The sequence below is a fragment of the Diadema antillarum genome, unplaced genomic scaffold, assembly GCF_040938485.1.
Source record: "Diadema antillarum isolate AM-2024a unplaced genomic scaffold, OU_Dant_1.0 scf00000073, whole genome shotgun sequence".
Classification (NCBI taxonomy): Eukaryota; Metazoa; Echinodermata; class Echinoidea; order Diadematoida; family Diadematidae; genus Diadema; species Diadema antillarum.
The window spans coordinates 1,753,965-1,826,053 of record NW_027270962.1 but is presented as its reverse complement, the minus strand read 5'-3'; the positions used below and the strand labels follow the sequence as shown (position 1 = coordinate 1,826,053).

General features: G+C 36.5%; 2 protein-coding genes across 2 annotated transcripts; one reads left to right on the top strand and one right to left on the bottom strand.

The window, feature by feature from the left end:
- Window positions 1–41,178: 41,178 nt before the first annotated feature.
- Window positions 41,179–51,913, bottom strand: LOC139717251 (uncharacterized). The gene is made up of 7 exons (XM_071628750.1): window positions 50,771–51,913; window positions 49,353–49,514; window positions 48,625–48,807; window positions 47,262–47,444; window positions 44,647–44,817; window positions 43,907–43,973; window positions 41,179–41,330 (listed from the first exon to the last, which is right to left on the bottom strand). The coding sequence occupies exons 1-7, from the start codon at window positions 51,503–51,505 to the stop codon at window positions 41,320–41,322; spliced, it is 1,512 nt and encodes a 503-aa protein (XP_071484851.1). The 5' UTR covers window positions 51,506–51,913; the 3' UTR covers window positions 41,179–41,319.
- A 14,495-nt stretch (window positions 51,914–66,408) lies between these two features.
- Window positions 66,409–69,585, top strand: LOC139717250 (peroxisomal membrane protein 4-like). The gene is made up of 4 exons (XM_071628749.1): window positions 66,409–66,509; window positions 67,564–67,626; window positions 68,500–68,698; window positions 69,325–69,585. Exons 1-4 carry the CDS (start codon window positions 66,421–66,423, stop codon window positions 69,583–69,585), a joined length of 612 nt encoding a protein of 203 aa, XP_071484850.1. The 5' UTR covers window positions 66,409–66,420.
- Window positions 69,586–72,089: the final 2,504 nt, after the last annotated feature.

Genomic DNA, 72,089 nt, shown 5'->3' with positions numbered 1-72,089 from the left:
TTCAACCGACATGGCATGACATTTCATGTGATGTGTAAATTTACAAAATGGTAGTCGTTATAATTACAGAGTTCACTGAGATTACACGTACGTTTGTACGTTCATCTATATACGAGAGATGGAAAAAGTGTTTTCTTTGATTCCTCAGCATGAAAAGATAAACAAGCTGTTATAATTGAGAATAGGTAATAACTATTTAGGATTTTGCAGATGAGTTTGTTCTCGACATGAAATCGCTGTTTGTTGTGTATAGAATGCGTTCCCAACTACAAAGAACTGCATTGTTCAATATCTTGTTCGTTCCGAACGTCCGTGACCTATATGCGAACCTCCGTGATGAAAACTATGCTATATTTGTTGGGTTATAGCGACTGCCTAGATCAGACACATCTTGAAAAAGCATCTTATTATTTTGGAGTAAGGATTAACGTATGGGATAGTGAAATAAGAGGTCGAAATATTGAGTTTCTGTTAAATGCGAGAAAATTGGAGAAAGTGTTTGGCGAAAGAGTAATATTTCAACAGAAATAACAAACTTTGTTCAATCATCAGTCGTCTACCGTTACGTACAGGTTAAGAGCACAAGTTTAATATTCTGCCAACACTTGCACATACCCCTTAAGATATTTCTGTAGGATTCTGAACTGAATCAGATCGTTGCATGCTATGTTAAATGGTATTCAAATGTATGTGCAGTATTATTCCTCACAGACGTTCGCTGCTCTGGGCATGGTAAACTTTCGTGGGGAATAAAAACTTGTTCCTCTGGGAAGATCCTGGTATAATTGGGTTCATATTAGAGCTTGAAGTATACTCTTTCATGTAAGATAAATGATTTGGAGTAATTCCTACTTTTTAGATTTGGTGTTGTTTTGGCTCAATTGTACATCGTTCAAAATGTTGACCCATATACATGTATATATATATATATATATATATATATATATATATCAGTATGTACAGCAATGAAATACACAGGAATAATATTTCTGTTAGTAATGGGTTACCTACATTTTGTTTCTGTTGTCCTGGCCAGTTGTAGGTTGTATGTATTTTAAAAAAAAGTTTAATATTAGAATTCTGTTTCTGTAATTTACAAGTACTTATCATGCTTAAATAGGGGAATTTCGTAATGTCCATATCAATGTTCGATCTCGCAAAAAAAAAAGAATGCATTTTTTCTTTTGTTCTTGCTGTTGCTGTTTTAGCATGTACACATTCTCTTGAAGTGTTCTGATATGTGTTAAACCCGTTGAGGACGGACTGATTTTGCTACAACACGCATTTCCCATAGACACCTGCCCGAGCAATAATTGACTGTGATTGACCGCAATGATTGACTGTGTGTGCCTCTTGAAGAGCTAAATGTCTTGTGAAATGTTCTCTTGATATCCAAGAAATGCCAAATTTCCGATATGTTATTTCTTTTCATTATTTTCCCCGTTTCTTTTTATTTTTTCACGTTGGATAAGCAAAACACTATACCATTATTAGGAAGGACACTGTGCAATGATAAATTATTGATAATTTTTGATGAACTTTAAACTTTTGCTGTAATCTCCTACACAGTTTTCAGCCATTGGGTTGGTTTGGTCGCAGCGAAACCGCATCAGGAAAGACGGTCCAGGAAACAAGGAAAGATTGCTTCAACAGAAAAATACATGTAAGCTAAATGTGGGCACATTCAGTTTAGCTGTGGAAAATTCTCACCAGCACGTAACTATTATTGTTTATTCGATCTGCTCGTAACAGGTACCTCCTTTCATCAAGGAGCTAGCGTATGCGAAATGATGTGCATGTTAACAAATGGAAACACGTCTTAAGGACGTTCCTCAGTTAAAATGAAGTCCATGTCATTTTCTTCAAACTTTCCATACAGTAACATTGACCCATCCGAAGCCTAAATATGTCAATAAAACCATAGGTTCATGTGCTTGTTTTTCTTCACGGGACTTTGAAGAATATGACTTATCTGCCGTCCTGTACCAAAATGATAGCGTTACAGGATCAAGACCATGATTGGCAACAAAATCTGCAATGACAAACTTAAATCTCCATAATTCTTTCAAAATCCACGTTATTTTCTCCAAATTCGCAAAAATTGCAGAAAAATGTACCCAAACGAGAAAAAGGTTTAAAAGTTAGGGTTTACACCCTCATTCTTGAGCAAGCAGCGCCCTCACGCGGCAAAAAACACCGAAATCTCTCAAATCCTTCTCATCGACGTTTTCTGATAGGGGTGGGCTAAAGGGGTTCATAGGGGTTCATAAAACTTATGCTGTACATTCAAAAACCATGTCATTTTCATGAAACTTGACCCAATTGTAGAAGAAGGCTTACTAATTCCAGAAAAACAATAAAACGTGGGGGTTCATGTGCTCGCTTTTGTGCTAGCAGAGCCCCCATGCGACATATATCATCGTAAGTCCCCCAAATTTGGTCTGGAACCTATGCAGGGATGCCCTGACAGGGTGGGTTCATAAACCATATGCTGTACATTCAAGACCCATGTCATTTTCACGAAACTTGACCAAATTGTAGAAAAGGGGTTACTTATTTCCGAAAAACAATAAAAAGTGGGGGTTCATGTGCTCGTTTTTGTGCTAGCAGCGCCCCTATTTGACATATATCATCGTAAGTCCCCAAAATCTGGTCAGGAACCTATGCAGGGATGCCCTGGCAGGGTGCGTTCAAAAATCTCACACTGTACATTCAAAACCCATGTCGTTTTCTGAAAAACTTGACCAAATTGTAGAAGAAGGCTTACTTATTCCAGAAAAACAATGAAAAGGGGTGGGGGGGGGGTTTCATGTGCTACTTTTTGTGCTGGCAGCACCCCCATATGATAGAAAGCATCCTACATGTAGGACCCCAAAATCTGGCTATAGACCTATATTGGGTGCCCTGATTAGGTGGGGTTCATGAATGTCATGCTGTACATAGGGGTGGGCTAAAGGACAAGGTTCATAAAACTTATGCTGTACATTCAAAACCTATGTCATTTTCATGAAACTTGACCCAATTGTAGAAGAAGGCTTACTAATTCCAGAAAAACAATAAAAAGTGGGGGTTCATGTGCTCGTTTTAGTGCTAGCAGCGCCCCACGCGACATTTATCATCGCAAGTCCCCCAAATCTGGTCAGGAACCTATGCAGGGATGCCCTGACAGGGTGGGTTCACAAACCATAATGCTGTACATTCAAACCCATGTCATTTTCACGAAACTTGACCAAATTGTAGAAGAAAGGTTACTTAATGCAGAACAATTGTAAAAATCGGGGGGGGGGGGTCATATGCTCGCTTTTGTGCTAGCAGAGCCCCCATGCGACATATTTCATCCTAAGTCCCCCAAATTTGGTCTGGAACCTATGCAGGGATGCCCTGACAGGGTGGGTTCATAAACCATATGCTGTACATTCAAGACCCATGTCATTTTCACGAAGCTTGACCAAATTGTAGAAAAGGGCTTACTTATTTCCGAAAAACAATAAAAAGTGGGGGTTCATGCGCTCGTTTTTGTGCTAGCAGCGCCCCTATTTGACATATATCATCGTAAGTCCCCAAAATCTGGTCAGGAACCTATGCAGGGATGCCCTGGCAGGGTGCGTTCAAAAATCTCACACTGTACATTCAAAACCCATGTCATTTTCTGAAAAACTTGACCAAATTGTAGAAGAAGGCTTACATATTCCAGAAAAACAATGAAAAGGGGTGGGGGGGGGGGGTTCATGTGCTACTTTTTGTGCTGGCAGCACCCCCATATGATAGAAAGCATCCTACATGTAGGACCCCAAAATCTGGCTATAGACCTATATTGGGTGCCCTGATTAGGTGGGGGCATCCCACGAGACCGACACCCACGAGTCATACGGTCCACGAGACCGACATCAATAATAGGTCCATGAGTCATACAGCCCACGAGTTATACGGCTCAGGAGTCATACAGCCCATGAGTTCGACACTACGCACAAAAGGCTCATGAGACCAACACTAAGCAAACATAGCCCACGAGACCGACACTAAGCAATAAAGGCTCATGAGACCGACACTAAGCAAAGAAAGCCCACGAGACCGACAGTAGGCAAAAAAGGCCCACGAGACCGACAATAAGCTAAAAAGGCTCACGAGACCGACACTAAGCAAAGAAAGCCCACGAGACCGACAGTAGGCAAAGAAGGCCCACGAGACCGACAGGATAAACAGCGCCATCTACATGTCAATCACCTGTACAGGGTGTTCCATGAACGGAAAAATAACATACTGGCGGGTGTAATTTCGTAACGCTATCAATTGAAAGATGGTGACCATCTACATGATTATGAACGTCATCAAATATGTATTTCTACATACTTGGGGGGGGGGGGCAAGTGTGTCAGGGAACGACATTGTTATCAAGTAGACAAATTGAATTGTATTCTTCATGCCCCCGCTCCCCCCCCCAAAAAAAAAAATAAATAAATAATAATAATAATAATAATAAATAGAAGAATTAGTATTCTTCATCCCCCCCAAAAAGAGACAAATAACACAAATGAATTTAAAAGAGGACAATAACGATGTATATGGATTAATTTAGAGCATTGATAATGCCATCGTGCTATTTTAATAGGCTTTACCAGTTTTCAGCTAGAAAATGGACAAGATATACATTTTACCTCTTCTCTTTCCCGATTCACTAGTTACTTATTCTATTTTAGATATTCTACCCTCCTGCTTTGACGTTTTGCAGTAAGATCTATTTGCATTATTTTCTCTGTAACTATGATGTATGTCGCAGGGATTCACCTCAATTTTGTGGCGTTATTCTCTTCCGAACAGTACATTTTATCGTGAAATACAATAACTGTTTTCATGGATGCATCTGGTTTTTTTCCGAATCCCTAACGCTACCTTAATAGACGATTACGTTATTTTTTTATTTTTAATTGATACTAAATCAACATCCTCGCAGGTTTATTGTAGAAAGATCTGTTACACACTTTTACTGTACTTTGTTCATTTTTTTCCACAAACACACACCCATGGAAACACAATTAAAGATCCTGATCATTTCGGGGGAAGGGGGGGGGGGGGGGGGGGCAACTGATGGGGTAACACCCTGCCGGAGATGGCAACTCTTCTTTTCCATCTCTCATATCTTCCTATGCTTTTACAGGTATCAGGACACCCTATACAATTTATTGGTCGAGAGGTGGCGCTGTTCATCCTGTCGGTCTCGTGGGCCTTCTTTGCTTAGTGTCGGTCTCGTGAACCTTTTTTGCGTAATGTCGATCTCGTGAGCCTTGTATGCGTAGCGTCGGTCTCGTGGACCTTTTAAGTGTAGTGTCGGTCTCGTGGGCTTTGTTTGCTTACTGTCGGTCTCATGAGCCTTTTGTGCGCAGTGTCGGTCTCGTGAGCCGTATAACTCCTGGGATTATTTTACTTGATGTCGAACTCGTGGGCGTTATTTACTCGGTGTCGAACTCGTGGGCTGTATAACTGGTGGGCTGTATGACTTGTGAGCTGTATGACTCGTGGGCTGTATGACTTGTGAGCTGTATAACTTGTGGGCTGTATGACTCTTGGGTGTCGGTCTCGTGACGTGCACCCGATTAGGTGGGGTTCATGAATGTCATGCTGTACATTCAAAACCCATGTCATTTTTACAAAATTTTATCAAATTGTAGAAAGAAAAGGACTACTTAATGCAGAACAATTGTAAAAATGGGGGGGGGGGTTCATGTCCTCGCTTTTGTGCTAGCAGAGCCTCCTTGCGACATAAATCATCGTGAGACCCCCAAATCTGGTCAGGAACCAATGCAGGGGCCTGTCTTATAAAGACCTGTGATAGAAATCAATCACAAGTTTTTTGAGAGCTTCAATGCAAGTTGCGATTGATTTGGGGACTTGTGATTGATTTGAAGGCTTTATAAGACGGGGCCCAGGGATATACCATGCTAGAATGCATGAATCTCATGCGGTTCACTCAAAACCCTAAAAGGTGTCACAATTTCAGTGATATTGTGGAAAAATATTCAGAAAGGAAGGTTCATGTGCGTTTTTGTTACTATACGCACTATTTCCCTTACAAAGCCACAATATCATGTGGACGCAAGCGTAGTGATCTAATTTTGATTTTAACAGAGAAACTCAGATTGTTTTAGTTGTTAGACCTACAGCTGAAATGTGTGTCATATGTTCTTGTTGTTCTTGTTGCAATATTGTTGTTGTTGTTGTTGTTGTTGTTCTTGTTGTTCTTGTTTTTAACACTTAGTCCAGTAGACTAGTAGTCATTGACTAGGGCCTAGGGCCTACAGGCCCGAGGTACCTTAGTACACGACTTGACCATGTTGATGAACAGATAATGAACTGCATGTCACAAGACAGATCTATAGATTGAAAATGGAAACAGCTCAGTTCCACTTCCAACCTTCCCGATTCTGTCGATCAGTGTTGCGCTCAGTTGTTATCTTTTATATATCGTCCCAATCAATTCACTGCACTGCTAGCTGCGTAGTCGACCGGCCGTTAGTCTGTTTATGACAGTTCTGAAAGGTGCGTTGGTATAATAAAGAGAATTCTTGTTTCACTGGAACATACATTCACCAGTATTCCTGAATTTGCCTTTCTTTGCTATTCTCGTAACTCTTTGTTTTGTGTACGAAAAAAAGAAAAAAATATCAGATCTCAACCTTATGATATGCATGTTTTTCTTTCCTACGATCTCCACTGATCTGCACAAGGGCACATGTCATATCTGGAAGAACAGTTTACGTCATCGTTGCATTGCCCAATCGATCTGATGGCATCCGGCCTCCTCCATGGGCTGGAGCTCCCATCCCCCCCCCCCCCCAATACAAATAATATACACTCAGCAAAAAAAAAGTAAGTTCCCCCCTAGCATTTGTGGATATATCTCAAAAAGTATTTAACCGATTTTCATAATTCAAACGGAAATGGATAAAGAATTTCATTACTCATAATAGTAGACCAGCCAAACCTCAAAAAAAGGCTCGATAGATAAGGATTCGACGGCATTTTTTTGTTAATGCTCCGGTCTCATGCTGAAAGTCTTGCAAAAATACTAAGAAATAGCGTACGGCCGGATGTCAAGCGCATTTTTGCCGAAAAATGTCATTTTTTGCACAAAATTCAGAAGCATGTCAAAAATCACGATTTTTATTTTTTGCTTGCATTCAATTCATATTCGAAAGATAATGAGTTTCAATTGTCCCTTTTAATGAAATTGCAATTTAAATGTGTTTCCTTAGCATTTTAAAAAGTCATTTTGTACAGCCATATATGGGGCTCTCAAATGTTTGGGTGTTGTTTTTTCGAAATAATATTAACAGACTAATCAACGTTCTGCGAAGTTTGTTTTTCCAAGCTAATTAGATGATCTTCCCAAAGTAAATTAGTGTATTATAAAACTACAAATGCTTCTTTAATCGAATGTGTCAATATTATTTCTAGTTTTCTTGAGGAAATTTTTATTTTTAATCAAAACTCTGAACATGCAGGAACTCAGAAAATGCATTTCGAGCATTTTCTAGTAGTCCCGCGCTGCTTGTGTGCGCGAGAATACTTAATACGTGTGCATACGTCTACGTCTACAGGTAAAATCTCGAGAGCTGCATGTTTCGGTCGTTGAGTTGGAAACATGGTGACTGGAAAGGGACTATTTCCTTCGAATGTAAGTAGATTAGTAAATGAATACATAGTTCTTTATTGAACTGCGTAAGGAACTTTAAAATCTGTTTTGATCTAACAATTAGATATACAACTTTGATCTTATACTTGGTAAATATCAAGGTTCAAGCGCTAGTAGAATCTAACGTTAGGCCGATGTCTGTATTTCGCATCGATCCCGTGGGCATGCCTACCAAGCCCCGGGCCGTCACCCGACCGTGCCGGCGGTGCTTGTTAGTGGAACACCGATTATTCCGTAAGGCACCTCTTGACACGGTGCGAAAAGAGGCCTACATTAGGGCTACGTCTAGATTTAACTGTTAGGTGTCTTGTTCGTTCGATCTAGATTTCTAATCTATGGAATCATCACATGCAGTTAGACTGAATCCTCGTCTAACGTTTTAATAGGTCTAATCTATCTAACGGTTACACTCTCTCTAACTGTTAGACATTCTAGCTAGGGGTTACTGTCCTGTAGAGTGTTAGATGTACGGCTACGCCTGTTATGCCAAAACAATATTCAATCGGGCTAGGCCCTAATCACAATGAACTTAACACCTAACGTTAGCACATTAGCACAATAGCAGTTGTATCGTAAACGTAGACAGTACAGGCCCACTGCTAGTAACGTTAGATGTATTTGTAGGGCTAGAGCCAGGTCCAGGGCAAGGAGCGTACATAGTCTAGTCTATACAGAAGGTGTAGATGTAGATATACTATTTAAACATTTAGAGTCTAATCAATTAAGACCTACATAAAATCTAGGGGGTCTGAAGTATAATAATAAATAGCTGGAGTCTAGAATTAGGATCTTTTCTAACCTTAGTCAAGATCTGGGCCACTGATTCTACCTAACGTTAGAGGTTTCTAGTAACCTAGATATCTAGGCAGTTTTGTTGTAAAGACCCAGCTAACAAGGCCTAGCTAGACCTAAGCTTAGACATCTAGAGGTTCCAAAATCTATGCATATAATATCTAGGCTAACTTTGATCTAAAAGTTCACGTTACATCTAACATTTCTATCTTGATCTAACATTAGAATATCCTAACATTAGCTCTAACGTTAGCACTAATGCTAGTCTCTGGAGTAGAGGTCTAAGGTTGACTCCACTCTTTATGGTACCGTAGACCTAAATGGGTTTAGAAAAAGAGTCTAGGATTTAGGCCTAGGTGTTTAATGTATAAAAGCGAGTCTACAACCAAGTGATCTTGCCATTCGAATATGCCCGAAAGAGAGAGAGAGAGAGAGAGGGGGGGGGGGGGGGAAGGTAGAGAGAGAAAGTGTTCAGTCCTGATCGCCAACCTCTCCTAATCTGTAAATAATTTATATGTAATCTTCTAGTTTACAAATAGATCTAGTCAAAAAGGAACTATTCAGAAATGTCTTTACTCATAAGTACCAACTTCTTTTGTTAATGTCTCATAGAATAAAGGTTCATTTGAAAAAAACGTAAATATTACATTTTTAATGGATCGTTTATACAGACTCATTGAAACCTGAATATCTTTCTTCTTTCTTAACTTTTCAAAGAGCTAAAAAAAAAAATCACATCTCAATAAAAGAGATATATTTATAGTTATAATTGATTTGCATGGGGAATACAGAAAATTATGTCAATGCCAACATGCCTTTTCAAAACAATCAAATTTCAAATTGATTTTTTTTTGTTCACTGTTAGCTTATAATGCTCTGCTTGAAAGATGAAAAAAAAATATTTGAGTCATGTTGATTTCTGTTTTCAGCTAGATGTACCAACAAGTGGACAGACTGAGTCTTGTCTTCAAACTTCGCCAGAGAGACATATTCTGACTTGCCAAAATCTAAAATCTACTTGCAACAAAGTGCAGAACAACCAGAAGGTAAGAAACGGTAGATGTCTGAAAAGTCTTATAGCGGTCTAATTTGAGATATCTTTTAAATACTAAGTTACTAAGTGTTTGATTATCAAATGTATCAGTCAAGTGCCCAGTTGAAAATAATGCCAAATCTAAATACATTGTCATTGAGTATTAAATATTCCTATTCCATTTGAATAAATTGTAACAAGCATGTTTTCACTTTGACAGTTGCATTACAATACAATGTACAAGTACACTCGTACTTTGCAAACAAAGAGAGGAGAAGAATCTTATATCTCCATTTATATAGAAAGGGGAGCAAATCTATGATCAAATGTGTATTCTTGTTTTCTTGTAAATTCATTGCATGTTCTTTTGTAGAGGATCATATGAAAGAACGGTAGGCCTATTCTATCTACTGAAGAGGAGATAATGTAAAAATCAAACATAAATGTAATCAAGTAAGATATTATATGTAATGAAATATTTCTCAACCAAGTCAGTTGGAAATGGCGGTGGCACAAGTGTTTAATGTGTGCACAGATGAAAATACGTCCGTAGTCTCAAATCAATTTTAAACTTTCCATTATTGTTTTATTGCGTTAAGTATGATGAAAGGGTAATATGCTGTGATGTATTATTCGTTATTTTTTATAAAGGTGTCAGCAACAAATGGACATGCTGAGTTTGAGATCACATCCACTAGAGTGAGGGGGAGATAGAAAGATGTCTTGACTGCGATGTAAATGCCCTTTCCAGCTCACAAGTAAGTGTCAATGATTTGAAATTAGAAATATTTTCTCATGAATACAAACCGATTTGTGCTAGGAAATCATATCCTAATCCACATACAAATGAGAGCATGATACAATCAAATATTTGTGTACAGGAATTACAGGTGTCAAGATGACTTCAATCCTATATAATTCATTTTCAGTAAGATATGGCTTTAGAGCATCAAAGATGATAATAACAACGACATGATTAATGTATAACATGTAATAAAAATTCATGTTGACAGTGACCTGAAGATCCAAAATCTCATACTAAGGGATTAATGAGATCGTGATGATTAATTCTAATTCATGATGAATTTGTTTGTTTTTTGTTGCAGTATAAGTATCCTGTTTCACTCATAAAAAATTATAACTTATTTAAGTTTTTGTTAATTATATTTTCGACCAGAATTAGCACAAAGTGGACAAAATGGACCCTGCAAACCACAGCCAATCACGGACAAGAGAGAAAAAGAAAGAGACAGATGTCCTGACTACCAACTTCTAATCTGTGCACCCTGTACTCTCTTTCGAAAGGAAATACGGGAGGTAAGCAATAACACATGTAAAATGTAAACCCCAAATAGGTTGGAATATTTTGTCAAGCCTTTGACATCTTGACCAAATTTTTGACTGTCGATCGTTCATTGGGCAAAAAATTAATGCATGTTTTGCTAAATGAGTGCAGTATTGCATATGAATGTAGTAAATCACTCTAACAACCAAGATTCATATGAATTAACGCTGATCTTTTTTTTTTTTTTTTTTAGCCTCTGTCAAAGATGGTTGCAGGAGTCTTTATGTTGTTGCAGTCATCCATTCACACGCACATCTGTCCTATTCTCATTTTCAATATCTTAACATTTACTCAGCAGATCATCTTCAAATTTGGTTTTATACAGAAGAGATGATTACCTGGGCCTTGTAGCATCTTAGTTTCTGTTGTGATTTTTTGCTGCTGATTGTAAATTACATGGAAACCCTGATTTCTATTGACTGTAGACCATTGCTACCATGGTATTGTATTTACCTTTGGATGGCAAAGTTACCATAACCTCTAAGCAATTTGACTTTGATTAGTTATGAGGGTATTGATATGAAAGGTCATTGGGTTATTATTTGCACGAAAGTGTTGAATGTATCCAGTTGCAGTATCAGGCAAGCACTACCTTGCAATTCTTCTGAATGGAATAAAAAGCTTAATGGAAAGAATTGGATATTTGGATCATGAAAGTTTCCTAAATTTTATATTTCATTGTGTACTCACGATTAATTGCTACAATTAGGATCTACTGTATAAAATATACTTTACCGTTTTAAGGAAACACTACATATAGAGGAAATCAAGTAACCGTATATCTTTAGCGTATATGTCACTGTGTCTTCACCAAAGATTAAAATGCCAATGTCACTTTCATCATCAAGTAAAGACAGATACTAGTACACCATTTTTTTCTCTCTTTCTCTCCAGAAACAACCCTGCCAGGCTATCCAGTCCGCATCCAGATTTCGTATGAAGGATGTCATTAGAACCTGAACTTACATGTGGAATGCATCCATTTAAACTTCTCAAATGTGATAAAAATGTGCTTTCACCGCAATTATAGAAGTTGAATACAGCTGTATATATATATATATATATATATATATATATATATATGCAAGACACGTGTTTATATTAGGAATTTCTACTAATCCAGATTAAATGCTTTTCTAATTTTTTTTTGTTCTTTTTTACTTTAGTGATGAAGTAAATCAAGGTCTGATATCAAAATGTGCACAACACTACTTGGCAAACAGAATTTACAATATGATTTGATATAGATCTACTTCCAACTTTGATTGCAGCATTAAAGGGATGAGGGATGGCCTACTTTTGGTTGAGATGGAGATTTTGTGAAATAACGAGAACCCTGTTATGAAATATTAAAGAGTAAGCAATACCAAGAGGAATTCCGAATTTATTTGTTAAAAATTGGTTTTGAAAAGGCTGAGATGTACAAAAACAAAGAGGTCCTAATAAAAGGTGGCACCCACTTTTAATTATTATCATTCTGTGTCACTTTTTTATAAAAATTCTTGGCGTTTCAAAACCAACAACTTTAATCAAACAAACTTCAAATTACTTTAAGAATTTGATATATTTCATAAGTTTTTAATTTGCTTGCAAAAAGTTAAAGTCTGAATTTCCATCTCAACCAAAACTATACCATGCCTTTGAGACTCACAGTTTCAAGCCGCATACTAGTAGTTCATGGAAATTGATCCTGTTATTTCCTTTGAAGCCCAAAATCCAACATTTTAATCCTGTCAGATTAGAATGTCTTTTGTTTTTGTTTTTAGGGGGGTCAACAAAAGGTAAGTGAACTTTGCCTTTCTTCATCAGATGGAGGAAAATATATGACATGTTGGTCAGAAAAAAAAAAAGAAAACTACACGTTGATGTGCTTAAAAAGAGAAAACTTCACAAAGGAACAGTTGATGAATCTGAAGGGAAATAGCACACAGCATGTTTTTTTTTTTCTAGTTTAAGATATAAACGACGTAAGTAAAAGGTTTCAATCCAAACACCAAGTACAAGAAGTAGTGAAAAGAATATGATCTGGTCAAGATGTATGTTTTGCCAGGTTTTTGTTTTTTTTTCACATGTGCCATAATTGTCATGATGTTGGTAATACTGTAATATATGTTAGCTATTCAGGACCCCAGTAATGTATTGTGGTACTAATTGGAATAAGGGAAAGTATTAGAGGGAAGCCTTACCCACGCATTTTGGAGAGGTGATTTCTTTTTTTTTTTTCTTCACTGAGAGACAAATACTCAGTACAGATATCTTATCACACTGGTCTGTAGAACACAAAAATAATATCAGACTAAAAGTACAATTTAAAAATTTGGCAGTCACCATTCTAATTTAGTTGTACAGTGACGAAAGTTCAATGCAACAGCGTACAGTCATAATTAGCTAGGACATGTAACCACAAACTGTGAAAAAGACAGAGATATTGAAATATTGCCTAAAGAGAAAATTTTGTTTTTTCCAACTGGTGTAACGTTTGCGATGGCGGACACATAGTATATGTCACATAAAAAGAATTGAGTTTGTCAATGCACTAAATGTAGTCAGCGCAATTTGTATTATTGATTTTCAAAGTCTTTGGATGTATGTCACAGAGATCTGTTCATGATAAAAATTTTCACTGACTACTCATTTTTTTAATGCTTTTAATCATTTAAGAAGATTGCTTTCTGATGTAATTTTTGTTATTGTTTTTAGATGTCCACAAATCGAGACTGAGGTTCTTTACCTTTCAAAACGAAATACTGTTGAAGACAAATAATTATTTATATTTTGCAGGATTCAATCATGTTCTTGCTGTGTATGGTATTTTTATCAGCATTTTGGTAACCAGCAACATAGATGTCAAGTGCTGCTATTCTAGTAAATGTACGCTAATGGCAAATCATTATTTTAAAAAGAGAAATTGCCTCGTTCACTGTTTACTGTATTTCATTGTGTGTTGATATAGTCTGTGAACGCTGTTTGAGACGGTGGTTGCGGGCGTGTGCACATTGTGTAGTACATTTTCTTGGTTGACTGGGAATTTAGAGTGTTGGTGATAACTGAAATGATTTTTTTTTTCACAACGATGTGATAATATATAGAACAAAAAAAAATCGAATGGCAAACAATTTGTTACATGTCTGCTCCAAGGACATAGAACTTGGCCAAGGATAAATATAATCTGCACTTTAGACTCGATGATTTAACCGACGTAATGATGGGAAGGGGAAATGAGGCTGTTACTGCATTGTACGTATTTCAATTCTACCTCCTTTTTACTTCTTGTTTTCTTATTTGCCTTACTTTTTCACACAAATATCTGGGATACATATATAATATTCTTATGTTGCCGAATAAGTGTGCGTTTCAAACAACGTTCATGTAAACAATCAACCATCATAAAAGAAACATTTAGTAAGTCTTCTGCGGGAGGATAGATCAAAATAAAATGCAAACACCTCGCCTTAGAACATTACAAAAGTAAAAATGATTTCGTGCCTATCCCTTGCAGGGCTGCGTTTCAGGGCCTGAGAATGCAAACTATATAGCAGTGTATTGATAATCATGAATTCCCAAGCATTCTCGGGGGAAGGGGTGAGTATGCAGGATGGGAGATTTGGTATCGTAATTTTCCCAGTAAAACGTGATTTGTTATCACGGTTTCCATGACAACCATTTCCAAACATAGTAAACTATTTATATATAACTCTTAGGTTTCATTATTAAACATAGATTAGTTAGATTGATACATTTTTCACACAAAAAAACAAAAACAAAACATGTTTCAACACTTGTACGTTTTACAATCATGAATATTTGAAATTTTCAGGGAGTGACCTAATAATGATCAGTTGCCATGGTAACACTACTGACCACCCCTCTTTGTATTTCTTTTTTGTAAATAAGCACATTTCAGTCATATCATGGTGCCAAAAAGGGTTTTTGCAGTCAGCTATCCAACCTGTCCATTGACTTCGCCGATTATGTAAGATAAATACCTACACGCACTATACCATGTACAATATATATGGGCCTACGCTATACATTCGATTTTTCATTGAAAATGCGCGTCCAGTAAAAATACATCGTCCCATTTAGGATAACATAAAACGAGATATATTTCGCTTTATCTTATAATTTCTTTGTTACATAAGATATCAGAACATATATTATATTTCGAAAAAATAAAAACTTTTGAATAGATTGATTTAGGTAGTCTAAAAAAACTTTGAAATATTGGTAGATTTTACAAAGTACTATTTTGAGTAAATCACGGTTCTATGTTTCATTGCGCCATATATGTGCGTGTAATATTCTACATTCAAATGTATATTAGTCAGGTTCTAAACTTGAAATGGAAGATAACACATTTCTAGTTTGAAAGGTACTTATCAACCATTACTTATTTTGATTAAAAAAAATCGTGATTTTTGACATTCTTTCAAATTTTGGGCTAAAAAAGGCATTTTTCGGCAAAAACGCGCTTGACATCCGGCCGTACGCTAAACTTCAGTATTTTTGCAAGACTTTCAGCTGGGAAACTTAGCATTAACAAATTTTGCCGTCCAAAGTAAAAAAAAAAATCGTCTTGGCTGGCCTACTGCAACATGAGTGGCAAATCATTGCCACCAGATATCATTATGGGTGTGAAAAAATGCATTATTTTTATGTCAAAATGCATGGAAACAAAAGTTGCACTTTAGTGATTTGCAATGACTTTTACACAAATAATCAAACGAACACTCATGATTCTGAACATCTAAGCATAAGTTATTCCATATTTCTCTATCTCTTTCTTTTCATGAGCATATAGTGAAGTATTTGATAATTGATATGTCCACTACCCGCAATGACCAGCCGCCGTCTCCTCCTCAAACTGTTAAACAAGTTTGTACTTGGCGCTGCTCAATGTTGGTCCATGCTCTCTGCAAGATGCGCTGAAATTCTTGCAGTGAAGTGTCATCTTTCAACTTCTTGCTCGCTTTCCACTTTAATGATATCCCAAAGATTCTCTACTGGATTACAGTCAGGGGATCTTGCAGGCCACTTCATACGTTCGATGCCATTTCCCTCAGCAAACTGATCTACAACTTGAGGGCATGATGCAAAATGCCCACAGGCACATTAATGTGATCAACCTGAATTGGAATTACAAATCACATGGCTTCAACCAATATTTTCATATTGAGAAGGCCTATTGTTCAAAAAGTATGCATAACATCTGTTTAATAGGGAAGCACATTGTACCTGAAGAAATTCCTGAAAATTACACAATTCAAAAAGATCATTTGATAACTTACATAGGAAATGTATACAATATGCTCTCTATGGCCTAAAGTGCAACTTTTTTTGTCATGCATTTTGACATAAAATGCGATTTTTTTACACCAATAATGATATCTGGTGGCAATGATATGCCATTCATGTTATGAGTAATGAAATTCCCTATCCATTCCCGTTCGAATTATGAACATCCGTAAAATACTTTTTGAGATGTATCCAAAAATGTTAGGGAGAACTTACTTTTTTTGCTGAGTGTATATGCGAACTTGTTCAATGGACTCAACATCATGGCTTTGAAATTCATTTTGATGTTCATTTAAACTGATTCTAAACTACTGCAGAATAAGCGCAGGCCGCTCCGTGGCTGGGAGACAATGTCTATCCTGGGATTCCTTGTCTCGTGCGCTTCGGTTTCAGGCGACAACCAGCACCAGTTGACCCTCGGAGAATCGGGCAGCATCACGTTCGATGCTCCGTGGAATCCAGAGGACGGGCTCTTCCCTTACTTCACAATCAGATTCGAGTCTGAGGACCATCCTTTCTGTACTCTGATCGAGCGACATCTGGAAGGATTTAAGTCTCCACACCAGCGTGACCGTTTCAGAATAAGTTACACACAAGCAGAGAGCAGTTTGCGGGCCACAATAGACATATCGAATGTGTCCCTCGAAGATGCAGGAAAGTACATCATGACGTTGACACCGATGGATACCGCTGGTGGCAGTACCACTCGAGTAGTGAAAGTGGTAAATGTAACTGAACCTCTCGGCAAGGCCAAGTGCCACATATTTGAAGCCCCCAAAGGATATTCCAAGCATTACGTACATGTTTCCTGCCGGGCTGTTGCGGGCAGAGGAAATGTCACCCTTACTTGCTATCAAGATGGCGTCAGGATCCCCTACATGAAAGAAGTACGCAATGACAACAGCCATCTTCACGGTAATTTCTGGGTGAAATCAGGCGGCAGTCCTGTGCACTGTTGTTCTCATGATCATGATACACAAGTTGATCAAAGCACATGTCTCGACTTTGTTTGGTCACCTCAAAGGTTCACTACCCTGAGTAGTCAGGTGTCTGCCATCGGGCAGGATCCATGTCCAACCAAACACGAATCGACTGATTCTGGTCGGGACTTCCATATTAGCTTTCCTTTTATTTGCGCCATGGTCACTTTTTCTGTGGGAGCTGTCATGCCGTAGTTATAGAGACTTGTTAAAATGTTGCGATATCAATGATTGTTGTCCTCCATCCGGCGAAATTCATATTACGGATTTGATTGATATTGATATCATTTCATTGTCATTGTTAGTGTATCATATACGAAATTCATTCGTAGAAATATCACCGCATGTAATCTATTATCTATCATGTAACCGACAATGACCTGAAACTGTTGACCTGTTACCTGAGAACATATCTTGTCATGCCTTGCTGATCAGTGGCCCAGGTAAACTTACTTTGTGTAAACCTTAAGTGAAAGCAGACAGCGACCTCTGTTTTCCCATTTTCCTTTCTTTTGTCCTATCTCAACGCAAGTCATCCCTCCCTCCTATTTTTTCTCCGATGTGTATTAAGTACGAGGGCTGCATGCAAATCAAGCAATGCTTATAAAGCTGTAGCCCTTCTATATCATTCATTGTATTTCTGATACGTTTTGCTGTACATTGTATGAAGACAATGAAGAACAAATATTTTGTAATTAAAGGGGATGGCTAGTAACTGATCAGTGGGATGCAGTGGGAATGCTGGGGGATGATTGTTCCAATCCTCTTGGGATTCATTTAACAGTACATTATTATGTCTATTGTTGTGTGAAAATTATTTGCTTCAGAACGGTCTCATATTCAAGTAATGTGCAGTTTAATGCCCCATCACTGTACAGGCATGCTAACCTGGAAACATTAAACTGCACATTACTTGAATATGAGACCATTCTGAATCAAGTAATCATCACACCACAATAGATATATAATGTACTCTTAAATGAATCTCACAAGAATAGGAACAATCATCCCTCAGCATTCCCACTGATACCTACTGATCAGTTACTAGTCATCCCCTTTAAACAACTAATGTTAAAGTATATTTATGGCACCAACAATGTTGTATACAAATACGTATGTACATGTACAATGATAATAGAGCAACTAATAAATAATCAAATCTATTTATTCTATTTGTTCAATCGATAACTTTCTTACAGATACCTAGACATATACTAATAGGCCTATGAAATTTCAGCAGAGATTGATAGGATAGATTGGAATCTGTTTTCTCAGAATGCGCCAATTACTCTTTTTTGTACTTGTTCTTCGTATTTTTTTAAAGGTTTAGGGAAGTGTAAAATTAAATTCATGTGCATATCATTTGAGAGTATCATTTCCAGTGGATTTTCACATGGAACGAGGTAAATTGAAGTTTATATATGAATGCTTAGTGTGACACGATACATTTCGGCGCCCTGCGGTGGTGTAATTTATCTTCTTTTTTTTTTCAAAACTATGACATACAGTAGAAAACATTATTCTCTATTGGTGGTATTCTGAAAATCTTCCTTATTTTTTATATTTTAAATTGAATGTTTACGTAAATAAGAAAATTAGAAAGTGCTTAAGAAATACAGTATTGGTATTATGACATTTTTTCCCAGGACCTTCTTAATGCAAATAAGGTCATCCATACCACCTGCACCCACAGTTCTCACAAGGAACCAACCAATGACGAGCATAATGTTGTTATGACGCGAGATGTTGATACACGTAAGGCATTGTGCGAGGCGGGGCATGAGGGCATGTCCTTTTTTTCATGCCCATTTCGCGTATACATAAAATGCTTGTTGCGCACAGTGCACGCATCAATAATGTATTTTTAGTAAAAACCAGCAAGCAAACAACAAGCAAACAAACAAACAAAAAACTACAGTTTACAGATTACAGAATAGCTAATGCTGATCAGTGTCTTTTGTACAAAATGGCGCCGACCACAAAACGGGAGCAGAATTTCATCAGGTAGAAAAGGTATCGTTTCTTAGTCTGGTTGGGTCACACAATAACTTCACTTCTGTTTTCCTATCTCGCAGTTTCAGAGCCTTATAAGTTCCTCGAGTATAGAGGCAATGGGTCTTTTTCCTTCCAGACCAGTAGATTCTGCACGCGCAGTCTTTCCTGTTGGAAGTCTTTGCGAGATAATTCAAAACGTGTGCATGAAGCAGAGGGTAGTGCCATACGTAATAATGACAGGGTTGGGGTTTTCCTCATTATCTTCAAAAATCTGTCCTAAGTGCATTCTAGAAAATCAACTTCTTCCTGGAAGCCAGAAATTTGAATCTCTTAAGAGAATTCATCCTCATTTGCATATTTTCCTAACTCTCTTCTTAATATGGGGGGAAAAGTTAGGAAGAAAGTTAGGAAGGAAGTAAGGAAGATGTTCAGAATGCCACGTAGAAGAAATCCTGACTTCTAAGGATTTCAGAATACCACCCTTGATAGACATACAATGTAATAACGATCAATGAGCAAGTACAAATTCGGGAGCCGTTCAGTCTGCCTGAGAGCGGTTCATTTATTGTACAGTGATAAGCATGACAGTTGCTCTATGACTTTTTGTTTATACAATATGCTAACATAATTATTACACTGAGTGTACATCCATATACACTCATAACGCATAATACTCTCAAATGCATTCATAATTATACACAGACCTGAAGTTTGGAATTTCTTGGATTATGAAAGAAAAAAAGAAGCAGACAACAGATCTCTCATTGCATTCTTTTTTTCAACACAAATTGTAATGTTGTTTGTTGGAGTACTACCGACGCATTTTTTTTTTCGCATTGAATAATATTTGAATTTGATTATCATCAATCCTCAGATAACGAAATGCATACAGGGAAAAGTCGACATGACAAACATTGCTTAAACGAGATAGCAGTAATTAGGAAGAAAATTTATCAGTCCTAAATTTCCTTCAACACAGGTCTATGTATAACGCTACATTCTTAAAGCGAAGATGGCTCTTACGATATAATTGCTATTATTATTTGTGACTTCAAAATAGCAAAAATCAAAGTTAATTGCACCTGTTATAGCGAGGTAAAGCAAAATCACCTCCAGTAAAGCATTACTTCGCCTGTGCAATCATGTTCGAAGATTCTACAGCGCGATGCCCATGTATGTCGCAAACATGTATTTTAGACGTAGCACATGCTATTATGAATAGCCGATGTATAATGACAAATTTGATAGTCTTACCACTGTGCAAAGCACCATTTTAAAATACTAATGGAATTACAGAGATTTGATGTGCTTGTAAACAAAATGTCAGAGCATAAATCAAATCAAAGCAATGTTACTGTGTAGCATCAATGACTTTTAGCTGCCCTTTTATATGTATGTCATTAGTATGTATAAGCATATTTTCTTGCCTCGGGGTGTTGTTACTGTACACTGTAAACACAGCATGTGTTTCTTGTACTGTATATGGCATGTCTTTTGTGCATGTTTTGTTGTACAGAAGTGTGTGGGACTATGGCTTGTGTGTGTATGTGTATGTGAGATTCTTTGTGTCGTTGTGTATCTAAAGTAATACAAAGTATGTGTATGGTATGCTAGATTAGTCTTGGTTTGTATTTCCTTGTATTTTGAAATAACATTTAATTGATTATAATCATGACATGAATTGAAAAAGTTCTGAAATCGTTGTTTATGTGTAATCAACTTGTATCATTAATATAAATGTTACTGAGATTTTGGGCGATGAACGTTTGCATAAAATGAAAATTATTTCAAATTAAGACATGTCCTCCCGTCACATTATTCAGCTTATAAGTTGTTGGTGCCTGAGACTACTTCCCCCAGGTTCAGTTATGTGTGCTCTCTCATTTGCAAATTTATAACACTGTTACTTTTACCGAGAAAACTATACAAAGCCATAATATCAACTGAAAGAGCTACACACCCAGAAAGAGGCAAGAGGGAAACAGGAAGGTAAAAAGAGAAAGGAAACGAGAGAGCGAGAACGGTAGTTCAAGCATCTAAACCGTGAAATCTATACGGAAATGTGAATAATCTGACACACACAAATTTGATCGAGATGTGCTGGTCATATACATACGCGTATATATATATATACAGTAAACCTCGCATGAGTCGAAGCTCTCGGGACTGACAAAAATGCGTCGACTTAAGTGAACTTCGACTCTCGCGAGAGTCGATTTTTTTTCGACTCACAGTTATGTACATGTATTACAGTACATTTGCATTCATGTGTGTGTGTGTGTGTGTGTGCGTGCATGTTTGTGTTTGCATTCAAAATTGTCTGTTCTTGAAGATAATGTTCTTATTTTGTTCTAAATTGAACATGGAATTTGTATCAATACTAGTAGTTAAACGTAGTTCTGAGAATATCTGCGCTAATGTGGCAATGTGCATGTGCTATGTCTATGGTGCAGCATAGGTAGCCATCTGTGTCAACCTACCCTGAGAAAAACACTCTCCCAGGCCCATCCCACCTCCATTGAACAAAACTATACAACCAGCCGGGGCACGCACAAACAAGCTCCGCCCACTTGGCCTGTCACTAAAATATCAAAGCAGCGATTGGTTGACCAAGGAGTTCTGGCTTGACATGGATAAAGTATGGATGTGCTGTGTGTATGAATAAAGTACAGTGTATGGATCGATGTGCTATGTGTATACATGTATACCGGTACATGTGTATGTATTCGACATGCGTGCGGAGCGGTACGGTGAGTGTGCATACTTTACCTGCAGCAGGTCAGGGACGGGGTTCTGCGACATGCCGATTTTTTTTTTTTCTCCTCTAAATGTAATGAGAATTGCAAGACAAATCTTCTTCGGCTCAAGTGATGTAAACTACGTGTATTTTGTACAAAAGGGACTGAATGTTTTACTTCGACACAGCCGAAATTCGACTCTCGTACTTCGGCTTATCCAAATATTTCTTAGAGAAAATACATAGGGAAAAATCGGGACTTTTGATTTTGCTTCGAGTTAAGTGATTTTCGACTCACTCGACGTCGACTTATCCGAGGTTTACTGTATATATAATATATATATATATATATATAATATATATATATATATATATATATATATATATATATAGTTAACGAATCAGTGGAAGAAGAACGCCGTAAAAAAATAAATAAATAAATAAAAAATAAATCCTAGATCTTGAAGATCTTAAAAACGGAGCATAGCTCTCAAATACTGAAAGGCAAGGTCACACTCTTCATCAGTGCCCATGGTGTGACAAAAGATCTTAATCAAACCCGTTTCTGAAACAGACATGAAAACACGTCTGATCTATATATATAAAGAACGAGTCTCAAATACGCCATGGATCCAACAAGAAGGTTTTTTATTTTCAAAATTTTCAGCCTGCCTCAGGCCTTCGTCAGTGTAGTGTTCTTATAATTACAACATTAGAAGTCCAACACGTGGAAAGTTCCAAGATATATACATATATATAAATGTATATGACGCTATTTCTAACCGTAAGGTGAAATGCGAGGAAATTGTAGTTTGGGAGAATTTTGATAAAAAGCATATTAGAAAAAAAATGCAATTTTTTAGACAAATTCTGCGTTAACATGGGCTCATATGTGTTGGCATAAATATATGCAAAAATTAATTTATTCATTTTCATTTTGCATTATGTCAGAAAGAAAAAGTTTGATATCTGAATTAATCATTTATTTGTTTTAACTGTAAGATTTTGATTACACTTTGCGCAATTAGTTTATCCGATTGACTTTGTATTTCATTCATGTATGAAAAAGAAATTTTGAAATAAAATCGAAATCAAATAAAATCAAATGAAGCATTGAATAAATGCATCTTAAAATACAACTAACTTCTATATGTTTATGAGAAAATACAATTTGTTGAGAAAAATCAGATAAACCTACATCCCCCCATGGCCCATTTGTTATGAACGTCCAATATATACACGCATTTTTATTTTTTTTATTTTGTTTTTTGCATCGCTGACAATCTCCCCTAAATTGTATCAATAAATCCTCAATCTACACACACTACGTCATCTGTCTCGTACTGTGGAGTAGTCCTTATACCCCAGATCACTGATAAAACATAGAAAAACATTGTCAAAACCTAAAGGGGAATCAAAAATTTTTCCTTTTGGAGCGAATTTTCGTTTTCATACGTATTTAAATTCGCCCTATGGACCGTTATATAAAAATGGATATACATGATATATATATATATATACACACATTGGAAAATGCTGGAATAAACCCCTTGTTGTGAGTAGACTTCAGTTATATGCATCAAATCATGCATTATACTGTATGATAGACTACTCTGTACGAAATTATGTTTGATGTTTGTATGAAACAAATTCACGCCAAATACTGGTCAGTTTAAGGAAATACAGACTGTGTCTGAAACATGTGCAATATTTAATTAGGTGCATATTATATGTAATTTATGTAAGCTTTATACAGTGTGATACCTGGCTTGATGTGTAATTGCCACGGTTTTAAATGGGCAACTATATATATAATAAACATGAACTACATTGTAAGTGTATATGGGTATATGACACCGTACAATTTGATTATATTTTATTTTATTTTTATTTTTATTTTATTTTTTTGGGGGGGGGGGAGGTAGACCAAGTATCTCATAAATGGGTATTCACAAAAAAAAAATCTGATAGAGAATAAGACACAAAAACACAATGATGTACAAATGCTCTCAGCGTTCATGCTATTGTAAAAGAAAAGAAATTCAGCTAGTATTTAATTCAGGTGGTAATTTTATATTTCAACGTTGTGTGTATATGTCCAGGGTTAAAGGACAAGTTCACCTTCATAAACATACGGATTGAGAGAATGTAGCAATATTAGTAGAACACATCATTGAAAGTTTGAGGAAAATCGGACAATCCGTTCAAAAGTTATGAATTTTTGAAGTTTTTGTACAGTAACCGCTGGTTGAGAAGACTACTGCAGTGTGTGAAAAACTTAGATGTCACATGCGTACAACAATATAAGGAAAATATAAAGAGAATTTCACAAAATTTCATCTTATGAAAAAAGTACACATTCCCTCGACTCGTTACCGACAAATGTTATGGGTAATATTATTACCCCTGCCTTTAGAAAGAGGCAAGTCAGGTGCTCTTTTATTATGCGAAAAAAGTGAAAATATGTTGAATTTTCTTTATATTTTCTTTATACTGTTGTACGCATATGACTCACAAGCTGTAGTAGTCTCCTCATCCAGCGGTTCCAAAACAAAAATTTTAAAAATTCATAACTTTTGCATCGATTGTCCAATTTTCCTCAAACTTTCACTCATGTGTTCTACTAATATTGTTGCATTCTCTCAATCCTTATGTTTATGAAGGTGAACTTGTCCTTTAATGACAATCATACTATGATGCTCTGTTTGCAGTATTGTGACAACATAGGTTGAGTTTTGTTTGTGTGGGGCTATGGAACTAAAGATGAAGTAAAATGTATCTCAAGAAATAAGGAGTTGACTAAAGTGCTGATAAAGAAACCACAAGACCAATTTAAAACTCTCAGCCTATGTATTATGGTATATTATAAGAGAGCTAGCATTTAATTAAGCTGATGACTTGATGTTTCATCTTGGAGTAAATGGTCACGGTCAATGCTGCCCCTCCCCCCCCCCCCCCCCCAAGGAAAAACGCAGTATCTACATCCAGCTCCATTTCTCAACAACCGAGATATTCACCATTTTATATTTTTGCCAAAGCCCCCGGAAAATATACTCTTTTGAAAAATTCCTTCATTGTGGAATTTTAGTCTATCTAGCTACCAATTTTCCTGGAAAATATCATTTTGTGTTTTTGTTTTGTTTTTAAGTTATTGATGAAAATGTAGATACTTTGGGAAACCCCATGCAATTGACCGATTTCCCCAAGGAAAAACGCAGTATCTACAATGGAACAAATTTCCCCAAGGAAAAACGCAGTATCTACAGCGGAATGACTAGGATTAATCTTCTGCCATAATTATGTATGCATGTATACATCATTGTACAAGTATTCATGATGCACCATCCTCAACCTCTGGCCCTGGGGGATGCATCCTCCATCCCCAGATTTATGCCCTGATTACAGAGCAGGCTTCATAACATTAAAGATCCTGTGAGAAGATTTTACAACGGGCTACAAGTGTGCTAAATTTGGTCTCTATGTAAAGAGGGAACTCTCATGAATGCTATGATGCTAGAATATAAACCAGAGCTAATCACCCGACTGGGAAATTTTGGTTTTAAAGAGGTATTCGAAGCAAGAAATTTGCCTCCTTCCCGAAATAACTTTTTACATCCGGGACATGCGTGACGTAGGCCGTCAGTCCAATTTGCTACCTTGCAGTGAGCGCGCGCTCTAAGATAGCTAGCTATGCTAGCTGGCTTGCATAGCATGTACATGTAAACAACGCATATTGGTCTAAAAAAATGGGTATTACTGCTTTCCTCACGGCGCTAGCTATTAGTACCAGTATTACACTTTGATTGGAAAAATGTCTCGTGGATTGCTCGACGAAGATGTTGGACTGGATAGGGACATTGAAATCGAGGACGAGTGTTCTTGGAGTTGGAACTCAAACACTAGCGACGAAGGAGACGGGGAAATTGGAGAACGTCACGGAGAAGATGATGACGGGAGCACTGCCACTGGCGGTGTTGAAGCTGACGGCCAGCCAAGAGCGTACCAGCACGAACCGGAGCCTCGGCTGGCCCAAGTCGGCGGCATGAACCCAGAAGCGAGAGGCGAGCTACCTGGTCCTGGCCAAAACTGTGATCCCAACAGGCTTGATCCTAGAAATGTCCGGAATTGGTAAGTTTTGGACATGAGATTGGATATTGAATTTCCCCCTTTTTAACCTGTTAAAAGGGAGACTAGTAAAAAGTAGTATCCAGAGCCCTATGAAAATTAAAACGGTAAGACTAAGAAGATATTGGATAGAGAATAATAAATTTATGCTTAGCGAAACGTCGTTAGAATGGGTAGGCCTACACTGTACACATTGCTCCTTACCCGTAGGCTTAGCCTGATTAATATTAGGCTATTAAAGTCCGAAGGCTTAAGTTATACTTTATAGACCTCTAGGCCCTTTCAGGCCGGACTGGGCCACTCATGCACATACCCAGGCCAAGTCCAAGAAAGAATACATGGTGTAAATACATACATAAATAAATAAATAAATTGAAGCCTTCATCTACTACCACTTTTTCCTAATCCTAGTACTAGAATAGTACTAGTACAGACTACAGTACTACTATATGCAATCTATAAAATACTGAGCTTCACATCAACATTACATGCATGTTTGTTTTACAGTGCCTATCTGTAGAATGTACCTGTATTAGTGGTTTGATATATAAATCTTGAAAATATGAATAAGACATGATGGGCATTGTTGGGGAGCTTGAGTATGAGCCATTCTGAAGAAAAAAAAACAATTAACTAAGTGCTACCAATACAAAGCAAGCATGAAACAAGCATTAAAATCAACAAATCAACATCTTGACAAATTACAATGTTTACACATTCAGTTTGTTGCAATGAATAACTGATCTATTTTTTTGGTTCTCTTTACCTCTCCTTAATGTATTTTTTTCTTTCTTCTCTTTTCTTTTCTTTCTCTTTTTCCTTCTTCCTATCTGTTTTTCTCCTGCATCCTTAGCTTTAGTCTCTTGTGTATCTGTTATTTCGTCTTGTAAATGTATATTAATGTCTTTTTAGCTATGTTTCAATCAGATTCAACTACGTTTTCAAATGTTAAAGGTGCACTCACTTCAAGCTGTGCTTACTGAGTTGTCACCTCCAGTTTGTCATTACTGAATTGTTGCTGTTGTTACACGAATTGATCTGGAAATAAATGTTCTATTGAATTGTATTGAAAAAAAGTGAGGGTCTATGGGAAACACGGTTGGTTTACATCCATCTGGGCCTAATGGAATTAATTACATGCCAGGACTGCATTTTATCTGGTGTGAAGTTGTTCATTATTATAATGTGTTTATTTTTTGTTTTTCTATTTATTTGTTTGTTTTAGTGGCTTTTTGGGGGGGGGAAGGTGTCGAGGCATAGCATACTGTACTAGACTGTACATAGATAGCCTAGTGTATCTGTATGTCTATAATGTAAGGGCTATAGATACTGTGTGACAAAGTCTAATCTATACGAAATACATGTATGTAGTGACAACAGGCCCGTAGCGTTGGGGGGGGGGGGGGGGGGAGGGGGTGTATGGACCCCACCGTCCTCAAAAAAGCCGGAAGTGAAAGATCCACTTTTCTTGAAAATTATCAAGGACTCAGTTTGCCATTCAAACTGAAAAAAGTAAAGTGATCTAAATCTAGACTAAGTGTATTTTTTTTTATTCAAGTATTGTAATAGTTGTGTTACAATCTAACTGCTACTGCTAGATGCTCACAATCACAGACGCTGCCTCACACTCACAGGTACACACACACACCAGTCCCAGGCCCATCCGTCAGTTGAGCCGTAGTCTTTCGACGCGATATGAAGATAGGGCTACACGCGGCCTATACTAGCCTAGGCCCTAGAGGCTAGCCCCGGGACGCTCCCGCTTGCGTGGGCGGGCTGGTCACAGTAAGCGCTAGGCTAGCTTACCGCAGCTGACATCGACAGTGTGAGTGTGAGGAAGTTTTGGCGCAGTTAGATCAAGAATCACAGTGTCCCGATCAATGTCAATATCACCCTTTCAACTGCTTGATTTGGCCGACATTTTCTTAAGTCATTATATGTCTTAAATCATTCATGTTCTACAAATTTGAGTGATTTTCATTCGGCCGAATTTATGCCGGGCCTGGGCTTGGATCGGAATAGGTAAGTTTATACTGGCTAGGTACTACCGTACCGGTACTTTTTTGGCGATCGTAAGAAAAATTAGTTACACGTATAACTCGAGAAAATGCCATTTTTACCAACAAAGAAAATACAAGTAAATCTAGACTGAGAAAGACTTACCGACGGGCAACATGCACTCGATATAAAAGGTTCACAAAGAAAGGTTGTGCAAACGGTGAATTTCTAGCTATGATCAATCGCTGAGAACAGAGAAAACGCAAACAATATGCATGCACGGAATTGCAAACTGTGTATACCTGTACGGTGCGTGCGCTTATTTTCTCTGCGCTAGCGCTGCTGCATGCAGCGCTGAAGCTTGGAGCAGCAGGTCTGACTGCCTACGTCACCGCCCAGGGGGGCATTTCATGAAGGAACTTGTCGGATAAAATATCTGACAAGTCAATTATATCCGACAAGTTTTGAGAAATTCTTTAGTCTGATTGGCTGATTTCTCTGAACTTGTCGGATATAATTGACTTGTCGGACATTTTATCCGACAAGTTCCTTCATGAAATGCCCCCCAGGAATCGCAAAATTGTTCGTTTCGCAATTCCTCTTCAGGCGCACGAGGGTCTGTTTATATATCACTTTTTTAAACTTTATGAAGATAGTTTCATGATAAAAATGGTCAGAATCATGTTCAAGAGATGTTTACCTATCGTAAAATATGAAATGTGTCTTATTTCATCACCACTGCATTCTCCCTTTTCGCAGCTACTTTAACAAATAACAGATCGTTCTTGGAACGTTTTGCTTACATTCCCAGACCGATCTTGCTGTAACCGTGTTTAATATGAAGCTTGCCAGGGCTGTAATGTGATGCTACATGGTCTAGCCGCTAACTAGCAATAGCATCTAGAATATTAGATCTAGATCTGTACAGTCTAGGCTAGAGTCTGTCTAGACCAAAATAAATCTAAATCGGATGTCTGGACCTAGATCGATCTAGACTAGTTTTTATATCGTTGGGTACCGTATTCTAGGCTGGCTACGTAGCAGGCTACACGAGTCTACAGCCTCAGGCTATACATGCACAATACAGAAAAAAAAATAGCCTAGAAGGTTTAGTCTAAGCCCTACACGAGACAGGACTCTTTGATTAGAAAAAAAAATACATCTAGAACCGGTCTAGATCGAAGTGACATCCGCTCTCTAGGATTATTCCTTCTGGAGTGAACCTAAGTTTTTTTATGTCATGAAAATTTGTAAAGTAACTTTTTTTACCTGTAAGTTGTAGCATGCAGCATGGGATCATGCATGCATTTTACGCAACCCAGTCTCATTAGGGTCTAGACACTGTCTAGATAAGAATTAAAATACAACTTATTCTTAACTGTCTCTATTTTGTCCATTTATCTATTTTTCACATAATCTATTGTCAGCTATCTAATTTTAAGACAGTATGGGATGGAGTAGATAATTGAACATTGACACTTCACTAGACTTCGGATTCTAAGTGGTTAAGTTTTAGTTGTAGACTTCTTACTTAGTTTTATAAACAGGCCTGCCCTGTAGGCCTTTTCTAGTCCTACACTAGATCTTTCTTTAGACTATCGGAATACGGACCCTGAAAGTTCTGATTAACGTTAAGTCTAACGTTAGAAAAGAGACGCAAGTCTTAGACTTTGAGACTTTGATCTAACCATTAAATAGAACCCTATATTAAGGCTATAGGGTCACATGTTACATAACCTGACGTTTAGGCCTATTAGTCCAGCGGATATAGAAAAAATCATGCACTTAATGGTAAAAGCACCATACTTGGTACACATGTACATGATGCCAATACAAGTCATTTCTGATATGGAAGCCACTGTGATTCTCCCTTTGGCGGCCGTGGCGGCCATTTTTCAAAATGGCCGCCATGTGATATAGCAATGCTGTGGATTTTGGAAACTATAAGTCCGATTGTCGTGATTCTTGTACCAAAGTGTAGGTTTTGAGGGTCAAGAATTCAAATGAAATAATTTTTGAGAGGATAAAACCATGACAACTTACTTATTGGCGGCCATTTTGAAAAAATATGGCCACCATGCCAGATATAACATATCCTTAAAACATATGGACAAAGGGTCATGACTCTGGTACCAACTTATATGTTTTTGGGGTCAAGGATTCCGATAAATTCAACTGTAAGTGAATATGAATCGTTTCATCCTACGTTCGGCGGCCATTTTAATAAATATGGCTGCCATACAACAGATAATGAATATTGTATATCTTCGATCTCAAAAGATATATACAATTTGTAATGACGATTCAAGTGTAAAAGTATAGTTTTGGGGTGAAGGTTTTCAATATAATGATGTTTTAGCAAAGTGAATAGGTTCATCACATCCTTTGTTTTGGCGGCCATTTAATACATAGCGTACGAGTGTTATGAAAGCGGGATGCCCATTGTGGATTGATTCAGGTGTAAACGTTTGTTTTTGGGGTTAACATATACTTGTTCACTCAATTTTAGTATTCTAATGTGGAACATCTGGGCATAGTTAACTTCGTAAGCATTTAGGAAAATATGCTCAACTTCCTTCATAGGATTTCTGTGTGTACAGTGTATGTGAAAAACATGATCTTCACAATTTCATGTCTGAAGTATCAAGATTATGCATTTTCTACAATATAGACTCTCGCTTTCTCTGGTCCCTGGACTATGGAATGAAAATCATAGTTTCCAACCAATATAGTACATCTGTTTTCTTTGGAAACATGACACTAAGTGTGAGAAAAGTTCTAAAACTTCTTGGGTCACTTACATCAAATGCAAACACACTATTATGTGTATATGTCTACAAAATCCATGATTGACCAGGATGTTCTGATACTTATAACTACACCGAATCTTATACATCAAACGATAAAGTAAATAGTGGCAGTGGGCAGGTCCTTCTGGTCCAGTACGGGTAGAGAGACGTCCTCGTCCACCACAAGTCTCCCGCTGCCTTGCGGGCAGTTTTGGGGTTAATCAAAGGCTATAGGGAGTAAACCTTTTCCAAATCCGGAGCGGAACCCCTAAGGCGGTTAGGTGTTGTAGTTCATCATCTCTCCGGCAAATATAATAGATATTATACAATACATATTTATAGGTTTACATCTAAATGTCATTTGCAGCTCCACATGAGTCTACTAGCAAAATATAAACTACAAGAAAAATTATGCTAATTTATGAATTGAAGGAAAACCTCAAAGAAGTAGGTTCATAATTATTGGAAGATAAAACTGCAGAATACAATATTCAGTAAATCGATCTTACTTACCGGCACCAGTAGAAATACTGAAGACGTTAGTGGACTCTTAAAGTGCACCTGCATCTATATATGCATTTACGTTCATCACCGCTCATCAATGGATGATCAGGAACAATAATTGTTTGGATTGTCAGAGCTAATTCGATTCCTTCATATGATTTCTTATAATTTTATGAAACAGTTTTGACAAGGTCATACTATGAAATAATGAACAAGAACTGAAAAAACATTAGAAATCTGTAGGTCTTATAAGACGGCAATAATCATGTCTTTGTGGCTGGAAACTATGACAGTACATTAATTGTACTCTCCTGTCTATGAATCCAAAATTGGGGGAAAATCTTCTATTCCATTCTCACCATTTTATTCTACCTTTGATAATCAACATAATTATCTTTAGTATTCCAGGTATGCAACAATTGTACTAAATGTCACTTATGTGATGTTCAATACCTACTTGAATAGTAAATGTGATAGAGGTATTGTCAATCAACAACAATCAATGAACAATAATTGTGTTTGTTGGACAATGCGTTGCTATGGTAACCATAATTCTGTTAAAATTTTGTGGATCAAATAACTTCCATAGCATATAAGCAATCAATCTTAAAATTGGTATTTATGATGATCTACAGGTATAGTTATGTAAGACACTCTTTGTGTGTGTATTTGACAAAGCGTTGCCATGGTAACCGCATGTTTTCTTCGAAATCTTGTGGAGTGAACAACTTCCACAGTTTAGAAGCAATTGAAATAAGATTTGGTAGGCATTATGGCCTTGAGATATAGATGCGGAACACATAATTTTTGTGTTTGTCGGACAAAGCGTTCCATGGCAACTATAATTTTATTAAAATTTTGTGGGTTGAATAACTCTCATAGTATTTAAGTAATTGATTTTAAAATCGGTATTTATGATGATTCATAGGTGTAGTTATGTAAGATACTCTTTGTGTTTGTATTTGACAAAACGTTGAAAAGGTAACCGCATGTTTGTTGTTGTTGTTGTTTTTTTTTGGGGGGGGGGTTGGTTTTTTTTTCGAAATTTAGTGGGGTGAACAACTTCCACAGTTTTGAAGCAATTGAAATCAAATTTGGTTGGCATTATGGCCTTGAGGCATAGATGTGAAGAAAAAAATGTTGATTAGAAGTGGAAGATTTGTTGAAAGTTGAATTTTTGATAATAAGTATAATGATTGTAGAATTTATTTAAATGAATGAATTGAATGATATGTATTATGAATATAATGGATATTATTCTTATTTCTCTGCAACAAGTATTGCAAAACATTTATGTTTCATGTTATTCGTAATCTGTGACGTATATGTTGTTCACTGAATAATTCTTATCTGTTTGTATCTTTTGTAAGTAACGCTGGTGGAAGGCGCATTTCCACATTCGCATTGTGGACAATAAAACAATCATTTCAATTCAATTCAATAAAGAACTAAACACCGCAACAACATAGGAGGTTCATTTACCAATAATAGGTGAACGATTCTTGTCAATGGGACAATACGTATGGCAAGTGAGGGTGTATATATAATCTATACAGGGTGGCCCTTCAGAAAATGGAAACGAATATTTTTCCAAAACCAAAACGAAATTGTCCAATTTGGTTGAGTACTTTTCTTTCTAGACATGTTTTTGTTAATCATTAATTTCTTACTTTATCTTATCAAAGCTCAGCAACGGAGACTACCCAACAATTGAAGGTCAATTTTCGACAATAATCCTATTCAAGCATTCCACATTGTGATGTGCGGTCTCAATTCTTTGTTAGTCTCCCAAGGCAGTGGCTTTTGTTCGATGCTGAAATTTGTTGAATTGAGCTAAGAAATAATTACGCTCGACCCGTCTTTACAAAAACATCTGTAGAAAGAAAACTACTCAACCAAACGTGATGATTTTGGTGTCATTCTTCTTCTAGATTAAATTCTCTACAACTCTATGTCATTCATTTTGACATCAAAGTAATGCAAATGTACAGATATTTGCGAAAACTCGCGTTTCCGTTAATTCTAGGCCACACTGTATATAATGTGTATGTGTGTGTGTGTGTGTGTGTGCATACTCTATGTAGTGCGGCAGTCATATTTATCAAAATGGACATGAAAACGAAATGTGTTACTTCTATTAATCAACAAATGCTTATTTAAAATCATTGACCCCAATTAGTTTCAAAGACGTACAGTATAGTATATATTGCGGCGGCCATGTTTTAAAATGGCAGCCAAAGCATAGGATGTGATGGTTGTATACACGAAAAGATGTATCCATTTAAATAATTGAACCTCAAAAACATATTTTTGTACCAGAATCATGAAGATGCATCCATTGGTTTTAAAGATATATGAATAGAATGGAGAGCGGCAGCCATGTTTAACTGGAGGGAGGCCATATTTATCAAATGGCCGCCAAAACAAAGGATGTGATGAACCTATTCACTTTGCTAAAACATCATTATATTGAAAACCTTCACCCCAAAACTATACTTTTACACTTGAATCGTCATTATATATCTTTTGAGTTCGAAGATATACAATATTCATTATCTGTTGTATGGCAGCCATATTTATTAAAATGGCCGCCAAAACGTAGGATGAAACGATTCATATTCACTTACAGTTGAATTTATCGGAATCCTTGACGCCAAAAACATAAGTTGGTACCAGAGCCATGACCCTTTGTCCATACGTTTTAAGGATATGTTATATCTAGCATAGTGGCCATATTTTTTCAAAATGGCTGCCAATAAGTAGGTTGCCATGGTTTTATCCTCTGAAAAATTATATTATTGGAATCCTTGACCCTCAAAACCTATACTTTGGTACAAGAATCACGACAATCGGACTTATAGTTTCCAAAATACACAGCATTGCTATATCACATGGCGGCCATTTTGAAAAATGGCCGCCACGGCCGACACAGGCAGAATCAGAGTGGCTTCCATGTCAGAAATGACTTGTATTGGCATCATGTACATGTGTACCAAATATGGTGCTTTTATCATAATGTGCATGATTCACCCTATATGTGCTCTATATCCGCTAGACTATATTATATACAACACAAACATATCTATTGCCTTTCGCCGAAACTTTCGGATTCGGAGCCTCAGAAATTTTGACTAGGGTCTAGGCCTAACAAAGTTACTTCACAACAAGTTAATATTGAAATAGTACGGAAATAGTTCTGAATAACTTACTCATTATCTGCAGATAAATTTTTCTTGACGGCTAGGCTCACGAGTAATTTTCCCCGCGACAACATTTTGTTTTAATCCAAGTAGAATCTACACACTGTATGCTGACTAGCCGGGCCCTGTGCTGACTGCATGCTCAGTGCAGCTGCTAGCTGCATGCAAGCTGCTGTCACTGCAATAGCAGTGTTGTCCTGTATTGTTTTAATGTGCACTCGGTTAGTCTTAATCACACACTGTGTTTTATATTAGGATCACGATCTCATCGAAATATTTACTAATCAGTATTGTTTCGGTTAGATATTTTGAACATTATATCTCATTATTGAGCAAGTATATCTAAAGAAAGTAATTTACTTCCAAATTACAGAACAACCGGCAAAGTATTCACATTTATAAATAACAGTGTCTGGTAATTAAGACTAGCTTTGTAGATACTGCGTTTTTCCTTGGGGAAATATTCATCATGTAGATATTGCGTTTTTCCTTGGGGAAAGTGCAAGTTAAGTGTAGATACTGCGTTTGGCAGTTACGGAAAAGTAGCTTTCCAAACATTTTTTTTCAAAAAACTGAATATGTCATATGAACAAGGATTGCCCACTGACTATATTTATGCAAAAAAAAGTGAAAATCGCCAAAAATGTTAGATACTGCGTTTTTCCTTGGGGGGGGGGGGGGCAGAATGGCAGTGTTTGCAATATGTGACACCATTTGTTAGGGCTTAGAGCTATTATAAAGAAAAAGTAGTTTCAGTAATAAAAACTTGAAAAACAAGTGTAGAAGTAATAAAAAGAACACAAGATCAAAGTAAATGCTTTCAGCCTTTTTATTTCCATTACAGAAAGTTAGCATTCTATTGTGAAGCTTGTTATTTGATGTTTCAAGGAAGTGACCGTGCACCACAAAATGAACAAAAGTCGCTCACACTGATTTTGTGTGAGGACTGAAAATAGGTGAAATGGGTCAACCTAACCGATCTTGACTTTTTCATATTTTCTGAAAGAACAAGTCTTCTTCTACATTATGCTTAAATATGGGACATAAAACGGGCAGGAAAGTGTGTTTTTTAGCAGTTTATCTTGAACATATTTTGGTTGAATAGTGTGATCATGTGTGTTTTTAGAGTTCCCTTTTCATTTCTTAAAACCTTTCTACACACTCTTCACTTTCAACTGTAGTAGCTTTTGAAAGACTGTTTGCACTGCTTTGAAAGTTGGCATCAATTATGAACAGAATGTGTTTAAAAGGCATGCTTAATTTCAGTTTAATCTTATAATCTCTTCATTGTTGTTACCCTGGTGGTTTACATCTTGTTTTTTGTCCCATTCATTGCACAGAAAACACGGCTTGGTGAAGATTTAGCGCTTGAATAGACACTGCACTTCAGAGCCTCTTTTCTCAGTTCACAAGTTTCCTGAGTGTTTGTTTTCTTTCCAATATCTAGATAGGTTAGGAGAGTTCATTTGATTTGAGTTAAACATCATTTAAAGCTTAAGGTCTGCTCTTTAAGAATATGCCCTTAACTAAAATTTCATATCTGGCGACTTTCTGTGTGTTTTGTGATGCAGGGTCACAATTTATATAGAACACAATATGTTCATTACTCTTATAAAATATGCAGATATAATTGTCCAAAACTATGAGGTGACATTCACTAGTGAGTATGAAAATGGATGGATATCATTTTCAAAGCCATTTACTTGTCCTACATGTTATGCAGTTTATTTTGATTTGGAATTTATTAGAGTCAAATAAAGGAAATGTTGCCATGGATGCTGGAATTTATGCCTACTTTATACACCAACGGGTGGTTTCTATCAGCCAAACACACAAAAAGTTATTAGTTTGCGTTTTTCAAAAGAAACTTATTTGAGGACTGAGACTTGTCATTTGTATTTTAAAGAGAATATCAAGCAGGAGAAAAAGAAATACTCCAAGCTATATCTGACTACCTCTTGTTGACATAAACTGTATTAGTTTTATTTTTAATGCACTGCGTGAAAAGATTTACTTTAACCGTAAAAATCATATGTCTTATGCAACTGGTTTTTAGTGCTTTCGTAATTCGTGTGAAACTGAAGTCTGCTCACAACAAAGGTTTTATTTCAGCATTTTCTGAACGCTCTATTTGTGTCCGATAAGGTGAAAACATCATACAGAATAAGGTTGCTGTGTGGCCAATAAAACATAATACAACTTCACACAAATTCCAAATTTCTTCAGTTTTCCTTCAAGGTGAATTAATGGTATCCATGTAAAACATTCAAAAGGCATGACCATCTTATAGGTCTAATATTTATTATGTGCAATGTATCATGGCTGTTTAATTGAAAAAAAAACTAAATAAAATGTATATACATGGAGTCATGTGTGAACGTGTGTGTGTGTGTGTGTGTGTGTGTGTGTGTGTTCTTCTGTGAATGGTCAATCTTTGCCCGCAAACTACCCTGGGTCCCAGGGTATGTTTAAATGTGTGCACCACCTTGCACCCTCCTTAACTAGCAAACAAATTTGTTATCCGTGATAAAATTGCGCAACGCATAACACGCAACTCGCATTAATTGATATAAACTTGAGATTCCGAGATGTAACACGGAAGTTTACAGGAGATCATTTTTATGCTCAGCGTCATCTTGCTGGAATAATTTGCCGTAAGAAACAGGCTGTTTCCCAAAATTAGGATAGTTTAAAAGTAGATTACGATATGTTTGTTTTTTTTTTATATCAAGAAATATTTTTACTCAATAACTAACACCCACACAGTTTTATCTGTTGTTTAATTTGTGCAATAGATGTTAAAGACGCTTAATCGTCGCAGGCGATTTGCAGCTCAGTAGAAAAGCACGACACGCTGCTCCTCCCGTTACCGTACCCCCCCCCCCCCCGAATGCCGAACACGACGCTACGCAACGCACCAGCGAACACCCAGCTAGACTACAAGAGCCGTGCGAGCCGTCCACACTAATTTCAACATGGACGCCCGAATACCTACCGAATGGGGCCGAATGGGTGCACGCACAAAACCGCATAACAGCCATGCGCATGAAAATCTCTCCTACGGGCTCCGGTCATGACACAACTGAGAGAGCTGTGTGTGTGTACGTACATGTACGTACCTGGCTCCAGTCACCGTTTATTTGCACTGTGGTGTCAATTTCAGCAATCTAAGCAATAATATTTTAAAATTTCTGGAAATATCCTTTAACAATATTATAGATTATCATATATTACGTTATTAAATATTTAGTTTTATGAATATGGTTTTATGAAGAAATATTAAAACTCTAAGCTTCATATTATGTGACCCATGCACCTCAAAACAAACAAAAAGTCGTCAGACATGAATTTTTAGTTAAGACCATATTCTGAAAGAGCAGACTTTAAGCTTTAAAATAATGTATAACTCAAATCAAATGGACTCTCCTAACCTATCTAAATATTGGAAAGAAAGCACAAACTCAGGAAAAGTGTGAACTGAGAAAAGAGGCTCTGAAGTACAGTGTCTATTCAAGCGCTTAATCTTTACCAAACCATGCTGGCTGTGCGATGAATGGGACAAAAAACAGGAAGTAAACCACCAGGGTAACAACAATGAAGGGATTATCAGATTAAATTGAAATTAAATATGCCTCATTAACACATTCTGTCCATAATTAATGCCATCTTTCAAAGCAGTGGCACTATCCTTTGATCCTTTCAAAAGTTATTAGAGTTGAAAGTGAAGAGTGTGGACAAGGTTTTTCAGAAATGAAAAAGGGATTCTAAAGACACACCTAATCACACTATTCTACCAAAAATGTTCGAGATAAACTGCTAAAAAACACACTTTCCTGCCCGTTTTATCATACCAAATTTTAGCATAATATAAAAGAAGACCCGCTCTTTCAGAAAATATGAAAAAGTCAAGTTCGGCTAGGTTGACCCATTTCACTTAGTGAAAAAATGACTTGTGTAAAGTATGCTTGTATTTATTTGCAACTCGTTTTCGAGGAGAAATAGAAATGATTATTGAATTGAACTGAATCCACTTAAACTGAACGAAAATGATTGGCATTGAAAAAAGTTCACAATGAAAACAACAATCGCATTTAGTTAAACACAATACGTCATAATTGTGCGTGCAATTTTTCAAAGTTTAGAAGCCATGATGTGACTCAGAGTTTAGATATATGTTCCCATTTTCGGTGATAAGCGGAAACAAGCGCGCACACTCACACCCTCCCCTCTCTCTCTCTCTCTCTCTCCCCCTCCATCCTCCACCCCCGCTCTCTCATTCTCTTTCTCACCCAGACCCACACACATGTACTCACAACACCGAGGTGCTGCTCTTAAAAAAAAAAAAAACAACGGTTACCAAGTTTTTCGCGCTCACAAAATGATTCAATTCCTATGGCATTGCCTCTGTTACATTAAACCAACTATTTCAATCAAGCTACACTGCTACCTCTTCATTTGGCTGTTAAGCTTGTCATGAAAGAAAAAGCTATCCACGATTTACTGAATGACTCATGAGAACAGACCATAATATATTGGGTAACTATACAATAAAGAAGGTACATTTTCATCAACATAATATATGCTTTATACTGCTTTAACGGAAAAACCAAAAGTAGTGAACTTCGAAATAACGTCAACGTGACTTAGAATGCAAAGTTTAGTCATGATAATCCAAATTACTTGTTATCTAAATATCCTAAAACAACAAAACATAAGAAAGTTGTCAGAGTTATTCATTAAAAAAAAGAACACTTTATTTTCTGCACATAAGACGCAGGTAAATAACCATTCAGTTTGCCAGTCATTTCTGTTGCATTTACTGGTTACATTGCTTTCAAGGTTTGACAAGCAAAACCGATAAGAGAGAGAGAGTGATAGAAAGAGAGAGAGAGAGAGAGAGAGAGAAATACATAGCATATGCTTTTTTATCGACACATAGTTGCTTTTCACTGTCTGCAATATAACACTCATTCTGCAGGCGCAGGAACTTTATCGAAACAGTAATAAGAGTATGGTCCTGGTGAAAAAGTTTTCTTTTTAAATCATTTCAGCGAAGAGAATTATTGCGAATTTCTTCCTTAACCAGTGGCGGATCCAGAAGGGGGCGCAACCGGCGCAAGCCCCCCTCCCTTTATTTTTCGTTAAAAACAAAAGAAATAAAATGAAATGAAACCCGGAAATTTCACCAGAAATATTAGTCACGCCCCCTCCCCCCCCCCCCCTTTACAGAATTCCTGGATCCGCCCCTGCTTATCGTATCTATAACTTCACAAGACAAAGAGCTTCTAGAAGAAAACACCAAAGCAATTTCAAGCTGTTTAAAATAGCATTGTTGAGTCTGATCCTAACAGTTATTTTTCCCAATATAACAAACTACACTTTTGCATTCCATTTAATAGCCCCATGCCAATCACGCAAAAAAAAAATTACCTTAACCTTACTTAATAAAGTGACCCATAAGAAAATGCCAGCGTGAACAAAATTAAAACAAAAATTGACAGAGAATTTCACAAGTAAGGTCCATCTGTTTTTTTTTTATACTCAAGTGATCCATGTAGTACCAATCATCATTTAGCATAGCTTGATGTCTCATAAGCATATTCAGACGGACTATGATTGCCCTTGTTATTTTCTTTATGTCACACTTCGACGCTTGTGAATGAGTCATTGACAAGGACTACGACATCCCTTAACTCCTCTATTCACTTTATCTAATCAGCTGCCACCATCCTCCCCAGGTATAACCTAGTCACGTGCCTTATCTGTTCTCCTCTAATAGCTGGATTTCACATTTTACTTTTCACATTGTAATGTCTTCTTTTAAGCATTAACTATTTCCTTTTATTAAATCTAAGGGTCTGCTGTGAAGACAATGTCTACTGCATATTTCGAATTGTTTATTTTCCCTCGTCCGACATTAATGTATTTGATATCAATCTCACGCCCGTCGATACCGACGAGAAGCTAGATATAATTATGCAGTCTCGTCGAAACGATGTGTTCTTACTGTGATATGTTCTTTTTGATTTAATTGCAAATTCCTAACCGAATTGTCCCCGTGATCTGTGGGGATAGACCTCCGCAAACAACGAAAACGAAAACGAAAACATCTAAACATTGTTAACCTCTAAGTCTTCTTAGCGTCTTGCACACATAAAAACGGGAGCAGGGCTGAGACATTTTGATACAAGGACCTAAGATCAACAAGCTTGCTTTTATGTAGGCTCCATCATATATTTTGAGCAGTTATTCTCACATTTCAACTTTATAAGATTTTATATTTATGTTTTTCATATTTAATCACGGCAATTTGCTTCAGCAAAACTGTTCTTCTGCAAATCCGTGAACAATATAGAAATAGCAGAAATACATACAAAGTGCATATACAATATTAAATAAATATATAATGAACAAGGGTCAGGTAGCAACAAAAACAACGAAACATTAAAAAAGTACAGCAACAAAAAAAAAGGAAAACGGAGCAAATACCCTAAAGGAACATGTTATTTCAACAATATTAAGTAGAGACAGGGAGAAAGAGAGAGAAAAAAATATTGGGCAGTTGCTTAGGCTACAGCAGTTATACATCAAGAGCTCGTTTGAAACTGGACATAGAGAGCTTACATTTCAAATCATAAGTTAACCTATTCCAACACTGGACTCCTCTAAAGGAAAGAGTTCTTTTTTCCGACTTCTGTATTTACCTTACACAATATAAATTTCTTCACGTAGCAGCTGATTTTCAGTTCGGTTCGGGTTCCTCCTGAGGTGGTATACATCCTTGTGCGGAACCCTTGCCTTCCCCATGACTTCTGTCACTTTCTGGACGGTGGCTACTACTGCATCTCTGTGTTATGTTGGAGAGTGAAAAGGAACTCATGAAATGAATACCCAATATAATAAGTGATTGAACAGATACTGAAATGTGCAGATGGATTTTGATAGACGGAAAATCTATTTTACAGTAAAGATAATGCATTCACGCTTGAAAGGTGTAAGGATTTCCATTAGAGAGTGATAGCAAATTAGGTGACAAGATTTTATGTCTAAGCAGTTGTTCTTCTGTCAACCTGTATTACTCTACGTATCTCACATTCAATAAACATGATAAATATCCATATTTCATACCGCATTGATACAGCACGCACACACATATGAACAAACATACACACACACACACACACACACTATCATTAGGGTTGTTGTTTTTTTTTCAATTCAAATTTGTTTTCACTTACAAAGCACACAACATACATTAAATATTTTTTGGCAATAAACAATGAAAATGAAAGATGAAAAGAACTGAGTACATTAATATACATACTATAATGTTATAAAAGCAAAAGTTGCAATGGATAAAGTTGTATAACATGGCTGATGGAAGAGTGAGGGATATAGAGATATGCTACTGCAAACCCAAATCAATGACTTTCGTACAGTCTTGATATTCACAGAAAATACACCAGAAAAGGATACTGCCAAGGCAAGATAATACTACATTCATGCTCACTCTTTCATGAGCAGTACCTCAAAGAAGTCTTGAAGAGTTTGTTTGCAAAAACCGATAAGTCCATTTTTGAAGATTTTGAAGTACGGGCTCTGTCATAAAGTACAAAATAATACCTTTTAAATGATATATTGGTCATTACGTATAAAGGTACATTTTTGAAGTTATGGTCAAAAGAAGCACAAATTTTCTTATTATTCTCTTTATTTTTCTTGATCTTTAATCGCAAATATCTCCATTTGGCAAATATGGACTTATCGGTTTTTGCGAACAAACACTTCTCTTGTAGGCCAATTGTTTGTCTCCAAATACATTAATGTTATTCAAATTTCATCACAAAAGTTTTCTTTCGTTTTGTTTGTTGAGGATTCTTGATCTCATTCAGACCCCACTAATTAAATCAAATCAGAAATAATGAATAATAAAATATTTCATGTTTAGAAAAAAATATATATTATCTTTGAAAGCGAAGAAACACACCTAAATACATGTGGTTTAGTACGATTATCGCTCCTCCAGAAAATATTTGTTTTGGTAATTATGTAAAAAGAAAAATACAAAATGTAAATAGATGCGATTACACTCTTGAACACATTCGGCACTTTTTCCGTCACACACAGCTTAAACGTCCATTTGGAAAACACTTCTAGGTCGTATGCATCACAATGTCATGTTTGCATACACCCACTCACACGCATTCATATACTCGCATTCGATTATTTTTGTACGTCAATAATACAAAGTGTTACTGTTTTGCAATAATCATTGTAACTCACCTATGTTTGTTTCTTTGTTTTTATGAACACAAAGCGGAAATTAATTCAAGTCAATCAAACTAAATTATCAAGCAACCAATCTAGGAAGGAATACACGTATGTAAACCCAGATCATTATGTATCATTTGCTAGTCTTGATATTCAACCAAGAACATGCTGCAACTGTACGCTCTTGAGGTAAGTGTTGTTGAGAAAAAAAAAAGTTGCTTTCCAATTAAAGAGTACTCACTTATATTCAAGTCACAAATTGTGCAATTAATATCATTAAGTATTTATGATAACGGAAAACGAGGTACTAACGAAACGGTGACACCGCGTAGGCATGAGTTGAGGTATACATTTTCAATGACTGAAAACTAGAACATGGGTCTGGCTGTCAGTTTACACTTAAAACAGAAGATCTTCATTTCACGAGAATGCTTAATGTAAGTAAAAAAATAACCACACTTCGCTCAACAGTAAGATTATTCTTCATATTTTTCTCTGTCTCTACTGTACAAAGGTATTAGTGATAACTTTATCGTTCAATCCACTAATTATTGCTGATTGATGTGAAAAGAACAATATTTATAATGGTGTCACAATCCTTTACTTTCTGATGGATAAAAAGAAAACATGGTTTCATATTATTGCATCAATGTGAAAACAAATCAAATGCCATTATTAATTCATAAAGGATAGAAATCGATATTGATAATAACGATAACTACTACAAATGCTGCAGGATGAATTTTAATTATGATATATTCCAAACGTCTGAAAACTTTCTTAGTATTAAGCAGTGATTAATGGAATTGATTCTGTAAAAAAGGATATCGTCATTACAATGTAATTGGCAGTGTGCTATGTCATATTCCTATTATTATGATTTTTACGGCCAAAACATGGCTACCAATAGTGCGTTAAAATTTCTAATAGGTATATATTTTGTAGTACGTGCAGCGTTTATAAGTAATAGTTTTTCTGTTTTTTTTTCTTTGATTATTGTTTCGAACTGGCTTATCCAATAAGTAATGCTATCTCGTCAACAGAGCTTATACTCTACAATCAAATATAATTTCTTCTACGTATATTCATGTATCACTTTATATGCATTATACATGTGCATATATATCAATCTTAAAATGACAACATGTATACCTGTGTCGCATTGAATATCAACGAGCAACTCGCGTAATCGCTTCCCATTGATGGTTATAGTCTCCACCTGTAGTATGATAAACAGAGTGAAATGAATACGAATGACATTTCATATTCAATTTCAATCGATTCCCATGTGCTTTAAAATAAATTGATCCATGACATCATATCGTGCACATAAGTTTCACGCATAAGATGTAATGCACTTTAATAGCGTTACATGTTTTTGCTGATAAGAAATGTTACAGCTAGTTGCAGAATTTTGAGCTGATACTTAGAGTGCATTGAGAGCTGAATGTCAGAGAACAAATTCTACGTGATTACAATTTCAATATTTGAAAAAAAAAAATGATAAAGACGTCTCTCATATTTCATTATTTTCCCAAGTTTCTTAATACAATTTTGCCAGCATTAAGAGTGGAAATATCTTCATATTGTATCTATCCGGATTGTTGGATATCGAAAAACATTGCCCTCACAGCAAAGACTGCACTTGTGCAAGAGATTCTGATACACACACAAACACACACGCGCGCACACATACACACGTTTAAATATATATATATATATATATATATATATATATATATATTTATATATATATATATATATATATTTATATATATATATATATATTTATATATATATATATATATTTATATATATACATATGTATATATTATGTATATACAAATATATATATTGAGATATACATATCATATGCAATGTCGAATACGTACATTCAAGCGCTGTCTATGAGAAGCAAGTGTCGTAAAGAATATACTAGGCAAGTTATCGCACTGAAGATGCGCTTGTTGAAGGTGAGGTAAACCATATAGAAATTCAGCTAAGTGTGCAGCTGATGGTTCTGAAATCCAAGTTTTGGAAAACCACAAGTTAAGTTGGCGGATCTGGAAGAACAAAAGAAAAACAAGAGAAATTTCCAAGGGTGTGAATCTATTACAAAAACAAACTAAAATGTTTGCCAAAGAGAAACACACAGAAAGAGATATGATGTCGAAAGAGATAGTGATATGACTGCTGCTATCATCGGCTATTCCTCTCTCTCTCTCTCTTTCTTCTTCGTCTTCTTCTTCTTCTTACGGGTGAAAGATCTGAGTCATTCTGATATTGTGGTATCTTTTCATACTATGATTCAATGGTGACACAAATGCTTAAAACGCTTACATGCAAACGGAAGTACGATCTAAAGAGACAACCAACAATTCACACAGACTTGTTATAATGTCACGTATTGTTACATTTGATACTTTATATTCCTTGCGTATGATAATAATAATACCAATGATAACAGTATAATGACAACTATAATGATAATAATATTAATTAATTTTTCCTTCTATTAGATACCACTGAATTATTTTCTTAATTTGTACTCCACCTTCTTTGCCATTGATTTAGCCTACTTTCATTCTCAAAGACGTATCTGACATCATATTTTTATGAAAACTTGTGTCAGTTTGATGCAGCTGCAGTAGGAGCAGCCGGGAACGGCCAGGTTCCTCCTGTATCCCTGATGGCAAACAATCAGTGGTGCCCCTGTAGCAACTGTGAGCCAGTAGACTCAGCAATGCAGGACAGATGCTGCCATAAATGACACACTGCGAGAGATTTGTTTTGTCTGCTCCAATATGTGTTCAAAACCTTTATTCTCCTTTCAGTTCCATTTTTGTTCGTATGTCGCATACAGGAGCGGATCCAGGAATTCGGTAAAGAGAGAGTGCCTTTACAAAATTTAAGGGGGTCTCGTTCGTGCCCCACCCCTTTTGTTTTCTTTGTTTTCTTATGTTTTAACAAGAAATAAAGAGGGCGCCCTGCGTACCCCTGCAAGAATCCGCCACTGGCATATGAATAGTTATAGTTCGAATCATACTTGGTTACAAACCTTACAACCATTAGGCTGTGCAACTCGGAGAACAGACGTTTAGTAATTACAATCTGACTGGTTTAAATCCTCTGGCCTGCCGGTTGAAATCCTACGACCATTCCATCATGCATACATGGATGTACTTCCTGTATACTTGTCCGTTATATGTCCCTTTGGTCCGCCAAACAAGCTCTTGGACTTATTATACCCAGGCATTCCCCCTGATCAGTTGCCAGCTATCCCCTTTAACCCTAAAAAGACTGGGGGGGGGGGGGCCTAAAAGGCCCCCCCCCCCCGACATTTCGCGCAATTACTCTGCAACGCGCAATGCTCTTGCCCGCTGACTTTTTTCTTTCGAGTTTCCCGCACATTTTGACACCAAATTTGTGACGCCCGGGGGTACGGTTCTGAAGTTACATAACTTTTTGTACATGCATGTGAGGCCGAAAATGGCTCAAAAATGTGATTTTGTGTACAAAGTCAATGCAAATTGAGTTTTTTCACATGGTTCATATAAATATGCTTATTTTTACTCTCAATGGCTAAAATTAGTTTGTTTTAGGAATATTATGCTTCAAAAAGTGTCTGCCACAAGTTTTGTTAAAAAAACAACAAAAAACAAAAGGTCGAAAAAACAAAGAAATACATAAGAAATTCATAAAACAATAAAATAGATAAGAAATTAATTTTGATACCGAATTTTTTTTAAGTTTATTTGCTAAGAATGCCACAAAGAATAATTAGACCAAAGATGGGCATTTTCGGAGCTTTATTTACTGATTTAGATCAAAGAGTCTGATTTCTTGCATAAATTAGCATTATTAATTAAAATAAAATAAAAGAAGACTATTTTGTAAAATTTGAATATACGATCTTGTAGATTACATCGCACACTACCATTGTGCAAATTTCCGCGGCGAACGCGCGATCCACGGCCGAGATCTTAAGGGGGGCCTTTAGCCCCCCCCCCCCCCCCCCCCCCCAGTCTTTCGAGCTACCAAAATAGCCCAGTCTTTTTAGGGTTAAGGCTTTGCAAATAAGTCCAAGGGCTTGTCTCTTATATACCTATATTCTTAACCCGTTCCATACGGGTACCTGGTGGCCTGTGTTTTAAATCTTTGAGGATTTCAGAATTTAGTATCGAACGAGTTAATAAGTTAAAATCAGATCCCACTTGCATGCATGATACACTGTACCAGTTCGCCAGTACAAAAGCCATCGGCCAGTTTCGTCCAGAGTGCAGAGCAAACATTTCCACAGACCTAATAACAACACTTGACGGTGACTTGCACTCAGCACTCTCAACCTTCTTGCTCAGTTTGTTCTTTTCTACAAAATCCAGTATAATAGTACAAATAGTATGGCTAACATGCCTTTTTTTTTCTTTCTTATAGCATTCCAGCTGATATGTAAGAATTAATGTCATAGTCAAACAAATGTTGTGTAAATCATTAAAATGTGACTTACCTGGCAGAATTGCGCTTCGTTGCTGGCTGTCGAAAGGAAATCTTCGGGCAAGAAAGAGCATCTCATACTGAAGCGCGAAAGATTCCGCATTGCACACACCCATAGGGCTAAGTCCCTTCCTGTCGAAGATTTATATTGAGAATTGGCATCCAAGCTTTCAACACACAACAGCAGATCTCTGATCTGGAGGGGAAAAACACACATACAAACAAACCAAACGTAACATAACGTGAATGTCAGCAAAATCAATGTTTACTGTCACTTCCGAGGCTAATGTAACGTGTATCACAAAAGAAAATAAAATAAAAAGTAGCACGCACTGATTTTGTGTGAGGATTCAAAGTCGGTGAAAAGGGTAAACATAATTATGAATCTTGATTTTTCATATTTTCTGAAAAAAGGCACTATGCTAAAATATGGAATCAATAAATGAACGGGAAATTTAGTTTTAGAACACTTTTTGTAGACTAGTGTGATCAGAGTGTCTAATACTTCCCTTTCACTTTTTTTATTAGAAAAATCCTTTACACACTTTTCACTAAACTTAGAGCTAACAATTTTTGAAAAGATGATGCCAATACTTTGAAAGTTAGCATCAGTCAGAAAGATAATTGTGTTGATAGAGCACGATTGATTTTAAGTTAGTTCAATAATCCGTTCACTGTTTTTGCTATGAAATTTTACATCCTGATTTGTGTCCCATGCATTCTTTGCACACAGCACAGCTCACGGTCAGATCAATACAACTAGCTCTTGAATAGACCATACTCCACAGCCTCTTTTCTCTGTGCACACTTTTCCATATTTAAGCAATAGTGTAATTGAGATAACGGTTATTTTAAGTGACTGTAGGATTTTTACAGAGTAAAAATCACATACCTGGCAGGTTGACAAAATTTTAGCCTGGTAAGCGAATCAAAATTTGGTAATTTTTGGTAAATTTGTGGTGATTTTGAGACCAATAACCAAAAACTACAGTAACTGAAAACGAAACCGCAATTTGCTCAAAGTTCTCCCCTTATTTTCACCAGGTACAGAAACAAAACAGGTGTGCCGTATATCACTCAATACACATAAACAACCATAGATCCATACACATCGCACACATTTTGCCTTTAGTGGGTGTAACTACGGCGCGCCGTAAATTACACCGAGACTCGCGAAGAGTTTGAGGACGATTTATTGACATCATTATGTCTTGATATTGAAGCCTTTACTACGCTTTTCCAAATTTGGTGATTTTTAATGATTTTGTGGTGTGTGTGTTTTTTTTTCACATGCCTTCTGGGGATCTTGCTCTGTTTGGACGTGGCAACGCTGCTCAGCTCAGTAAATGCCCCAGAGTAACAAAATAATGGTATACCTGGCAGCGTGATGCTGATGCTGCGGCTGTTGAGAGGAAATCGCTGGGGAAGCAGGGCCACGTCAGACTAAAGCTCCACAGACTTGGCATAGCACACACCCACTGGGCCAAGTCACCTTCTATTGAGGATTGATATTGATAATCGCCATCGCGGCTGCTCCACCCAAACGTCAAGTCTTGAATCTGTAGAACAACAAGCAAAAAGAAAAAAAAAAGATAAATAAAATAAAACAAAATATCGGTATTAAACAACAAGAAAACAAGACATGAGATAATGTCAAGAACTAATGATTGAACACAATCAAAAATGATAAAGAAGAATAAAAAATAAATCCCTTGAACGCGTATGATAGGACATACGTGTATTTCAAAGCATAGACACATCATCAACAATTTTTTTCCTCAATTTTGGTTTGATTTTGGTTTTGCCCTATAGCGACGTAAATGAACCAAATAATTAGCTTTTAAAAGTAGCCACAATAAAAATCATGGGCAAACATACTTGAGTAGAATTCGAAGCAACGACCTCCTGGCCACCAGAAATACCCCCAAAGCGACTTTTGCTATAGATCAACGAGTCTTCCGCCGACAGCTAGTGCTTCTAATCCTTACTGTTCTTATTGAAACTTATTTGCAAATATTGGCAAATATTGCCGCCCTACATCGATGTTAATGTGAATTTTGTTGTTGCTATTTCTGTTACTTGAACGCTGGAGAAAAATACTTGCCTGACACTTTGAAGCCTGTGAACTTAGTATCTTGTAGAAGTCCGTGTGTAATTCTGGGTCTTGTATTGTTACTCTGAGCGGCACACAGCTTGTACACATGGCCTCCGCCAAGTCACGGGATACAGTTCTTCCGCAGTGCGCGTTGTCAATAAATAACGATTGCTACATAAATTAATACAAACATTTATTGAAAATAATTATAAGAAATAATCGACAACACGCTGAGGTTGAAATGCATTGATGTAAAGGACAAAGATTAAAAGTTAAAGCTGAAAAGTAACAGCATTACCTATTATATGAGTATTCATGCTACATGCTTCTCTATGCATGTATTACATAATATATACATGACAAACTTGGTAGTAATTTATCAAGAGCATTTTACCAAAGATTTATATTTAAAGGCAGGTATCTTCGAGACAAGTACACTCAGATTAACAATCCCCGCGACAATCCCCCACCCCTTCCAAGAAAGTTATCCCAGGACAACTAGCCCTGAGACAACTAGTCCACTGGAAAATTAACCCCAGAAAAGTTATACTTTCAACAAACACAATCAAAGCTTAATGGAGAAAAGAATGAAGAAAAAAATAAAATCATGGAAAAAGAAGACGAACGGAAAAAAAAGTAAAAGAAGAAGTTAAAAAAGGCATAAACAATATAATGAGTGATTTGAAGAAAACAAAGCATAGATAAAAGGAGACTAACTGCATAATATGTTAGGTTATAAAACAAAATGCAATAACTGCATTAGGAATGACAGAAGTGAACATGATAGAATACTAACAACAAAAATAACTTTAAGAAAACTGAAGACAAGATACGTTTAGTAACGTCAGTATTAAGTTTTATCTATTGCTATTATAGTTATTATTATTAGAAGAAGGAAAAGAATAAGATAAAGAGAAAAGGGACATGCATGCCTAAAAAGCTCTAAAATCCTTCCTAAGTTTGATTGATCTAAGGTGCAATTAGTTTGAGATCAGTCAGTCCACAGAGAGTAGGAACTGTTTCATGAAGTCACTTTATACAATATCTTGCACCAACTTATAACCAATTTCGCACTTCTTCTACGTGCTGCAATACATATTCATGTACATGTATATGAATTTCTTTGAAGGCCCCATTCTTTCCAGTAAGACCTGATGTGAATCCATCCAAACTTTCGTTGGGTTTATTGTTTGAATTTGTTTCAATTTTGTTCTCATTTAATTCATTTCAATTCAACTTTTATTTCATTTAAGAACATAGACACTTCACTTCCTTTGGTAATAAAGGTTCATAAGCAAATCAAAGTAAACTGAAAAAAAAAGTATAAAATGAATGCGCGAACCTTGTAGTACTCGTAAGTTCTCATGTAGACTGAAATGATGAAAATGAAAAACACGTAACTTATATACCCGAGCTATTTCACTCACCGTTTGACTCCAGCGCACCAGGAACACAATTGCTGACTTTGTATGCTCAGACGTACCCCATGATAGCTTGTATTCCTTCCAATGTTCTCCCACTACTCTAGCGGCCTCCTCGGTATGGCATTCAAACGCAACGTCAACACAGAAATACTGCTTAGCAGTCATCTTCAAGTCGTTTATGATATCAAGACCAAGGTCATTCTCTAAAGCTGCAGCGAAATAAAGTAAGTAACGAAACTCTGCATGTCGATTTAGAAGTTTGTGTTTCAGCTCCTTGTAGTGGACGAGATCATCGGTGAATAAATTCTTGATATATAATCCTGCAACATATTCTTGAAACAATTTGTGCGGAAACGAAATCGTTGATACATTGGAGGATAGAATTTTGATATCTTGCCGACGGTCAGTACGGGAGAAATCTTCCTCTTTTGTCAAAACCCCGACCTTGCAGCATGTTTCCAGTGCATCACGGCAATCTTTAAATTTCTCTTCAGGGAATGAAAGTTTCCTTTCTGATAAACCAGCCATTGCTATATCACTTATATCCTGAATTGCTCTACCCGCTTCCTCTACGTATTCAAGAGTTTTCTGATTTTGTAGATTTTCACAACATTTCGAGGCGTAATGTCTCTTCAGAAAAGAGATCATTTCTCCAAAGACATTGGAGAAAGTTTGCAGCTTCTGCATTTCTGTTCGTCTTTCTTCAGTGAAATCCTTCCACAGCATGAGACACAGCATTGAGCAATATATCGGAAAAGGAGTGATGTTCGAGCGGATAATTTTATTTTCGTCTATGAAATTGATCAAGTTTTCTGCTAGAGTGTCTTTCTCTTTTACCCGAAAATACCTCCTGATATAAGCTGACGAACTCTTCTCGTTGAATCCATCGACGCTTATAAAACTGTAAGCTTCTCCAAAACTCTTGAATTCATCAGTTCTCCATGGTCGTGTGGTTACAATAACTTTGCATGACTTGTATCGCTCTAATCCTAGAATGAGAATGACCTCACTGCTGCTGTTTTCTTTGAAATTCCCGTCAAACTCGTCGAACCCATCAAACACAAGGAGAACTTGCCTAGGGTTTCTTGAGATGTATTCATCTATCGCTTTTGTTGTTGCTGTGTTTGAATTAGAGAGGCATCTCTTTACGATAACGCCAATACTTTCTTCGATCCTGACATCTCGGAGAGGAATTACTAGCACCATGTCCACATCCTGGAGAATCCTACCTTGACACCAGTCCCAGGCAATCTTAGCGCAAAGCGTTGATTTACCGACGCCTCCTTCACCCTGGACCAGAATGCGCTTGGAAAGATTTCCACTTCCGTCGTTGGTCAGAAGATCGTCGAAAGTTATTGGTGTCTTAAGCATTCTACTTTGATCGACCAGACTCAAATTGGTATAAACTTTATCTAATTCGACACGTTCCTTAGAGTTGAGTGGATCCACGGTGACATTGCGCCGTGACACACAGTAATACTCCTTCAGCTCTTTTTTGCATTGCCCTACTTGTTCCTTTGTCAGAGGCGATATGCCGGGTGATGATGCTTGGAAGAAGAATTAGAGCAGATAAACAGAAAAAGAAAGTATTCATTACATGTGAATATGTACAAATATAAGTGTTAGATGGTACAACATCTTTCGTTCTCCTATGTGTTTTCGCACTTTATTTACGAGCTTTCGACCTTAGGCCTTGTTCACGGCTGTGAATACGACAGACATATTATTTATTTATTAGGTCTTACATGTATGATCATGAAAATTTCCGTAATCAATTGTAAAGTTATTTTTCCGTGTCCATATCCGAGTATCGCATTATACACTAGGGTAGCATTTACACTATTTATGACGTATTTTAATCTTATTTATTGTATAATGTATGTTATAATATTACATTCAGAGACGTGAACAAGACCTAAAGTCGAAAGCTCGGAAATAAAGTCTGATTGGCAAAGCTACGTCACTGGATGATCTCATTGGTTCACTATTATATATCTATACTCAGCTAAAAAAGAGAGAGAGAGAGAAAAGAATGTTAACACTTTTAAGTTCATATTTCCCATAGAATATTATGCTATATATTGATGATTTATATGACAGGCTAAAGGCAATTCAATTGGCTATCAACCTGGTACGTCAATAAAAGGGACACTTTAAGCGTGAGTGAAAACAATCATTGCTCCCTTCCAAAGCACAAAAAAAAAGAAAAAGGTATTACAAAAATGGACAAGTTCTCATTCATGCGTATTACTTGTACTCTTCCATATAAAAATCATAAGAAGACAAATGCACCACAATAAGAAACACATATTAGAAAATGACTCATTGATCTCTATCTCTTTGTAACCCCCAAGATAAAGGAAGGCAAATAATGATGGAACAAACGAGGAATCTTCTGTCAAATCAAAAATTAAATTACATTTCTGAATAGGCAATGTAAACACAAGTGGAAGAAATTTGAAAGTAATTTCCAATTAAGCACATGCAGAGTTATAATTGGCTCTTGAATTTGTCTCATGAATTCTCATATTACAAAATTAAAAGAATGAAATACAAGAAATATGCCCATTTTAACACCTTTGCGGCTTGCTCCCTAAGTCATTTGAACTTGAGTTGAAGCTAAATTCTTATTTTTCCCCTTTAGTTTTCCCATCACTTTGTTCTTGTTTGAGGATACAAAGAGATACAAAGGACCGGAAACCTATTTTTTGCTATTCATTAATGTCTCTCATTGGGTCTTTTGTTATAATTGCTATCTTAAAGAATCGTTGCCAATGAATGACTAAATGTCACATTCTGCAAATGTTTACTTTTGTGCCTTGGAAGGAAAATACGATTGTGTTCACTTTTGCGTAAAATTTCCCTTTGTATTTAGCCTACCAGGACAATATCAAATGAAAACTTTTAATATGGAAAATGACAAAGAAAATCTTATCAAAATCCTCTGTGAAAAATGATATTGCACTGAAATTTTTTTTTCTCGATATATATATGTTATAAAGAGAGATAAAAAGAATTCGAAAGTTTAATCCCAAAACAATATATACGTTCAAACCAAGCGACAAATATAAGTAGCTTTTCCTCGTGCAGTTAGACAAGAAAGACTAGAATTGTTGAAACATTGACACAAATTAGTTACCTTTACCGGTAACCCTCATAAAGGATACAATTCAAATCAGACAAAATAAATTTTAAAGCGTCATGATTTCTGGGTTTTTGTTTGTTTGTTTTTTGAGCCGGAGGTAGAATTTTTCACCTCGAGCTAAATTGTTTCCATGCCCCAATTTATCTGTAAAAACATAGAAATTATATTTGTTTAGAAGATAATATTATAAGCACCTTGTCCCACATGACATTTTATTTTACATAATCACCATGGCTTACAATCATTTCAGTGTTTTCCTTTCTTTCTTCGTATTCAGTACGTTGTATATAAGTATTATATCATATAAATGTGCAAATTATACGATGATTATCAAGTTATATCATTTTATGCTAACATTACGATTCAAGCATATTTCAAAGTTGTTCTATCAAGTTAAGTTTTGTGTAATGTCTGAAGATTAAGTCCATTTCAGGCACTCTTAGCTGTTGACGGCGATGGAATTAACCTTTACTTTTATGTAATGATACTTAACAAAATGTTTTCTACCGAAAACGTTTGTTTCTGTCTTCGAATTGACTGAGTTTTTATCTTTATTGGCAAATATCAGGGATAACAATGCATTGTCTTTGCACCAACTGGTAAATATCAAGTCAATGTGTGCGTATAGTGAAAAAAAAATACTGGGATGTTAATCTAAATAAAAAAATAAGAGCTTAGCTATTTGATTTTTTTTTCATACTCAGCATAAATTCTTTTTCTTCATCAACTCCCTCTGGTCTGTGTGGTCTCCGCCAACAGGGATTCCAGCCACATCCTGGGAAACATAACAATTGAAAAATGTTAACAGCAGCAATACTTACAATCATATTCAATGCGTATGTAGGTATATAAATGTATATGAAGAATTTGTTCGCAAAAAACGATAAGTCCATTTTTCCAAATGGAAATATTTGTTATTAAAGGTCAAGAGAAATAAAGAGAATGATAAGAACATTTTTGCTTCTTTTGACCATAACTTCAAAAATGTACCTTTATAATTGTAGTGACCAATATGTCATTTAAAATGTATTATTTTGTACTTTATGACCGAGGCCGTACTTCAAAATCTTCAAAAATGGACTTATCGTTTTTTGCGAACAAACTCTTCATATATTTATATATGCATTGTTAAAACTGTGTACCTGCATTTAATAGAGAAAGTAGAGATTACAGCACAGTGGAGTAGGGGACGATATCTTACATCAGTACTTATAGCCAAAGTTTTTTATGTTCATTTGGTGAACTGAAACGTTCTTCTTGTCTTCATGTCAAACCTGAATAAGTATTTGATCTCTTAAAAAAAAAAAAAATGTTTTTCACATCTTACGGGGTCTAGGCCATAGTTCTTACCTAAAGCAATTTTCTCACATATTGAAAAATTGATACAAAATTAAAAAAAATCAAATTCCTAAGAACGAATATTTAAATCATATACCCAAAAACACTTTCACCAGTCATACCTTTTCAAGTGAACTACAGAAATTTCGAATTCTGTCGCAAACCGCATGTTTTCCTATTATAGCACGTTCGATTCCGCAATACGAAATGCTGCTCTAAAAATGGAATCACTGGAATCACTCGCTGTTTGTTTAAATGCAACGACTGATACGGTGCTTATGTAGATCGAATGTAATTTATATCCATAATAATGGTAAGCAAAGGTGCCCCCATAGAAAATCAAGGCATGTATTAAAATATTTTTTTAAGTCGTTACCATTTCGCGGCAGGTAGTGAGGGTAGTATCTTTGAAGAAACTTTCCAACAAGGAGAAACAGGGCTGCTAGTGTAACAGGTATACCAATGACTAGTCCAATGATAAGAACCAAATAACGAGGTTTTCCTGAAATTTGAAATAGACACAGATGGGAACACGTTTTTATTTGTTATTACATTTTGAAGACGGTAAAAAAAAATTATATCATTTAACTAAATGTCTGTTGTGATGGAGCTACAGAAGTTGATGATGGCGTGGATAAAACCGTCGTGAACAGTATTCTGACAAAATTATATAGATGAGATAAAACATTTCGAACGGGTGTGAAATATCGCTTTCTTTACCTATAATCAAGTTCATAAAAAAGAAGAAATTGTAAAAGCTTCCTATGTGCATATTATGTTTAAACGGTAAAACAAAAAATGAAACATTTTGCCCAACCAAGAACTTACCTCACTAATACTTACAGGAGTACCCAATCAATTGAAGCTTCCGTATAACAAATCTGAATTACAACATGTGTTTAAAGCATTTTACTTCTATTATCCTACAGAAATATGAGATAGCCAATGCGTAACAAAACCTGGTATGCTAGGCAGGACGGTGATTCCAACGGTCGATGTTCCATTCAGCGAGTCACCGGCAGCCATGCACGTGAAGGTTTGCTCTGTCTCGTCGCTGGCCGAAACAGTGATTGTTTCGAACCTCTCGTACGTGTTGTCAGATAGTGTTTTCTGGTCGGATACCACCGAATTCACTTTCTTTCCCGACTCATCGGTCCATAGCATGGAAATGTTAGGCTTGAATCCACTGACGACACACGTTAGAGTAATGGAAGGATCATCGGATGGAGGTTGATAAGAACACAGGCTTTGATGAGACTGGGTCTCATCATCGCATTCCTCGATTGCATGTTTTGATGCCTTTGCTATATAGAGATACATGAAATTAAACACGAAATGACACATGTTCTATATTCAAAATGGTTCATTCGCTCAGCAAGTAACAGAAAGAACATCAGTATTTCATATATATATAATCAGGCCCTATATTATTTTATCAATGCCCACTGATATGGAATTCAGTACCAGACGATAATTATTTGTAGTACTACCTCTTTCAATGTATTCAAACGTAATCTTAAGAATTTTATAGAAACTTATCATAAATGATTCATAACTTCTCGACATGCTTGGTTGGCATTATTTCATCTACTTATGATTCATTTTGTTTTTGTTTTATCTCTGTTATGTAAATGTCGTGCTCGTGTATCATTGATGTAGATTTTTTTTTGGTTCGTTTTCTGTTCTTTCATCTGTATATTTTTTAATCTCTTTGTTTAAGAAATATGAAAATCATTACCATTAATGCATTTTTTAAATTGCTTACCTACGTAGGCCAGATTCTAAGGAAACTTTGGTTTTTCATTGCTGTTTCCCTTCAGCTCATCATTATGTATTCCATATATCTGTCTATACGCTGTGATTATTTATCATTGTCCCTTTGATTTTTTTTTAACGCTAAACAAATTACATCCAATTCAATATTCATTATGACCTCCCTCTTGGGACATTCAATTTTAGCTCCCTCGTGGAAACTCTATATTTCATAACAATGTGAATAGTAATATTCGATTTGTTTAGGAGTTATTGTGGTCTGATTTGATGTCAGTAATTGTTAGGGACAAATTATTTTAGTAGGGTTCAATATTGGTTTTTTTTACACAACAACAACAAGGGTTTGGTTAAAACCGGACTGTGGAATGAGCCTCATTGATCCGAATATGTTCCATAATTCGAAACTGATCCGTGGCGAAAGCAGGGAACATCATCGTCCTAAAGGTACTATCGTCCTATATACGTGTGTGATTGTCACTCTACAGTACAAGTATTACACAGGTTTGTTATATTTATGGACTTACATGTCTTTTATCACATACAATAATTGTGTGCAATTCAGCAATTCTATTGCTACAAGTCACAATTTCAACAGAGAACATGATTGATAATAACAATAATTAACATGTTATGGCGGATAAAGTCGAAAGTCGCAAGTAAAAGTAATATGTAAGGTTTACCTCCCCCGAAAATTATAGATGGGAATGTGCAAACATGCATAGACTCACGTAAATCAATACATTTTACTGCAAAATGAAACAAAATAACCGTTAACCACGAACACAACAGCAAAATTTCATTTGAGTGGTCAACGCGTCACATGAAAACTTAAGAAACGACATTGTGTCAATGTGAGAAAATGACAACTGACTTTAATTTGAGAAGTCATTAATTCTTTCGTCAATGCTCAATTCGTTTAACTTGCACGTCGAACGAACTTTTTTTTGTTTTCAGTTCACCAAATCCACTGAGACGATACCTTGAACATTAAGGTTGTCTCCCACTCACAAAATATGGCAGGGAAACATACTACTTACAGCTGACGGTCATAAAGGTGGAATTGCTAACGCTTTCAAGATTCTGAAGCACCGCCTCGCAGTAATAACGACCCTCGTCTGCCACTTCCAAGTCGGTGATAACGAGGCTGAAGTTTTTGTCGATGTTGAATCTTTCCTCCCTGCTCTCAGGTACTCCATCGAAGAACGTAGCCTTTGTCGTCCTCCGCTGCTGCCCTTGCAAAGTGCTCTCCATGTCCCAGTATACACCGAAAGGCTCTTCTTCGACGTCACATCTCAGTCGAATGTCCTCACCTTTCCATCCACGAACGGTGGGGGCAGTACCCACTACTGAAGCTAAACGATGGGAATTTAAGCAAATTCAATAGCACCATTTATATGCATGCATAATGAGGAGCTAAATAAACCATTTCAAGATCTTCGCATGCATGCTCTTAGACGCCATGGCAAGTTTCGGGTATCAAAGAGACTAGATTATAGGTACTCTTGGTGCATCAGATGAAACTCAAATTGTATATGATTTTATTCTTTTCATTTTTAATGTTTATGTTTACTTCGCTCTCAAATATACCAAACAATGTGTTGTTTTGTTTTTTGTCCACAAACATTTTCGCAGTTATAACCCCTTGGATGTGGTCTTATAGCATCCGAAGGCGTTCGTAACTTTAAAACATAAAGTAAGATGCAATGGCAGGGCTCTTATCTACATTCACTGACATCGTCATTCTGTTCAGAAAAACAATAAGTCCTGAACGAAAAAAAAACATAACGTCATACTATTCATCTCTATCGTCTTCATTCATAGAACAATATGATGATGATATAAATAGATAACATAGCAGTAGCATGATATTTTGGGTATGATTTTCTTCAATAAGCGTCCCTCTATACAAACGAAATTTAGAATATCACATCTGCTGAATTAACGAACGAAGTTGTCCACCAATGCGTTAGGTTTCCCTTTGTATTAACCTATAAAACCGAAATCTAATTATCAAGATTACCTTTAATATGGTATATAATGCAATGAGTTTTATCACAATCTTCTATGTAAAATATTAACAGGAAAAAGTGTTATTTCTTCTTCTTCTTCTTCTCCTTTTGCTGAGTTTATATTAAAGAAATTACAGATGACGTCATTTGTACTAATCTACTAGTACTACAGTATGGATTCTTGTTGGAAAATTTGTCAAAATGAGTTGAAATCTGAAGCACATCCATTGTTACGTAAAGAGATTTACAGAGCCTTGCCTCTAGCAAGTATCAAGATATGCTACAATTCGATGAAGGGTTTTGAATCTGTTTATCAATATTCGCTTTGATTGGGCAAACATTTTGCTACGAGCATGACCTTTCACAGAACTAACGCACTCATCACCCCCCCCCCTTCCTATAGATACACACAGTCATACCTTTTGATATTACTCTGCCTATTAAAAACTACCCATGATCAATTTTAAACTTCCAAACCATTTCCAACGTTAATGCACTTTTGCAACTTTATTTTTTAAGGAAATCAAGTTTTAAAAACCAGTTTAACAAATTATCAAAATACTGTAAGTTAATAATAGTATTGTTGTGTTTTTTATTTTGTTCATCGTAGACTAATTCAACAGAAAAAGCTCCACCCCCCCCCCCCCCGACCAAAAAAAAAAAAAAAAAAATGAATGGGAAAACGGTATGAAATTTAAAGTTTACATGACATGGGTTCCAGAGACGGTTATACTGGTCATACCTCACGTGCAATTAAGAAGAATTGACGATGTCATTACCACCTTCAGAGTCTCCTACCTGCACATAGGCCTATCTTCGATTGTTTTTTTTTTTATATCATCAAAACAAAGTAGGGTATATATTGCGTGGATCCCATTTTTACATGGCATGCTTCACGGTTAGAGGAACTACGCAATGAAGACGATAAGGAGAAGGAGTCGTAGTCATAAAATTATCGAAGATGAAGATTTTGTATTATAGGGCCTACGTCATGTTTAGATGTATGATATTACATTCGGGGCTTATCAAAAGTGGTCACTTTCGTAGCAGGAATGACACATTATGTTCACCCCTTGTGAATTAAACAAACTTTCTTGTCATATTCCTATGTATGAACCAAGAGCCCTTTTGGTCTTTCCTATAGCATCTTCAGTATGTTGTAGTCTACACACACTTGATATTGTGCGTGATCATTTCTAACAATATTCTGGTTTTGTTAAACATTTTTCACCTATTGTGAAGGAGTGTTTTCACAAGACATGCAAGGTCCAAAGTGCGCGCGCGATTTTCCACTGCCTTTATGTGAGCGCTGGCTGTCTTCATAAACGGAATGCACTTCTAGTGTTGTATGTATTTGTATACTTGGTATCATACAAGAACACAATGCAAAGTATGATGAATGTCACAAATGAATACACATGCATTACCGGCAATGCTAAACCGCATGCGGATTTCTGTCTGCAAGGAAAGATGGCCAACACTGTGTATTATCCAGGCGCATGCATTGTACATGTAGATTGAATAGAAAAATACGCTTTTCTGTGGCAAGTGATCATCTTCTTTCATAGTTACCCATCCAGTGGGAATTCCCGAGTATCGCAATAGAGTTACAATCTACATGAAATGAACGAAATTTTCTGCAGGTTTCGTGTTAATCAGGGAGATTTTCGGCCCTTGATATACAATGTCAATAAAAGACATTATCCACGTAGAGAAGAAAAGAAAAGGAAAAGAAAAAAAAGAAAAGAAAAAAAATGGAAAGTTTAAATTTGATCGGTATTTTCCACTACCCGAAAACTGCTCTGTATAATCAAAATGTACTCCTAGACAGTGTTGTAGGCCTACGTGTTACATGGTATACATGCAAGAACCCGACAATACCTCATTTATGAAATGCATGCGTATTTCACTCAAAGGCAGATGATTAGCAGGGGCGGATCCAGGAATTCTGTAAGAAGAGGCACCTTTACAAAATTAAAGGGGGCGCACCCACCCCCCTCCCCATTTTTTTTTCTTTTGTTCTGACAGAAAAGAAAAAAAAAAAATCAGAGGGGGGCGCGACCGGTAGGCCTCTCTCTGGATCCGCCACTGCTGAGGCCCTAATATCCAGGCACATGTATTTAAGTTATAACGAAAAAATGCACTCATCTTCACTTCACATACCCTTCCAGCTAATAAAGTAAGCCTATAATACTAATTTCCTCCCTTTAAAAGCAAATGACCTTTATACCCAAGACTGCCAAATAAACCCCCGTTTGCGAGCTTTTTAGTGCCTTGCACCCTCCCTCCCCTCCACAAGAAGAAACAACCAAGTTGAAGACATAATTCAATTATTATACCATCCATCTCTCTCTCATTCTCTCGCTCCCCCCTCTCTCTCTAAGTTTCAATTAAAGCTGTTTTTCTAATACCTAAGGAGAGAATTATGTGTCTGTCTGTCTGTCTGTGAGTGAGTGTGTTTGTGAGCACGTGTGCAACTCCATTATACATGCATTACGTTTATGGAATATCATTGTCGGATTTGGTTGTGATATGGGGGGGGGGGGGGGGGGGGGGGGGTAAGGGAGTAAGGAGAGTAAGCCTAGCTATTTCTGTGTGTGTATGTGTAAGTTTGTGAACTAAGGATGTATGTTATGATCCTCGGATCATCCCGTTGATTTGGTTTTGGTTGGATTAATATTATTGTGGATTGCATATTGTTTGCATACATTCAAGATTAATGTTTCTATGTAAAAATCTAGAAATCAAATAAATACTATTGACAAAGGAATGAAAAAAAAAATGTGTGTGTATTGGCAATTGTTGTGTTCATAATGAAATCAACCAGAAATCATAAGAAACCACACAAAAATAAAAATTTCGTGAGACATGAATATCTCAGGAGTCGATGTAATAAAAGAGTAAAGGACACACACACACACACACATACATACACACACACACAGAAGTTTTGAAAACAAATACACGCACTCACACACACAAACATACACACACAAGAAAAAAAATATGAGTAGAATTTCCTTCCTGGAAAAGAACGGAAATTTAAGGAACACCTACGTAGGGACGCAGTCCCTTCAACCCCACGGAGGGGGGATGTTAAAAACTATGGAGTTTCAGCTTACATTCTGTTGACTTCTTGATATCTTCTAGTCCGTCGTAAAGAATGAAATGCCGCATCAATCAATTCTCCAAGTTCAGAATCTTAACATGCACAATCAGTCAATCATTGATAATATCTGATGGTATTCTGGTTGATTCTGTTCTACAGTAATACTGGACTAGAAAACTCCACAACAGAACATCATATTACTTACCCTCTGCAGCGGGGCCACGGGACACCGCCGAAATCAAAATTAGTAGCAGAACGAGATCGTATTTTCTTTCCATCACAAATAGCCAATGACAGACACATTTGATATAGAACAAGACTTAGTAAGCATACGCTTACACTGCAATATCTGCCATGTCTGTCAACAATTTACTGATCAAAATCATTGCAGTCATGGCAGTTCTGAAAATTGGGCACTACTCTGACACACCCATGCAACGCACCCTGGCGAAGTCTACGAGAGCCTGTCGTGAAAAAGAAAAAGAATAACGTTGAAATAAACGCGTCGTTGTATCTACCCCGTAACGCACGGTCCAATAGTTTGCCAAAGGTGTCTTATTTAGCATGAAACGGTATATCATGCAGACGTGTACCTATTGTGTATCATGACTGTAGAACATACAGGAGATAACGCTCAGTGTTGACTGTAGTTCAAGGTTCAGGGGGACTAACTTTATCTCACTTTGTAAATAGTTCTTTTTAATGTTATGAATGACATAATTGAATGCAGCACCTAATAATAATCTGTCCAAAGTGCTTTTTCTTTTTCTTTTTTCTTTCTTGAATTTTTCTTGCAGAGTCGATTAAAGGAACGCGCTGAACTGAAATAGTGCGCGAATGCGATTTATGCAATCAGAGTGCTCGTACAGTTGCGGAGCCGGGCGGAGTAGCACTATTTTTCGTCAAAAAAACAAAAACAAAAACAACCATGAAAAAAACAAGACAAAAGGAAAAGGGAAAAATTGGGATGCGTGCGCCTCCCCCCCCCCTCCCCACCCCCCCCCCCCCCCCATTATAAGGCGCCCTCTCTTTCCGGGATTACATGGATCCATCCCTGCTTGTTGTAGGCTAGAATACTGTATGATAGAACATTCACACTGCGTTAAGATGAATAATGTGATGCCAATGGACTGCTTGCAGTTACGATGCAACAACACAATATTGAACTGTGAAAAACTTAATTTCCATGGGGGAGGGGTGTTTCACAAATCTGTTAACGACTTATAAACGACTGGACCAAGTTCTAATGTGCTATACTCCATGAGAAGAATTGATCACCAATCGTTCTTAAGTTGTTCGTTACTTTTAGAACAGTTTTATGTAACACCCCCTGTAAAGGTTATTCAAAATTTAATGAATCACCTGAACGCTAATTATAATCTTGCTTTGCGAGATTAACCGTGCTAACCTCGAGTGCATGCTAAACTAATTCTTGTCTGAGGAGGTTATTATGAGGTCCATAATTGCCGTTATACCGATACGCAGTTAAAATGGCTTAAAGGTGTGTGTTTACAGATAGTTACAATGGTACATGTACTTGAAATGAGACTACCCTGATGCATTGTGAATGTCGCTTTGATATGAACATCGTTAGTTGTATAATCTTCGAAAATTGGAGAATATTAGTCATATTGGTGCTGGTGTCAAGACAAATGATACTAACGTCTGAACATCAATAAAGTCCCCTGTATAGGTGCAATAAACATCATAGAGCGAGAATAATGATATTACAGAACTTTGATTCAGATTATTTGGGGAGGTAATACTAAAATCGAATTTGTGTGTGGGGGGTGGCGTTGTCATCAATGTGTAAATGTGTAAACTCAACTAATTTGGTAGAAATACATTACTTATTAAGTAACATTTCCTTCAATATCGATAAAGGAAGGAAGGAATAGTAACTTGAGGCAACATAACGACAGGGTGTGGAAGGGGGGATACCCCCCTCCACGGTAGGGACTTTTTTTGTTGTAAAAACAGACTACAAGAAGTGTTAAGTAGAATAACAAAAATGATTTAGAAGCACAAGAGAGAACAATACAGCTGCTAATTTTTGTTCATATTCATTTCGTTGTTAACATGGACCTGATATTGAATGAAATTCAAATAAAAAATATCATAAACCAAACCCCCCCCCCCACAAAAAAAAAATGCCTTGACGTCTTATAAACATATTCAGATTGGCTATTGTTGCTGTTCTTTTTGTTACAACACTTTCACGCTTATGTGAATGAGTCATTGGCAAGGACTTCTAGTAGTTCTTCCTCTCTTAATTCCTCTATTCACATTATCTCATCCGCTGCGACCATCTCCCCCAGGTAGAACAAAGTCACTTGCCTTATCACTTCTCGTAAAGCCACACTTTACATTTTACTTTTTGCCCCGTTATGTTGTGGATATATATATATATATATATATATATATATATATATATTTTTTAGTTGTTGATGGTAATATTTAAGCAGGAAGTCTGTTTTCTTTTATGTAAATAAAATTCAGTGAAAAAAAGGCAAAAAAGTGGCTTGTACCGAGTCTGCTGTGAAGACAAATTCTACTGTATATATTTCGAATTTCATTTAATTTGTTTGTTTATTTGTTTTTTGTTTGTTTGTTTTATTTTTCTTCCAACACATTTATAAATCAAGATGCTTTTCAGTAAATATCACATGAAATATCAGTATACAGACACAATGTACATGATTCGAAGAAGGAAAATAAATGTGTAAATCAATTCCATTAACAAAATATATATCCTATTACCAAATTTTCAAATAATTACCTGAGAAATTATGCAGAAGGACTGCCACTATAAGCAAAAGCTTGAACACGTGACAGCCAAGGGACCTATCTACATAATACACAGTGGAATGGGGAATAATTACTAACAATACACTGTAAATGAATCATGTTTTATATTCTTGTGCATAAATATGAATAGAAATAAAGTGAATTATGATGATGATGATGATGATGATGACGACAACAGGGTAATGATGAGAAAAACAAATTAATAATGAAGATGAGAGTGATAGTGGTGATGATGAAGGTAATGGGAATAAATGAAATGATTTTGATTTCATTTCATTTGATTTGATTTATTGGTTCCTGTATTATCATTGTAAATGCACATTAATGTACAAGTGGGTAGTGCCAGACACATTCATAGACATGATTTGTTAACAAAGCCTCTTTTCTTCATTACCTATACATTGTACAGCAAAACGTAGCAGCAATACAATAAAAGAATACAGAAAAACTACAGTTTAAGCGTAGCTTGATTTGCATGCTAATTGCAGCCCTCGTACATAATTGTTCATGTTCCGTCGTCCGCCAGACATGCATTTGATATTTGTGGCCTCACACTCCATGCGTTTTTTTTTCGATCGCATATAAGTGTGAGCGCAACGACCGCAAGGCTTGCGAAATTTCAGCCGGTCGCAAGGGTTCGAAGGCTACGTACCGCAGACGATCGCAAGGTTTTGAACATGTTCAAAATTTGACAGTCAGCCGCAAAAAGAGGTCGCAAGGATTGCAGACGCCTCCAAGTCGCAAGAAGTCGCATGCGGTCGCAAGAAAAAACCGCATAGTGTGAGGCCACCTTAGTAAGTGGCACTGAAATTAGAAATAGATCGAGAACTTGAAGTGTGAGCGCGGGAAGGTTATTTTTTTGCGCTGAAGGCCTTAATTTTTTCTTTCTTTCTTTATGGCTTGTCAGCTGAAGAAACCCGGAAGTGGAAGGAGAAAGATGAGCAGGAGACCTTTCCGGCTTTGTTTTGGCTTTTGTGTGTGTGTGTTTTTTTTTCTTTTGTTTCGTATGTTTGTTTGTTTGTTTTATTTTGTTTTGTTTTTTGTTTTGTTTTGTTTTGTTTTGTTTTGTTTTGTTTTGTTTTTGTTTTTGTTTTTGTTTTTGTTTTTGTTTTTGCTTGTCAGCTGAAGAAACCCCAGAAGTGTATTGAGAGTGATGAGCGGAATACCTTTTTTTCTGTTTTTTTTTGTTTTGTTTTTGTTTTTGTTTTTGTTTTTTTTTGTTTTTTTTTTTTGGGTGTTGCTTGTTTACTCATGAAACCCGGAAGTGCCCCCCACAGACACACACACACACACCTTTGAAAACGGTCCGCCGGCCCTGGTACATTTTCAATGGAGATTTGTTAGAGAATGAGAAAGTATCTCAATTCAAATACATGTACTGTACACTTATCTTTCTGTGATTGTATCTTAAAACACATTTTAGATACAACAACAGCTGTACTTGCGGCTGAAATGAGGTTGTGAATACAAGATGGCGACTTCCATGGTGAACGAATTTCTAGCGTCGGGACGATATCATGATATTCTGTCAATCTTAAAAGGACTCAGAAATGGAGCAGTGTAAGTAAAAATGGTAGAAACTATCTCCTTGTGCATGAATGTCAGTAGTATTTGTATTTTTTTAAAATAAAAGGTACGAAATATACGACATTCCTGGGTAGTTTTGCGTTAGTGGATGAACGAGATCTAGCGTGGTCCCATATATTGCATACCATGTAAGGCTTGGAATTCGCTGTAGAACCTACCAATTAATTTCTGCCTTGCCCTTGTAATTGGGACAGTGGAAGTTGCAACAGTTAAGGTGACATTCTTTTCTATTTTCACAAAACGAATATGGAGAGAATCATTCTCACTCAATATCTATAACTCGTCTAGACGTCTAGTACAAGTTACTACAAGTATATCGATGTATAGACCTAGTAGGAACGGTTTTCAGACATAAATTACAACCTGTAAAATTATTTTTAATTGTAATTTTACCTGTGTAACGTTAGTTTATTTTATTTTATTTTTTTGTCTTTCATTTTCACTAGAAGGAGTAGAAGTATCAAATTTTACTGTGCTGTGTAACTATCTGGGCCTAGTTACGGCTCTACTGCTCTAGCTAGGAGTTGGACACTCTAGGTTATCCCCGGGGCGCTCCTGCACACCTACAGTACTGTGTAGTTTAATATACTGTGGGAGCCTGATTGCGTTCGGGCTGGTCGCAGTTAGGCCTAGGTGTACGTTCAAACACTCAGAAAGTTTAGTCTATAGTCTATCGTACTAGATCAAGAAAGACAATGTGAACTTTCTGAATTCTACTGGTACGTTTTACTTCTAACATTTGTTAGATTTTATAAAACTCTAGGCCTATAAACAGTACTGTAACATTGTTATTGTCATTAATGATTGTAACATTACAATTTAATAAGTCTACCATGATGTTGTAGAAAATTGTAATACGCCAAAGACGATCTGTACTCAGTTGGAAAAAGAGCAGGTTGTCTGAGTAAATTAATTCAATGGGTGTAGCTGTAGTCAACTTCCAGGAGTTCAATATACAGCTGAGAGTAATGCATCTTAAATTAAGATTTCTTGTGATCTTAATTCTTATCTTCTTTTTCTCATGTAGGTATGGAGTGAAGATCCGAGCTCCTCATGCCCTTGTAATGACATTTCTCTTTGGCTCTGGAAGGTACTTGAATTACAATACACATGCCTTAAAGATGTTGATTCTCCTAAACATGGAATATTGTGCATTACAGAGAAGAAATCTCTGCCTTTGCCAATTGATGTATTTCAGGAAACCAATGAAAAACAATGATGTTTTTGTATAAAGTTACATATCTTCCACAGGCTTGATAATTTTCCATTACAAGCACAATGTATTTAAATACATTTCAACAAACTTGGCGACATGCAAATCTTGCTGGTTACAGGAAATCCTGATTATAACAGGCTCACTTTACAATGAAGTGTGGCTTTTGAACAAGACAAATTATGTTGTTCCAATTGTCAATTTCTGTGTTCTACTTGTCTTTTTCACCGTGTATTGAGAAGGAGGTACATGTACTTCTTACCAATGAAATGATGGAAATCGGCAGTCACACCGTCATGGCAAACTTATAATTTTCCCCAGAGTTGATGCATGCATTAAGTGTTAAATATTGGATCAAATTGATGTGCTAAAGCCATTAAAAGTCTTTCTAGTACATACATAATTGTATTTGGGACTAGTTTACAGAAAACACCATGTGTGGTAACATTGCTGTATGTTCTTTGTGGAACAATTTTCCATGGAATGTTGTTTAAATTTAAGAGACATTTAAAAATTAAGAGGAACAGGTGTAACTTGTTCATTGTACTGTATAACTGTAGCCTTCAAACGATAATCTGAAGGGAAAGGTGTCATGGTTCCTGAATTAATGTGCTGCAATTCACATTGTATACTCGTCAAGTGAGTTTTTACACATAACTGTTCCTGTAATTCTTCAGTGGCTCATTGTTTCTCATTGTTTGTTACACTTGTATGTTTTCATTCACTTCTATTGGTTCTCTGTGCCGAAAGCTTGTATGACAAGATCCGTGCCATCCTCCGCGCCACGTACACACATTCCAAGAACCTCGCGTCCTTCGTCTTCCTCTACAAATCGCTTCTCGTCATCATGCGACGGCTAGAGGGCAAACCAGCGGGGGCGCACTCTCTTTTGGCGGGCTTTGTCGGTGGGTACCTCATCTTTGGCGAGAACAACAAGGTCAACAGCCAGGTAGGTACTTGGACCCAGTGGGTCCAAGGTCATATGTAGGGTTTTCTCCTTTGGACCTCTTTTTATGAGGATGGGAGAAATGTCTTGAAATATGAAATATTAGTTCTGTATTTAGAACATTCTTTCTGTAGATTATCAATACATGTACCTAAGATGATATTAAGAACTAAAACTTATTACAGCCAACTTCAGAGAGAGATCTGTGAATTAATATTTTTATACACACTTAATATGACTTCATGTTGAATTTGTGCATTGAGTGTTTGGTAGACCACTTAATCAATAGTGAATGTTGTGACACTTTGTTTGACAATCAATTGATAGGAAACTATGTTGTTGCAACATACTGATACAGTCAACTCCTGTTATGATAAAGTCTTCGGGACCGGCAGTTTTCTTTTGTTATATCAAGATTTCTTTTATATCTGAACAAATGAACAATAAATAAACAGAGAGTGGATAATGTTGGGGCCTGAATTTTTACTTCATTGTAACTGGAATTCGTTATAACTGTGTTTGTTATATAACTTGAGTGTACTGTATCAACAACCAAAAATATCCTGAAAATGAAGTAAAACAGTTGCATTCATGAATACTGAATGCCTTTTTATTGGCCCGCCATGCAGATCAACATGTACCTGTTGTCTCGCATCCTGTTCGGAGCGGCCAGAATGGCGCGCGACAAGGGCATCATCCCCGAGCCAAAGATCGATGTATTCCCTATCTTCGCCGCCATCGTCTGGGCCATTGTCATGTGGCAATTTGAGACTCACCAGTCTGTCCTACAGCAGTCCCTACAGAACTCGATGACCTACCTCTACCACGACTCTAACGTCTGGCACAGTATATCGGACTTCCTCTGGAGAAACAAACCTGGCCAGATTTAGGTTCTATTGCAAATTTTAATAGTTTAGATTATAAAAGTGAAAGACTACTCTATGCTTAAGTTGACCTTTAACCTTTGAAGTCCTGAGTGAATATTGCTGCAGATATCTTGTCACCATTTTGTTTGCACCTCCAAATTTAGTTGTAAATCTAATATGAAAATAATATTCACAATGACGGATTAAAATCGTTCATTGAAATTTGCATGAAAATAAAATAAGATAGAATTACAAACACGTGACAAAAAACAAACTGAAATTATCATCTTAAAATTGGTTGCCAATTTAAGCATCACTCATGAAAAGTGCGATTGAGAGGTCTCTGAAAATTCTGCAACTGAAATGAGTGTGTTTGAACAACAAAGGGGTCAAATGAAATTTTTGAACAACAAACGGGTCAATTGAAAGAAATTTGTACCTTACCTTCCCTTAATATGAAAAATTAACAGTGAATACATGTATCATGTATTCTAATACAGAGATGCAACACCAAATCGTGGAAAATATGTGTTTTTGTGGGCTTGGCAAGCTTAATGCAAAATTGTGCATGATTACTTGTGATGATTTCACGAACAGTTTAATACAGGGATCACCAGCACACTTTTACAATTACACATAAAATGTCATCACTATTTTTCACCTAACATCTAAATTAGCTGTTAGATTAAATATTCCATAATGTTAATATGCTTTATTACATGCTATGGACCAAAGTCAACTTAAGCATGGAGAACCTTTTCACTCCACTGAAAAAGGATTTTGTATTTATATTTTACAGTGTATGTGCCGTACTAATAAAGATGTGACTTTATGATTCAGGTTTGTCAATTTTATACATGATATGATTTCAGATGGTTCTGCAGTCCACTAGAAATATGAACCAAGCCACCTATGAAATGACAGTTACTTTTGTGCTATAGTACCTTTTGTTTTGTATTTTGTTTTCACAATGTCTGTCGGCTGGTACTTGTACCAAAAAGCTTCTGTATGTACCCCACATATCGTTATGTGCCCAGTTTATTCAAGCTGACAGATATTTGCAAAATGTTGCATCAAAATATATTTCCTCTCAATAAATCACTATTCATTGGCTTGAAGGTGCTAAATCACATCTACTGTAATTATACTTCAATACATCTCTATTTTGCTACCTGTCCGCCCCCCCCCCCCCCTTTCCCTTTCTCTTTCATGAAGAGAAATATCTCAGTTTTAGATTGGTTTCCCTTTGTAATTTTGTCATCATTGACATTTGTATTCATGATTTTACCAACCATTTTCTTTAGTAGACTCACTGGGACACTGGGACAGACACTTACACACACACACACACACACACACACACACACACACACACACACACACACACACACACACAGATGTCCTTATGTTTGATGTTTTGATTCACATTCTTAGAAAATAGTTTTTGTGCTTAATCTTGCAATATTTTTAGAACAGCACAGTCATGTTTCTGCATGAGTATCCATTATCAAGTCCTATGTTGTACTACATTCTTTGTACATCTCATACAAATGTAGGAAGATACCTGTTTTGTTTTGTTTTTTTGTTTTTTTTTTGGGGGGGGGTTGTTGTTGTTGTTGTTTTTTTTAGCCTTTTAAGGTTGTAGCATGTTGTAACTTGAAACAAATTATGAAATGGGAAAATTTGATGAGTAAAATACATGTAGTCACTGCCCCAGAGCGTACTTCTGGTTTCAGTCAAATGTTGAGTATCCTGGACACAAACCTGTACTTTAATATACAGAAAACTAAAAACATAGCTTTTTTTTAGAGACAAGATACTTTGTACTGTACTAAGATTGTGTACGGAATATAGATGCACAGCATACACATTATGTGGACAGGTGCTGACATGGAACAGGGTATCTTAATACTAATACAGTGTGGGTTTAAGTATTGCACACTACTACTGTGTCATTTTCTTCTGTACTTCTCAATGTGATTCCTCTAAGAAAAATTTAAAGTTTAATGCTGCAGATTATCTTTTCTACTAGATTTTCTAATTTTGCTCGTGAGAATGCCTTTACGATGGTGAAAGACAAAAATATAAATATTTAATTTTCTGTTGTCTAACATACACTGTAGCTTGCCATCAATGTGTTTGAACGGCTAGTTCAGTTATATGTCTGTGATGTCATCTCTAAACATGTTAGCTCTGACCTATATACAGTGTATATACGATATATATATATATATATATATATATATATATATATATATATATATACGTGTATATGGTCCAGAAAAACTGCTAATATCTCAATTTAGGTTTAGCATGAATACAGCCATCAAATTTTGACTGTAGGTAGACAAACTTCTCATATTCAAGTCAGTCAACCCAAGTGGCCATAATCAGGTCCATTACAGAGAATCCTAATCTGTGACCTTTTTGCTGGTCTTGAGCCGAGCGGTCACATATATACTGTATATGAATGTGGTTTCAGTGACCTGATGGGTTAGGCTTGGGTGTCATCCAAAGTGACTTGCTGA

Bases quoted from the DNA above. Each gene is read 5' to 3' on its own strand.
- LOC139717251 (XM_071628750.1), bottom strand. From the start codon at position 51,505: ATGCTGTGTCTCATGCTGTGGAAGGATTTCACTGAAGAAAGACGAACA. The intron at 48,808-49,352 runs GCAAGTATTTTT...GTTGTTCTACAG, and splicing joins CACAGGCTTCAAAGTGTCAG to ATTCAAGACTTGACGTTTGG. The intron at 43,974-44,646 runs GTACGTATTCGA...ATCATACTACAG, and splicing joins CTCATAGACAGCGCTTGAAT to GTGGAGACTATAACCATCAA.
- LOC139717250 (XM_071628749.1), top strand. From the start codon at position 66,421: ATGGCGACTTCCATGGTGAACGAATTTCTAGCGTCGGGACGATATCAT. The intron at 66,510-67,563 runs GTAAGTAAAAAT...TTTCTCATGTAG, and splicing joins GGACTCAGAAATGGAGCAGT to GTATGGAGTGAAGATCCGAG. The intron at 68,699-69,324 runs GTAGGTACTTGG...CCCGCCATGCAG, and splicing joins ACAACAAGGTCAACAGCCAG to ATCAACATGTACCTGTTGTC.